General features: G+C 41.6%; 1 pseudogene; it reads left to right on the top strand.

Annotated features, from left to right (window-relative positions):
• Window positions 1–19,766: 19,766 nt before the first annotated feature.
• Window positions 19,767–44,258, top strand: LOC123728659 (piggyBac transposable element-derived protein 4-like; annotated as a pseudogene).
• Window positions 44,259–72,089: the final 27,831 nt, after the last annotated feature.

Genomic DNA, 72,089 nt, shown 5'->3' with positions numbered 1-72,089 from the left:
TTCGAAGTACGGTAATGGAATATTTAGAATTTTTTGGTCACGAATTGCGCCATGCGCGCGACCCTGATTTACCATTTCGGATAGTTTCTGGAATGCACGAACAAAACGCCGCTATTCGGATATAACGATGGATTATTTGGGACCAAACCAACATTTGTTATTGAAGTAGAAGTCCTGGGAGTGCATTCTGACGAAGACAACAAAGGTAATAACATTTTTGTCATAGTAAATCTGATTTTGGTGAAGGCTAAACTTGCCGGGTGTCTAAATAGCTAGCCCGTGATGGCTGGGCTATGTACTTAGAATATTGCAAAATGTGCTTTCACCAAAAAGCTATTTTAAAATCGGACATATCGAGTGCATAGAGGAGTTCTGTATCTATAATTCTTAAAATAATTGTTATGCTTTTTGTGAACGTTTATCGTGAGTAATTTAGTAAATTTTTTGTAAATTCACCGGAAGTTTGAAGTAATAGGATTTTTAAAGTATTTGAAAATCGCGCCACAGGATTCAACTGGCTGTTACGTAGGTGGGACGAATTCGTCCCGCCTGCCCTAGAGAGGTTAAGGTGATGCCTTTTGGATTAAAGAATGCAGCTGCCACTTTCCAAAGACTCATGGAGATTGCATTAGGTGTGCTCAAAGGGAAGATCTGTTTCGTCTACCTGGACGATATAATGATCTACTCCCAGACCAGAGAACAACAATTTAACCTCTAGGGTCGGCGGGACGAAATCGTCCCACCTACGTAACAGCCAGTGGAATCCTGTGGCGCGTTATTCAAATACCTTAGAAATGCTATAACTTCAATTTCTCAAACATATGACTATTTTACACCATTTTAAAGACAAGACTCTCGTTAATCTAACCACACTGTCCGATTTCAAAAAGGCTTTACAACGAAAGCAAAACATTAGATTATGTCAGCAGAGTACCCAACCAGAAATAATCAGACACCGATTTTTCAAGCTAGCATATAATGTCACATAAACCCAACCACAGCTAAATGCAGCACTAACCTTTGATGATCTTCATCAGATGACAACCCTAGGACATTATGTTATACAATACATGCATGTTTTGTTCAATCAAGTTCATATTTATATCAAAAACCAGCTTTTTACATTAGCATGTGACGTTCAGAACTAGCATACCCCCCGCAAACTTCCGGTGAATTTACCAAAAAATTTACCAAATTACTCACGATAAACGTTCACAAAAAGCATAACAATTATTTTAAGAATTATAGATACAGAACTCCTCTATGCACTCGATATGTCCGATTTTAAAATAGCTTTTCGGTGAAAGCACATTTAGCAATATTCTCAGTAGATAGCCTGGCATCACAGGGCTAGCTATTTAGACACACAGCAAGTTTAGCACTCACCAAAGTCCGATTTACTATTAGAAAAGTTTGATTACCTTTGGTGTTCTTCATCAGAATGCACTCCCAGGACTTCTACTTCAATAACAAATGTTGGTTTGGTTCAAAATAATCCATAGGTATATCCAAATAGCGGCGTTTTGTTCGTGCGTTCAAGACACTATCCGAATGGTAAAGAAGGGTGACTCGTGCACGCGCCTAAGCCCATTGTCCTCTGATCGGCCACTTCCCAAAGGCGATAATGTGTTTCAGCCAGGGGCTGCCTCGATATCATTCAGCTTTTTCCCGGGTTCTGAGAGCCTATGGGAGCCGTAGGAAGTGTCACGTTACAGCAAAGATCTTCAGTCGTCAATAAACAGAGACAAGAAGCTCAAGAAATGGTCAGAGAGGGCACTTCCTGTAAGGAATCTTCTCAGGTTTTTGCCTGCCATATGAGTTCTGTTATACTCACAGAAACCATTCAAACAGTTTTAGAAACTTTAGGGTGTTTTCTATCAAAAGCCAATAATTATATGCATATTATTCTAGTTTCTGGGCAGGAGTAGTAACCAGATTAAATCGGGTACGTTTTTTATCCGGCCGTGTAAATACTGCCCCCTACCCCCAACAGGTTAAAGATATTCAAGCAGTGTTGGACAAGCTAAGGGAAGCTGGGCTGACATTGAACATGAAGAAGAGCAACTTCTGCCAAACCTCACTGAAGTTCCTTGGCCATGTTGTGTCTTTTGACGGCACTCATGTGGATCCTGAAAAGGCCAAGGCGGTACAAGATTTCCCTGTCCCAACCACACTCAAGGGCCATCAACGGTTCCTTGGGATGGCTGGATGGTACCATCGGTTTGTGTCGAACTTCTCCCAGGTGGCAGAACCCCTCAACGCATTGAAGCGAAAATGTGCGAATTTCCGATGGACGGCAGAGTGCCAGACCTTTTTTGAAACCCTGAAACGACACCTCGTCACACCTCCCATTTTGGGTCATCCCAACTTTGATTGCCCTTTTGTTGTTTACACTGATGCAAGTGATGTTGGACTTGGTGCTGTCCTAGTCCAACAGACTGGACTTGGCACTGAAGAAGTGCTAGCGTTCGCCAGTCAGACATTGAATGGAGCAGAATGGAACTACTCCACAACCAAGCAAGAGTGCCTTGCAGTTGTCTGGGCTTTGGAAAAGTGGAGGTACTACCTGGAGGGAAGACACTTCACTGTGGTTACTTACCATTCCTCTCGTGTGGGTGTTCAAGACCAACAAACCAAGCACCAGACTCATCAGATGGGCTCTACGGTTGCAAGAGTTCACCTTTGCAGTAGAATACAGGAAAGGAAAATACAACACTGTTCCAGATGCCTTATCCAGAGCTCCTGCTGGTGGTAATGGTGGCCCTCATCTAACATGTGCTACTGTCCTGTCAAGCAGTCGACTCACCCAAAACTGACTTTCCCATCTCTGATGAGGCCATTTGGAAAGCCCAACAGGATGATCCAGAAGTACAGGCTTTGTACCAGACTATCCTGGAAGATGGAGAAAAGATGGTCAATCCTACCACCAAGCTGACCATCATTCAAGACAAAGTCTACCGAGTTGTACAACTACCTCACAGAACACTATACCAAATGTAGATACCTGAAACTCTACGCCTTCAACTGCTTCAACATTTCCATGAAGACCCATTAGCTGGTCATTTGGGCAGGTTCAAAACCTACAAGCAGTTGCAAGCATTACTGTACTGGCCACATTTGAGCATGGATGTGAAGTCACACATCCGAAACTGTCAGGTTTGTCAAATGTACAAACCAGAAGGTAGAAAGCCTGCTGGCAAGTTGCAGCAAACTGTGGTTACCCGACCTTGGGAAATGTTAGGAGTGGATTTGATGGGTCCATTTCCTAGAAGCTCCAATCAGAATGTGTACATGCTTGTTTTTGTTGATTACTATTCCAAGTGGGTGGAGCTCTTTGCCCTGCGTCAGGCCACAGCAAGGACTCTCTCTAACATCCTTACGAAAGAGATCCTGACTTGCTGGGGAGTGCCGGATTACATCCTGTCTGATCGAGGTTCCCAATTCGTCTCTGATCTCTTTGAGGAGACCTGCCAAAGATGGAACCTGAGACAGAAGTTGACCACTGCCTATCACCCACAGACCAACCTCACTGAGAGAGTTAATCGAACCTTGAAGACAATGGTTGCTTCCTATGTAGTGACCCAGCACAAACACTGGGACAAGCACCTTCACAAGTTTCGATTTGCCCTGAATTCTGCTGTGCAAGAGTCCACTGGAGTCACACCTGCAGAGCTGAACCTGAGTCGTCCGCTCCGAGGACCCTTGGAGATGGTGCTACAGCCCCAGCACGTTACTCCAGACGCTGCTTGCTATGACCAGGTAGTCCATCTCCACGACTTGAGAGCTCTTGTCTCAAAGAACATGATCCAGGCTCGACTCAAGCAGAAGATAAATTATGATAAGAAGAGACGAGACATGCAGTTCCAGCTTTGTGATCGGGTGTGGCTTCGCTCTCATCCTTATTCAAAAGCTGAACTATTCTTCTCGGCCAAGCTCGCTTCTAAATGGCAAGGACCATATAGGATTGTGGAGCAGAGAGGCCCTTTGAACTACCGAGTGGTGAAAGAGGACAGAGGGGAAGATATGCGCGTTGTCCATGTCTCACACCTTAAGGCCCGTTACCTCTCGGCTGAGGAATTGGAAGAGATTGAGCGCTGCAAGGTCCTGGAGATCTTTGAAGAGGAAAGTGAGGAGACTTTTCTCGGATTCCCAGACCCAGAAGTCTCACGCCTTAAGGCCGGTGACCCCTCGGCTCGGCTGAGGAGCGTGAGCTCCAAAAAGTAATTAATATTTTTGTAGAGGAAAGTGATGAGGAGACCTTTCTCGGTTTTCCCGACCAAGATAGGCCTTCCAGGGCAATGGTCGGCTTTTTCCAGGGGAGGAGGTGTGGGACGGCCCTGAATTTTTATGAACCGTCTCAGTGCTTCTCCGTCTAATAGGGCGCTTTCCCTTTAATTCTCAATTAAATAGTGCTTCTCCTTCCAATAGGGTGCTTCCCCTTTAATTCCCAATTAACCTCTTACATCTAGACGTTCCGCTAGCGGGAACACCTGCTCCAATATCCAATGATAGGCGTGGCGCGAATTACAAATTCCTCAAAAATACAAAAACTTCAATTTTTCAAACATATGACTATTTCACAGCATTTTAAAGACAAGACTCTCCTTTATCTAACCACACTGTCCGATTTCAAAAAGGCTTTACAGCGAAAGCAAAACATTAGATTATGTCAGCAGAGTACCCAGCCAGAAATAATCAGACACCCATTTTTCAAGCTAGCATATAATGTCACAAAAACCCAGAAGACAGCTAAATGCAGCACTAACCCTTGATGATCTTCAGATGACACACCTAGGACATTATGTTATACAATACATGCATGTTTTGTTCAATCAAGTTCATATTTATATAAAAAAACAGCTTTTTACATTAGCATGTGACGTTCAGAACTAGCATACCCCCCGCAAACTTCCGGGGAATTTACTAACAATTTACTAAATTACTCACGATAAACGTTCACAAAAAGCATAACAATTATTTTAAGAATTATAGATACAGAACTCCTCTATGCACTCGATATGTCCGATTTTAAAATAGCTTTTTGGTGAAAGCACATTTTGCAATATTCGAAGTACATAGCCCAGCCATCACGGACTAGCTATTTAGACACCCGGCAAGTTTAGCCTTCACCAAAATCAGATTTACTATTACAAAAATGTTATTACCTTTGTTGTCTTCGTCAGAATGCACTCCCAGGACTGCTACTTCAATAACAAATGTTGGTTTGGTCCCAAATAATCCATCGTTATAACCAAATAGCAGCGTTTTGTTCGTGCGTTCCAGACACTATCCGAAATAGTAAATCAGGGTCACGAGCATGGCGCAATTCGTGACAAAAAAAATTCTAAATATTCCATTACCGTAGTTCGAAGCATGTCAACCGCTGTTTAAAACCCATTTTTATGCCATTTTTCTCGTAAAAAAGCGATAATATTCCAACCAGGAATCTGCGTTTAGGTAAACAGACGAAAGAAAACAAAGCATTCTGTCGACGCGGGCACGCGCCTGAGTCTCACAGTACTGTAACCAGCCACTACCCAAACGCGCTACTTTTTTTCAGCCAGAGCCTGCAAAGCCACGATTCAGCTTTTTGCCGCCTTCTGAGAGCCCATGTGAGCCGTAGGAAGTGTCACGTAACAGCAGAGATCCTTTGTAATGGATAGAGATAATCAAGAAGGGGAAGAAATTGTCAGACAGGCCACTTCCTGCATGGAATCTTCTCAGGTTTTGGCCTGCCATATGAGTTCTGTTATACTCACAGACACCATTCAAACAGTTTTAGAAACTTTAGGGTGTTTTCTATCCAAAGCCAATAATTATATGCATATTCTAGTTACTGGGCAGGAGTAGTAACCAGATTAAATCGGGTACGTTTTTTATCCAGCCGTGTCAATACTGCCCCGTATACCACAACAGGTTAAGTGTTGCTATCCACTTTCTGGAGGACTGAGTTTTGAAATCAGTGGAATTCGAGTATGATAACTCCCAGATTACATCTTCAAACTAAGGGCAACCATGGCATCCGACAGGAGACGCGGCCAACCATGAATTATGTGAGATAGTCTGGCTAGCTACATTATCAGATATTACATGTTTCTAATTTTGACAGAAATAGCCATTTGCTTAGCTAGGTATAGCCTAATGTTAGCTAGATGCAGATTCATGCAGGATAATAACATCATGAGTTGTGATTATGGTTCATTGTCTTAACAATTCATGTGCATTCGTAGATTCAGTCTCGTCATCTACTCTGATTTCAGAGGACTCTTATCGCAGCGTGCCAGAGAGTGCAGAATAACTGAATTTACGAATGCTCAACACCCGTTGAATTTGGCCGGTGTCAGTAAACTCATCGGCCAGAGCGTCCGCATTGCGCTCTGAATTTACTAACGGACAATCTGACAGCACAGTTGCAGTCACCAACGCTCTGGATAACATAACAGCCTAACCAGCTCTGCTAGGGCGAGTAATGTTCAGTGAGCTGTTCTCTCTCACTTAGATGTCTGGAAGCAGCTAGCAAGTTAGCTTGAGTGCTTGATTGCTGTTATTACATTCAGATCAACCCTTAAAGAGATGGATGGGGCTAAAGCTTAAGAGGGTGTGAACGATGTTGATTGAGAGTAGAGAAAGGGGCCTCTCCAATTGTAATACCGAAACATTCAAGGGCCACTTTCTCAAAAGTGAGTTTGCAAATTTATAAACTTTCAAAGAAAAATTACTTTCTGTCACATCCTGACCAGTAAAAGGGGTTATTTGTTATTGTAGTATGGTCAGGACATGGCAGGGGTGTGTTTGTTTAGTGTGTTTGTTCTATGTTTTCTATTTCTATGTGGGTTTTCTAGTTTGTCTATTTCTATGCTAGTTTTGGGAATGACCTCCAATTACAAGCAGCTGGTTATCGTTGCTTCTAATTGGAGGCCATATTTAAGTGAGTTTTATTTTCTCTTGTGTTTGTTCCATGTATAGTCTTAGTACCTTACAGGACTGTTTTTCGTCATTCTTTTGTTCAGTGTTCATTTCTTTAATAAATCAAGAAGATGATTCACATCCCTGCTGCAGTTTGGTCCGATCATTACGACGCTTATGACAGAACCACCCACCATAAGACGACCAAGCAGCGGAGGAAGGAGCAGCAGGAGGAGTATAAGGAGTCACGGACCTGGGAGGAGATACTAGCTGGAGAAGGACCATGGAGGAAGGCTGGAGAGGACCGGGAACGTTATGCGGGAACACGGCTGGCAAGGAAGCCTGAGAGGCAGCCCCCCAAAACATTTGGGGGGGGGGGCACACGGGAAGATTGGCTAGGTCAGGCAATAGAATGGTGCGCTCACCAGGTCTATGCGGAAGTGTGCAAGGTCTCGCCCATCCGCACGCATAGTCCGGTGCGAGCGATACCAGCCCCCCGCAGGTGCCATGCTAGAGTGTGCATCCAGCCAGGGAGAAGTATGCCTGCACAATACATCTGGCCACCAATGCGTCTCCTGGGCCCAGGCTACCCTGCGCCTGCTCTACGCACGGCAGCCATCTTGCCTCAGCACAGCCCAGTTCGCCCCGTGCCAGCACTCCGCCTGTGCCGGGCTACAGTAACAATCCAGCCAGGATGGGTTGTGCAGGCTGTGCGCTCCACACCTGCAGTGCATAGTCAAGGCCCAGTGTATCCAGTTCCTGCTCCTCGCACTAGCCCTGTGGTGCGCGTCCCTAGTCTGGCGCCTCCAAAGCCAGCCCCACGCACCAGGCCTTTAGTGCGCCTGCCCAGTCCAGTACATCCTGTTCCTGCTCCTCGCACTAGCCCTGTGGTGCGTGTCACTAGTCTGGCGCCTCCAAAGCAAGTCCCACGCATCAGGCCTTCAGTGCGCAGTGCCCCGTCCAGAGCTTCCGGCGACAGTGCCCCGTCCAGAGCTTCCGGTGACGTCCCACAGTCCGGCGCAGCCAGAGTCGCCCGCCAGTCCGGCGCAGCCAGAGTCGCCCACCAGTCCGGCGCAGCCAGAGTCGCCCACCAGTCCGGCGCAGCCAGAGTCGCTCCTCAGCCCAGAGCCTTCAGCGGTGGGCTACAGCCCTGAGCCTTCAGCAGGGGTGGACAGGTTAGAGTGGGGATTAAGCCTGGAGCCAGAGCCACCTCCATGCGGGGAGGTTTGGGAAGGGGGGGGTGTAGCACAGGAACCGTCGGTGAAGGTGGCCACCCTCCCTTCCCTCCCTTTATTTTGGGGTTATTGTTTTGTTAGTTTTTGTTTCAGGTGCATCCGGGATCTGCACCTTTGGGGGGGTACTGTCACGTCCTGACCAGTAAAAGGGGTTATTTGTTATTGTAGTTTGGTCAGGATGTGGCAGGGGTGTTTTCTTTAGTGTTTTGGGTTTATGTTCCGTTTTCTATGTGGGTTTTCTAGTTTGTCTATTTCTATGTTAGTTTTGGGAACGAACTCCAATTAGAAGCAGCTGGTTATCGTTGCTTCTAATTGGAGGCCATATTTAAGTGGGTTTATTTTCTCTTGTGTTTGTGGGTGGTTGTTCCATGTATAATCTTAGTACCTTACAGGACTGTTTTTCATGTTCTTTTGAATAAATCAAGAAGATGATTCACATCCCTGCTGCAGTTTGGTCCGATCATTACGACGCTTAGGACACTTTCCCATTGTTCCTCAACTGTATTGTATGATATACCATTTTGTAGCTCCGAGTCTCTACTTCATCCATTGTAAAAAATACAATTTCAAATGTTGCTACATATGACCAATTTGAGCCTGTCGGTCACATATTTAGTCAATCTGAAATAATAATTTCGAATTATTATACTGCTTGAATAAAACAGGTAAATTAAATCTGCAATAAAAACATGTTATAAAAATGACCTGTTTCCTTTAGGTGTAACTACCTTTAAGATTTGAATTAAATTTAACCAAATATAACATTGAGTTGATTAACCATGTGTGGAATGTCATTTAACTTATAACCGATAAGCACGACACAATAATTCACATTTCTCATGCTTGCTGTTTAATCTATGGACACGCTCTTGAAATTATCACAATCTCTTGCAACCAATGGGCGTAATACTTGGGATGTAGTTATCCTGTTATGGCTAGGGGGCAGTATTTTCACGGCTGGATAAAAAACGTACCCGATTTAATCTGGTTACCACTCCTACCCAGTAACTAGAATATGCATATACTTACTACATATGGATAGAAAACACCCTAAAGTTTCTAAAACTGTTTGAATGGTGTCTGTGAGTATAACAGAACTCATTTGGCAGGCAAAAACCTGACAAGGTTTCAGGCAGGAAGTGGCCTGTCTGACAAGGTGTCGTTCTTCTTGTCTCTGTTTATTGAAGAGTGAGGATCTTAGCTGTCCCGTGACACTTCCTACGGCTGCCATAGGGTCTCAGAAGGCGGTAAAAAGCTGAATCGTGGCTTTGCAGGCTCTGGCTGGAAAAAAAGTAGCGCGTTTGGGTAGTGGCTGGTTACAGTACTGTGAGACTCAGGCTCGTGCCCGCGTCGACCGAAAGCTTTCTTTACTTTCCTCTGTTTAGCTAAAAGGAGATTCCCGGTCGGAATATTATCGCTTTTTTACGAGAAAAATGGCATAAAAATTGATTTTAAACAGCGGTTGACATGCTTCGAAGTACGGTAATGGAATATTTCGATTTTTTTTGTCACGAATTGCGCCATGCGCACGACCCTGATTTACCATTTCAGATAGTGTCTGGGACGCACGAACAAAACGCCGCTATTCGGATATAACGATGGATTATTTTGGACCAAACCAACATTTGTTATTGAAGTAGCAGTCCTGGGAGTGCATTCTGACGAAGACAACAAAAGGTAATCAAACTTTTATAATAGTAAACCTGATATTGGTGAGTGCTAAACTTGCCGGGTGTCTAAATAGCTAGCCCGTGATGCCTGGGCTATGTACTTAGAATATTGCAAAATGTGCTTTCACCAAAAAGCTATTTTAAAATCGGACATATCGAGTGCATAGAGGAGTTCTGTATCTATAATTCTTAAAATAATTGTTATGCTTTTTGTGAACGTTTATCGTGAGTAATTTAGTAAATTCACCGGAGGTTTGCGGGGGGTATGCTAGTTCTGAACGTCACATGCTAATGTAAAAAGCTGGTTTTTGATATAAATATGAACTTGATTGAACAAAACATGCATGTATTGTATAACATAATGTCCTAGGGTTGTCATCTGATGAAGATCATCAAAGGTTAGTGCTGCATTTAGCTTTCTTCTGGGTTTTTGTGACATTATATGCTAGCTTGAAAAATGGGTGTCTGATTATTTCTGGCTGGGTACTCTGCTGACATAATCTAATGTTTTGCTTTCGTTGTAAAGCCTTTTTGAAATCGGACAGTGTGGTTAGATAAAGGAGAGTCTTGTCTTTAAAATGGTGTAAAATAGTCATGTTTGAGAAATTGAAAGTAAAAAATTAAAGAGCAGCAGTAAAATAACAGTTGCGGGGCTATATACAATAGAGTCAATGTGCGGGGCCACAGGTTAGTCAAGGTAATTGAGGTAACATGTAGGTAGAGTTAAAGTGGCTATGCATAAACGATAACCAGAGAGTAGTAGCAGCGTAAAGGGGGAGGGACACACACACACACACACACAATGCAAATAGTCTGGGTAGCCATTTCATTAGCTGTTCAGGAGTCTTATGGTAGAATCTGTTAAGAAGCCTTTTGGACCGAGACGTGGCACTCCAGTACCGATTGCAGAGCGGTAGCAGAGAGAACAGTCTGACTAGGGTGGCTGGTGGCTTTGACAATTTTTAGGGCCTTCCTTTGACACCACCTGGTATAGAGGTCCTGGATAGCAGGAAGCTTGGCCTCAGTGATGTACTGGGCCATACGCACTACCCTCTGTAGTGCCTTCCGGTCGGAGGCCGAGTAGCTGCCATACCAGGCAGTGATGCAACCAGTCAGGATGCTCTCGATGGTACAGCTATAGAACCTTTTGAGGATCTGAGGACCCATGCCAAATCTTTTCAGTCTCCTGAGGGGGAATAGGCTTTGTCGTGCCCTCTTCACGACTGTCTTGGTGTGTTTGGAACATGATAGTTTGTTGGTAATGTGGACACCAAGGAACTTGAAGCTCTGAACCGTCTCCACTACAGCCCCGTCAATGAGAATGGGGCGTGCTCGCTCCTCCTTTTCCTGTAGTCCACAATCAACTCCTTTGTCTTGATCACGTTGAGGGAGAGGTTGTTATCCTGGCACCACACGGCCAGGTCTCTGACCTCTTCTATAGGCTGTCTCATCATTGTCTGTGATCAGGCCTGCCACTGTTATGTCATCGGCAAGCTTAATTATGGTGTTGAAGTCGTGCCTGGCCATGCAGTCATGGGTTAACAGAGAGTACAGGAGGGGACTGAGAACGCACCCCTAATGGGCCCCCGTGTTGAGGATCAGAATGGCAGATGTGTTGTTACCTACCCTACCACCTGGGGGAGGCACATCCGGAAGTCCAGGATCCAGTTGCAGAGGGAGGTGTTTATTCTCAGGGTCCTTAGCTTAGTGATGAGCTTTGAGGGCACTATGGTGTTGAATGCTGAGCTGTAGTCAATGAATAGCATGCTCAAGTAGATGTTACTTTTGTCCAGGTGTGAAAGGGCAGTGTGGAGTTCAGTAGAGTTTGCATCATCTGTGGATCTGTTGGGGCGGTATGCAAATTGGAGTGGGTCTAGTGTTTCTGGGATAATGGTGTTGATGTAGGCCGTGCCCAGCCTTTCAAAGTACTTCATGGCTACAGACGTGAGTGCTACGGGTCGGTAGACATTTAGGCAGGTTACCTTAGTGTTCTTGGGCACATTAACCTCTCTAGGGCCAGTGGGACGATTTCGTCCCACCTACGTAACAGCCATTGGAATCCCGTGGCGCGTTATTCAAATACCTTAGAAATGCTATTACTTCAATTTCTCAAACATGACTATTTTACACCATTTTAAAGACAAGACTCTCGTTAATCTAAACACACTGTCCGATTTCAAAAAGGCTTTACAACGAAAGCAAAACATTAGATTATGTCAGCAGAGTACCCAGCCAGAAATAATCAGACACCCATTTTTCAAGCTAGCATATAATGTCACAAAAACCAAAACCACAGCTAAATGCAGCACTAACCTTTGATGATCTTCATCAGATGACACGCCTAGGACATTATGTTATACAATACATGCATGTTTTGTTCAATCAAGTTCATATTTATATCAAAAACCCGCTTTTTACATTAGCATGTGACTAGCATTCCCACCGAACACTGCCGGTGAATTTACTAAATTACTCACGATAAACATTCACAAAAAGCATAACAATTATTTTAAGAATTATAGATACAGAACTCCTCTATGCACTCGCTATGTCCGATTTTAAAATAGCTTTTCGGTGAAAGCACATTTTGCAATATTCTCAGTAGATAGCCCGGCATCACAGGGCTAGCTATTTAGACACCCAGCAAGTTTAGCACTCACCAAAGTCAGATTTACTATCAGAAAAATGTTATTACCTTTGGTGTTCTTCGTCAGAATGCACTCCCAGGACTTCTACTTCAATAACCAATGTTGGTTTGGTCCCAAATAAGCCATAGTTATATCCAAATAGCGGCGTTTTGTTCGTGCGTTCAAGACACTATCCGAATGGTAAAGAAGGGTGACGAGCACGAAGCATTTCGTGACAAAGAAATTCTAAATATTCCATTACCGTACTTCGAAGCATGTCAACCGCTGTTTAAAATCAATTTTTATGCCATTTTTCTCGTAAAAAAGCGATAATATTCCGACCGGGAGTGGTGGTTTTCGTTCAAAGAGGGAAAATAAAAACATCTCGTGCACGAGCCCCAGTCTGATGGTCCTCTGACAGGCCACTATCCAAACGCGCTAATGTGTTTCAGCCAGGGGCTGCCTCGATATCATTCAGCTTTTTCCCGGGTTCAGAGAGCCTATGGGAGCCGTAGGAAGTGTCACGTTACAGCAAAGATCCTCAGTCTTCAATAAAAAGAGCCAAGATGAACAAGAACTTGTCAGACAGGCCAATTCCTGTTCAGAATCTTCAGGTTTTTGCCTGCCATATGAGTTCTGTTATACTCACAGACACCATTCAAACAGTTTTAGAAACTTTGGAGTGTTTTCTATCCAAAGCCAATAATTATATGCATATTCTAGTTACTGGGCAGGAGTAGTAACCAGATTAAATCGGGTACGTGTTTTTTATCCGGCCATGTAAATACTGCCCCCTATCCCCAACAGGTTAACACTGGAGTGATAGATGTGCAGATGATGATGTGCAAGTAGAGATACTGGGGTGCAAAAGAGCAAGATGGTAAGTAATAATATGGGGATGAGGTAGTTGGGTGTGCAATTTACAGATTGGCTGTGTACAGTGATTAGTAAGCTGCTCTGACAGCTGATGCTTAACGTTAGAGAGGGAGATAAGGCTTCAGCGATTTTTGCAATTCGTTCCAGTCATTGGCAGCAGAGAACTGGAAGGAAAGGCGGCCAAAGGAAGTGTTGGCTTTGGGGATGAGCAGTGAAATATACCTGCTGGAGCGCGTGCTACGGGTAGGTGTTGCTATGGTGACCAGTGAGCTGAGATAAGGCGTGGCTTTACCTAGCAAAGACTTATAGATGACCTGGAGCCAGTGGGTTTGGCGATGAGTAAATTGTGAGGGCCAGCCAACTTAGAGCATACAGTTCGCAGTGGTGGGTAGTATGTGGGGCTTTGGTGACAAAACAGATGGCACAGTGATAGACTACATCCAGTTTGCTGAGTAGAGTGTTAGGGGCTATTTTGTAAATGACAATCGCCGAAGTCAAGGATCGGTAGGATAATCTGTTTTATGAGGGTATGCTATAGAAGCATGAGTGAACGAGGCTTTGTTGCAAAATAGGAAGCTGATTCTAGTTTTAATTTTGTATTGGTTATGCTTAATGTGAGTCTGGAAGTAGAGTTTACAGTCTACCCAGACACCTAGGTATTTGTAGTTGTCCACATATTCTAGGTCAGAACCGTCCAGAGTAGTGATGCTAGTCAGGCGGGAGGGTGCGAGCAGCAATCGGTTGAAGAGCATGCACTCAGTTTTACTAGCTTTTAAAAGCAGTTGGAGGCCACGGAAGGAGTGGTGTATGGCGTTGAAGCTCGTTTGGAGGTTTTTTAGCACAGTGTCCAAAGAAGGGCCAGATGTACTGTATACAGAATGGTGTCGTCTGTGTAGAGGTGGATCAGAGAATCACCAGCAGCAAGAGCGACATCATTGATGTATACAGAGAAAAGAGTCGGCCCGAGAATTGAACCCTTTGGCACCCCCATAGAGACTGCCAGAGGTCCAGACAACAGGCCCTTCGATTTGACACATTGAACTCTATCTGAGAAGTAGTTGTTGAACCAGGCAAGACGTCATTTGAGAAACCAAGGCTATTGATTCAGCTGATAAGAATGCTGTGATTTACAGAGTCGAACGCCTTGGCCAGGTCGATGAAGATCGCTGCACAGTACTGTCTTTTATTGATGGCGGTTATGTTATCGTTTAGGACCTTGAGCATGGCTGAGGTGCACCCATGACCAGCTCGGAAACCAGATTGCATAGTGGAGAATTTATGGTGGGATTCAAAATGGTCGGTGATCTGTTAACTTGGCTTAGAAAGGCAGGGCAGGATGGATATAGGTCTATAACAGTTTGGGTCTAGAGTGTCTCCCCCTTTGAAGAGGGGGATGACCGCGGCAGCTTTCCAATCTTTGGGGATCTCAGACGATACGAAATAGAGTTTGAATAGGCTCGTAATAGGGGTTGCAACAATTTCAGCGGATCATTTTAGAAAGAGAGGGTCTAGATTGTCTAGCCCAGCTGATTTGTAGGGATCCAGATTTAGCAGTTCTTTCAGAACATCGGCTGTCTGGATTTGGGTGAAGGAGAAGCAGGGGGGGGCTGAGATGTTGGCCGGGGTAGGGGTAGCCAGATGGAAAGCATGGCCAGCCGTAGAAAAATGCTTATTGACATTATCGATTATCTTAGATTTATCGGTGGTGACAGTGTTTTCTATCATCAGTGCATTGGGCAGCTGGGAGGATGTGTTCTTATTCTCCATGGACTTTAGTGTCCCAAATCTTTTTGGAATTAGTGCTACAGGAAGCAAATTTCAGTTAGGAAAGCTAAGGCTAGCTTTTTAACTGACTGAGTATATTGGTTCCTGACTTCCCTGAAAAGTTTCATATCGTGGGGGCTATTCGATGCTAATGTAGAACTCCGCAGGCTGTTTTTGTGCTGGTCAAGGGCAGTCAAGTCTGGGGTGAACCAAGGGTTATATCTGTTCTTAGTTCTACATTTTTTTAATGGGGCATGCTTATTTAAGATGGTGAGGAAAGCACTTTTGAAGAGCAACCAGGTATCCTCTACTGAAGGAATGAAGTCAATATCCTTCCAGGATACCCGGGCCAGGTTGATTAGAAAGGCCGGCTCGCTGAAGTGTTTTATGGAATGTTGGACAGTGATGAGGGGTGGTCGTTTGACCACAGACCCATTATGCACAAAGGCAATGAGGCATAGGATAGTATGACAGAACTCTGCAGTAGATTGAACCTGGCAGTTCTATCTTGTCGGAAAATGTTGTTGTTAGGGATGGAAATTTCAGGATTTTTGGTGGCCTTCCTAAGCCAGGATTCAAATACGGCTAGGACATCTGGGTTGGCGGAGTGTGCTAAAGCAATGAATAAAACAAAGTTAGGGAGGAGGCTTCTAATGTTAACATGGATCCTTGCAATTCTGGCTGATCCATGTGGTTTCAGGTTGAGTAGAGAAGCGGTTGGGGACTGTTTTTAATTGGTTTAAGTAACTAAAAATGGACTTGTGATGATTTTTTGTGTGTCTTCTGCCAAGAGATAGTGGACGCTTCTCAACAAATGCCTCGGGACAAGACCTGTGACTTGATTTGCTCTCCAGAGCAGGACACCATTGAAAGGAATGATAACTGGTATGGCATTGAGTTTTAAGTATAATCAACTGAAATATAAACTTCCCGGTGTTTCTGACACAAGCTGTTTAGTGCGACGTGGGCCCGGTGGAGAGTGTGGTGAAACAGAGAAGGCACTATTTCAATGTCTCTACTGCTGAGTTTTGATGCAGTCTTTACCCAACAAAGTCACGTTAGGATGTGTCAGTTATACCACGAGAGAATTTGTCCCGAACCCATTACGGTGTTTTAGGTGCCAAGCTTATGGTCATGTTGCAACAGTGTGTAGGGGGAGATTCCTAGATGTGAGATGTGAGCAGGAGGTCAGGAAACAAAGGAATGTGTTGTTTTGGTGGAAAAAGCTGTGTTATCTGTAGGGGTGCCCATATTGTTGGAGGTTAGAAGTGTCCAGTGAGAGAAAGGCAGGTTGAAGTTGCCAGGGTCAGAGTAGTACCGAGGTGTAAAATGTTGAGGCAGTAGTACCAATGAAGAAGAATAAGTGATTACATCATGGCAAGGCACCTTGATACACAGGATGACAATATTGCCAGATCTTTGAAGAGACATTTCAAGAATAATAAACAATAACTTAGTGAAATGTGAATATTACGTTTATTTATTCAAGAAGCTATGTTAAAGGGGCAGGGCAATTAAAAAGTTAACCTGTTAGGGCTAGGGGGCAGTATTGACACGGCTGGATAAAAAACGTACCCGATTTAATCTGGTTACTACTCCTGCCCAGTAACTAGAATATGCATATAATTATTGGCTTTGGATAGAAAACACTCCAAAGTTTCTAAAACTGTTTGAATGGTGTCTGTGAGCATAACAGAACTCAAATGGCAGGTCAAAACCTGAGAGATTCCTTTACAGAAAGTGGCCTGTCTGACCATTTATTGTCTTTCTTTGACATCTCATTCAATTACAAAGGATCTCTGCGGTAACGTGACACTTCCCACGGCTCCAATAGGCTCTCAGAGCCCGGGAAAAACCTGAATGTCGTCATTCCAGCCCCAGGCTGAAACACATTATCGCCATTCTCAAGTGGCCGATCAAGGGACTGTGGGCTTAGGCGCGTGCACTGGCCGCCCCCGTCTTTGTGTTTTTTCCTCTGTTTGCCGAAAAGGAGATTCCCGGTCGGAATATTATCGCTTTTTTACGAGATAAATTGCATAAAAATTGATTTTAAACAGCGGTTGACATGCTTCGAGGTACGGTATTGGAATATTTAGAATTTTTTTCTCACGAATTGCGCCATGCGCACGACCCTGATTTACCATTTTGGATAGTGTCTGGGACGCACGAACAAAACGGCGCTATTCGGATATAACGATGGATTATTTTGGACCAAACCAACATTTGTTATTGAAGTAGCAGTCCTGGGAGTGCATTCTGACGAAGACAACAAAAGGTAATCAAACTTTTATAATAGTAAATATGATTTTGGTGAAGGCTAAACTTGCCGGGTGTCTAAATAGCTAGCCCGTGATGGCTGGGCTATGTACTTAGAATATTGCAAAATGTGCTTTCACCAAAAAGCTATTTTAAAATCGGACATATCGAGTGCATAGAGGAGTTCTGTATCTATAATTCTTAAAATAATTGTTATGCTTTTTGTGAACGTTTATCGTGAGTAATTTAGTAAATTGTTAGTAAATTCCCCGGAAGTTTGCGGGGGGTATGCTAGTTCTGAACGTCACATGCTAATGTAAAAAGCTGTTTTTTGATATAAATATGAACTTGATTGAACAAAACATGCATGTATTGTATAACATAATGTCCTAGGGTTGTCTTCTGATGAAGATCAAAGGTTAGTGCTGCATTTAGCTGTCTTCTGGGTTTTTGTGACATTATATGCTAGCTTGAAAAATGGGTGTCTGATTATTTCTGGCTGGGTACTCTGCTGACAATCTAATGTTTTGCTTTTGTTGTAAAGCTTTTTTGAAATTGGACAGTGTGCTTAGATTAACGAGAGTCTTGTCTTTAAATAGCTGTAAAATAGTCATATGTTTGAGAAATTGAAGTAATAGGATTTTTAAGGTATTTGAAAATCGCGCCACTGGATTACACTGGCTGTTACGTAGGTGGGACGATTACGTCCCGCCTAACCCATAGAGGTTAAGGACCTGGTGGAGACTCAATGTACTTTATGGCCCCTGGTGGAATTCAACTCTGGTCCTGGAGAGCCACAGCTCTACTTCTGTCTGTTGTCTCTGAGTAATTACTGTTTGCTGTAATGTGACATACATTCAGATGAAGATGAAGACTTCATGAAGTTAACCTCTTACATCTAGACGTTCCGCTAGCGGAACACTTGCTCCAATATCCAATGATAGGCGTGGCGCGAATTACAAATTCCTCAAAAATACAAAAACTTCAATTTTTCAAACATATGACTATTTCACAGCATTTTAAAGACAAGACTCTCCTTTATCTAACCGCACTGTCCGATTTCAAAAAGGCTTTACAGCGAAAGCAAAACATTAGATTATGTCAGCAGAGTACCAAGCCAGAAATAATCAGACACCCATTTTTCAAGCTAGCATATAATGTCACAAAAACCCAGAAGACAGCTAAATGCAGCACTAACCTTTGATGATCTTCATCAGATGACACACCTAGGACATTATGTTATACAATACATGCATGTTTTGTTCAATCAAGTTCATATTTATATCAAAAAACAGCTTTTTACATTAGCATGTGACGTTCAGAACTAGCATACCCCCCCGCAAACTTCCGGAGGAATTTGCTAATAATTTACTAAATTACTCACGATAAACGTTCACAAAAAGCATAACAATTATTTTAAGAATTATAGATACAGAACTCCTCTATGCACTCGATATGTCCGATTTTAAAATAGAATATTGCAAAATGTGCTTTCACCAAAAAGCTAAGTACATAGCCCAGCCATCACGGGCTAGCTATTTAGACACCCGGCAAGTTTAGCACTCACCAATATCAGATTTACTATTATAAACGTTTGATTACCTTTTGTTGTCTTCGTCAGAATGCACTCCCAGGACTGCTACTTCAATAACAAATGTTGGTTTGGTCCAAAATAATCCATCGTTATATCCGAATAGCGGCGTTTTGTTCGTGCGTCCCAGACACTATCCGAAATGGTAAATCAGGGTCGCGCGCATGGCGCAATTCGTGACAAAAAAAATTCTAAATATTCCATTACCGTACTTCGAAGCATGTCAACTGCTGTTTAAAATCAATTTTTATGCCATTTTTCTCGTAGAAAACCGATAATATTCCGACCGGGAATCTCCTTTTCGGCAAACAGAGGAAAAAAATCACAAAGACGGGGACAGCCAGGTCACGCGCCTAAGCCCACAGTCCCTTGATCGGCCACTTGAGAAAGGCGATAATGTGTTTCAGCATGGGGCTGGGATGACGACATTCTGTTTTTTCCCGGGCTCTGAGCGCCCATGGACGACGTAGGAAGTGTCACGTTAGAGCAGAGATCCTTTGTAAAAGATAGAGATGGCAAAGAAGTTCAAGAAATGGTCAGACAGGCCACTTCCTGTAAAGGAATCTCTCAGGTTTTGACCTGCCATTTGAGTTATGTTATACACAGACACCATTCAAACAGTTTTAGAAACTTTAGGGTGTTTTCTATCCATATATAATAAGTATATGCATATTGTAGTTACTGGGTAGGATTAGTAACCAGATTAAATCGGGTACGTTTTTTATCCAGCCGTGAAAATACTGCCCCCTAGCCATAAGAGGTTAAATGAGTGATGGTGTTGTGCTCTGACACTGCAGTGGGCTCTGCCTGGCTTTCTCTGCTCAGAGATGGAAGAGTCATCATGTGCAAACAGTTGATGCCAGTTGCTGCCAACCTGCCACCTGGATACTTCAGCTTCCAGGAGGGCATCATCAAGGTAAGGGTAGGAGAGGGAAGGACAGGGAAGGGATGGGAAGGGAATAGAATTTTGACTGATTCACATTTAAATGTAATCCATGTAACCCACTGCCTCTGTCCAGTATTTGGTCTCTACTCGGTCTCAATAAAGAATTAGCTCTTGTCCAGTTCTGTAGATACAGTTTTTTTCCCCAGCATTCTGGTCCAGATATGAAATGGGTGGATGGGAGGAAGGAGTTGTTCAAATTGTCAACTCACCTGGTCTCTACTGTCTACACACAGGTCTGTACTACTCATCAAGTCACCAAGGGCATGTCTGGACTTGACAGTTAATGCAGTTTTTGTATTCTGATCAATGAGTTCTTATCAAGGAATTTCGAACACATCATGCGTATTCACCTACATTTAAATGTGTCTAACATGTCAACATTGTGTCTGGATTCCTTCTTCCCACGCTATGTTCAAATGCCAGCAACTATTCTGCAAATGGTGGCATAGGCAACATATTATAATAATACAACAAATATATTTTCAAGAGGTTGTTGGCTAGGAGTAATACTGGCTGTCCCTCCTGTTCCTCTGTTTACAGTGATGGTTCATATTGTAGCTCAGTGTCACGAGGAGGGACTGGAACAACACCTCATGTCCTATGTGAAGGTACAGTACAATCCTTACAATAAACTAACACTACAGCTTTAGACATACAGTACCTGTCAAAAGCTTGGACTCACCTACTCATTCCAGGTTTTTTTTTAAATTTTTACTATTTTCTACATTGTAGAATAGTGAAGACATCAAAATGATGAAATAACACATATGGAATCATGTAGTAACCAAAAAAGTGTTAAACAAATCAAATTATATTTATTTTAACCACTACTAAAGGACACCACGAAGAAGAAGAGACTTGCTTGGGCCAAGAAACACGAGCAATGGACATTAGACCAGTGGAAATCTGTACTTTTGTCTGATGAGTTCAAACTTGAGATTTTTGGTTCCAACCGCCATGTGTTTGTGAGACGCAGAGTAGGTGAATGCATGAGCTCAGCATGTGTGTTTCCCACCGTAAAGAACGAAGGAGGAGAAGGTGTGATGGTGTGGGGGTTCTTTGCTGGTGACATTGTCTGTGATTTATATAGAATTCAAGGCATACTTAACCAGCATGGCTCCCAAAGCATTCTGCATCCCATCTGGTTTGTGCTTAGTGGGACTATCATTTGTTTTTCAACAGGACGATGACCCAAAACACACTTCCAGGCTGTGTAAGGGTGATTTAACCTCACTAGGGTAGGGGGCACTATTTTCACCTCCGGATGAAAAGCGTGCCCAAAGCGTGCCCTGCCTATTACTCAGGCCCAGAAGCTTGGACATGCATATAATTGGTAGATTCGGATAGAAAACACTCTAAAGTTTCCAAAACTGTTAACATATTGTCTGTGAGTATAACAGAACTGATATGGCAGGCGAAAACCTGAGAAAAAACCATCCAGGAAGTGCGATTTGTTTGTTTGTAGTTTTATATTGAATGCCTATATAGTATCCCATGACTTAGGATTCAAATTGCACTTCCTATGACTTCCACTAGATGTCAACAGTCTTTAAATTGTTTCAGGCTTGTATTCTGAAAAATGAGGGAGTAAGAACACTCTGAGTAAGTGGATAGTGGAAAGTCCCCAGACCTGTTTACTGCACACAACCGAGAGCACGCCTTTCTTGTTTTTATTTTATATTGACGAAGCTATTGTCGGGTTGAAATATTATTATGACTAAAAACAACATGAGGATTGATTATAAACATTGTTTTTCATTTTTCTACGAACTTTATGATACTATTTGGATTTTTCGCCTGCCTGTTGTGACTGCCTTTGAGCCAGTGGATTAACCTCTCTAGGCTAGGCGGGACGAATTCGTCCCACCTACGTAACAGCCACTGCTATCCTGTGGCGCGATTTTCAAAACCTTAAAAATCCTATTACTTCAATTTCTCAAACATATGACTATTTTACAGCCATTTAAAGACAAGACTCTCGTTAATCTAACCACACTGTCCCATTTCAAAAAGGCTTTACAACGAAAGCAAAACATTAGATTATGTCAGCAGAGTACCAAGCCAGAAATAATCAGACACCCATTTTTCAAGCCAGCATATAATGTCACCAAAACCCAGAAGACAGCTAAATGCAGCACTCACCTTTGATGATCTTCATCAGATGACAACCCTAGGACATTATGTTATACAATACATGCATGTTTTGTTCAATCAAGTTCATATTTATATCAAAAACCAGCTTTTTACATTAGCATGTGACGTTCAGAACTAGCATACCCCCGCAAACTTCCGGGGAATTCGCTAACATTTTACTAAATTACTCACGATAAACGTTCACAAAAAGCATAACAATTATTTTAAGAATTATAGATACAGACCTCCTCTATGCACTCGATATGTCCGATTTTAAAATAGCTTTTGGTGAAAGCACATTTTGCAATATTCTAAGTACATAGCCCAGGCATCACGGGCTCGCTATTTAGACACCCGGCAAGTTTAGCACTCACCATAATCATATTTACTATTATAAAAGTTTGATTACCTTTTGTTGTCTTCGTCAGAATACACACCCAGGACTGCTACTTCAATAACAAATGTTGGTTTGGTCCAAAATAATCCATCGTTATATCCGAATAGCGGCGTTTTGTTCGTGCGTTCCAGACACTATCCGAAATAGTAAAGAAGTGTCGCGCGCATGGCGCAATTCGTGACAATAAAATTCTAAGTATTCCATTACCGTACTTCGAAGCATGTCAACCGCTGTTTAAAATCAATTTTTACGACATTTTTCTCGTAGAAAAGCGATAATATTCCGACAGGGAATCTCCTTTTCGGCAAACAGAGGAAAAAATCCCAAAGGCGGGGGCGGTCGGGGTCACGCGCATAAGCCAGTGTCCCTTGATCGGCCACTTGAGAAAGGCGATAATGTGTTTCAGCCTGGGGCTGGAATGACGACATTCTGTTTTTTCCCGGGCTCTGAGCGCCTATGGACGACGTGGGAAGTGTCACGTTAGAGCAGAGATCCTTAGTAAATGATAGAGATGGAAAACAAGTTCAAGAAATGGTCAGACAGGCCACTTCCTGTAAAGGAATCTCTCAGGTTTTGACCTGCCATTTGAGTTCTGTTATACTCACAGACACCATTCAAACAGTTTTAGAAAATTTAGGGTGTTTTCTATCCATATGTAATAAGTATATGCATATTCTAGTTACTGGGTAGGAGTGGTAACCAGATTAAATCGGGTATGTTTTTTATCCAGCCGTGTCAATACTGCCCCCTATCCTAAACAGGTTAATGAAAAAAAGATTTTTGGATATAAAGAGGGACTTTATCGAACAAAATGAACATTTATTGTGAAACTGAGAGTCTTGTGAGTGCAACCATATGAAGAGCATCAAAGGCAAGTGAATACTTTTATCGCTATTTCTGACTTCTGTAACTCCAATACTTGGCTGGTAACTGTTTGTAATGTTTTGTGTGCTGGGCGCTGTCCTCAGACAATCGCATGGTATGCTTTTGCCATAAAGCCTTTTTGAAATCTGACACGGTGGTTGGATTAACAAGAAGTTAATCTTTAAGCCGATGAATAACACTTGTATGTTTTATGAATTTTTATTATGAGTATTTCTGGTTTTGAATTTGGCGCTCTGCAATTTCACCAGATGTTGGCCAGGTGGGAAGGTAGCGTCCCACATACCCATAAGAAGAACCTCTTGCAGTTCTCCGTCCTGTATGCGGGATCAACATCCAGCGTAAAATAATTTCGCCATATTCATAACCGAACAATAGAAACATTTCATTTTTTTTTCTCTTTCAAATATAGGACTATTTTATATTGTTTTATAGATACCTCTCCTGAATCGAACCACGTTGTCCGATTTCAAAAAGGCTTTACAGCAAAAGCAAAACATTAGATAATGTTAGAGGAGTATATCGTCAAAGTATTCATAGCCATTTTCCGACCAACCACATGCATCACAAATAACGAAAAAACAGCTAAATGCAGCACTAACCTTTGACAATCTTCATCAGATGACACACCTAGGACATTATGTTACACAATACATGCATTCTTTTGTTCGATAAAGTTCATATTTATATATAAAAACAGCATTTTACGTCGGTGCGTAACGTTGACTAACTATTTTCCCTCAAATGTATCCGGTGAAACAGCGCTACAATTTACTAAATTATTATTCGAAAACATTTTTAAAATGTAATATGTAATATTAAAATGTAATATTGTCATTCTAAGAATTCTAGTTTAACAACTCGTGAAAGCACCCGCAATGCCAGATTTAAAAATAACTTTACTGGGATACTCAGAAAAATAGGCTACCGTTACAGGTCAGCGCCATCTTGGAACAATCACATATCAAATCTACTCTTGTATACTATTGTAAATAATCCCTTACCTTTGATTATCTTCATCAGAAGGCACTTCCAGGAATCCCAGGTCCACAACAAATGTATTTTCATTCGAAAAAGTTAATCATTTATGTCCCAATAGCTTCTTGTTGTTAGCGCGTTCTGAAGGCTGCTCCAAATGTACCGTCGTCCACGGGACTTCTCTGTCACCAAAATGCAAAAAAAATAAATATTTAAGTTCGTTCAAACATGTCAAACGTTGTATAACATAAATCTTTAGGGCCTTTTTCAACCAGAGCTCCAATAATATTCAAGGGGGACGGTTGCATTGTCTTTCAAAACGTTTCGAAAGGGGAGGGTAGCCAGGGGCGCCTGCATCATAATGGCAATGGCCCTCCCCATGTGACCAAGACCAACAGCCTCTCATTCAGTCACTTTTCACAGTAAAAGACTCAAACCACTTTGTAAAGACTGGGGACATCTAGTGGAAGCCATAGGATGTGCTCAATGAACCATAGCTCACGGTGTGATTTATAGGCAAAGTGATGAAGTTGAGTCCGCAATTCAGAATTCCACATCCTGTTACGATCTGTCTCGGGGTTTTGACTGCCATATGAGTTCTGTTATACACAGACACCATTCAAACAGTTTTAGAAACTTTAGGGTGTTTTCTATCCACAACTATTAATTATATGCATATCCTAGCTTCTGAGTTTGAGTAGGAGGCCGTTTAAAATGGGCACAAATTTTTTTCAAAAATCGCTGTAGCGCCCCCTATCCTAGGTGACTGTCAAGAGAGAGTGATGGAGGGCTGCATCAGATGACCTGGCCTCCACAATCACCTGATCTCAACCCAACTGAGATGGTTTGGGATGAGATGGAAAAGCAGCCAACAAGTTCTCAGCATATGTGGGAACTCATTCAAGAATGTTGGAAAATCATTCCTCATGAAGCTGGTTGAGAGAAGGCCAAGAGTGTGCAAAGCTGTCGTCAAGGCCAAGGGTGGCTACTTTGAAGTATCTAAAATATATTTTGATTTGTTTAACACTTTTTTGGTTATGATTCCATATGTGTGATTTCATAATTTTTGATGTATTCAATATTATTTTACAATGTAGAAAATAGTAAAAATAAAGAATGAGTACATGTGTCCAAACTTTTGACTGGTACTATATACTAGAGCTGGGTGATCCTTTAACTTCTTTGGGATCGGTGTCCCTTCCACGGGATGATTGAGCTAAGGTAGGCTAATGCAATTAGCATGAGGTTGCAAGTAACAAGAACATTTTCCAGGACATAGACATATGATATTGTCAGAAAGATGAAATTATTGTTAATCTAACTGCACTGCCCAATTTTGGGTTGCTATTACAGTGAAAGAATACCATGCTATTGTTTGAGGAGAGTGCTCAATTTTGAAAATGAAGTTATTAATAATCAAATTAGGCACATTTGGGCAGTTATGATACAATATTTGGAAAAGAAATACAATGGTTAATTGGATCAGTCTAAAACTTTGCACATAGACTGAAGCCATCTAGTGGCCAACATCTACATTGCACCTGGGCTGAAATAAATTATGGCCTACAAAAAAAGAAGTTGTTTTTTTCTTTGTATTATTTTTTACCAGATCTATTGTGTTATATTCTACTACATTTCTTTCACATATGGATAGAAAACACCCTACATTTTCTAAAACTGTTTGAATGGTGTCTGTGAGTATAACAGAACTCAAATGGCAGGTCAAAACCTGAGAGATTCCTTTACAGGAAGTGGCCTGTCTGACCATTTCTTGAACTTCTTTTCCATCTCTATCATTTACTAAGGATCTCTGCTCTAACGTGACACTTCCCACGTCGTCCATAGGCGCTCAGAGCCCGGGAAAAAACAGAATGTTGTCATTCCAGCCCCAGGCTGAAACACATTATCGCCTTTCTCAAGTGGCCGATCAAGGGACACTGGGCTTAGGCGCGTGACCCGACCGCCCCCGCCTTTGGGATTTTTTCCTCTGTTTGCCGAAAAGGAGATTCCCTGTCGGAATATTATCGCTTTTCTACGAGAAAAATGTCGTAAAAATTGATTTTAAACAGCGGTTGACATGCTTCGAAGTACGGTAATGGAATATTTAGAATTTTATTGTCACGAATTGCGCCATGCGCGCGACACTTCTTTACTATTTCGGATAGTGTCTGGAACGCACGAACAAAACGCCGCTATTCGGATATAACGATGGATTATTTTGGACCAAACCAACATTTGTTATTGATGTAGCAGTCCTGGGTGTGTATTCTGACGAAGACAACAAAAGGTAATCAAACTTTTATAATTGTAAATATGATTATGGTGAGTGCTAAACTTGCCGGGTGTCTAAATAGCGAGCCCGTGATGCCTGGGCTATGTACTTAGAATATTGCAAAATGTGCTTTCACCAAAAAGCTATTTTAAAATCGGACATATCGAGTGCATAGAGGAGGTCTGTATCTATAATTCTTAAAATAATTGTTATGCTTTTTGTGAACGTTTATCGTGAGTAATTTAGTAAAATGTTAGCGAATTCCCCGGAAGTTTGTGGGGTGTATGCTAGTTCTGAACGTCACATGCTAATGTAAAAAGCTGGTTTTTGATATAAATATGAACTTGATTGAACAAAACATGCATGTATTGTATAACATAATGTCCTAGGGTTGTCATCTGATGAAGATCATCAAAGGTGAGTGCTGCATTTAGCTGTCTTCTGGGTTTTGGTGACATTATATGCTGGCGTCCCACGCAAGCGTCCCACCTAGCCCATAGAGGTTAAAGGAGAAGTTCTTTTTACAACCAAATCACTATTTTTGATGTAACCGGCATGTTATAGAAGGCTCCAGACACCTTTTTGTGTTTTTGCAAACTTACCCTAAACAGCAAATCACTTCCTTGTCCTTGGTGTGTAGTATCAGGGCCCCCCCCCCCCAAAAAAATTAAAGCTTTCAAAAATACCATAATACGTCCTTTTAGAAACAGCAAAGCTCTAAGTATAGTGATGCAGGTCTCTTACCTAGTTGTTGCTGTCTTATTTTATTGTTGTTTACTTGTACATTCTGAACTTTACCCTCTTGCTTCAACACTGTAAACTGAAGTGCTGCCAGGATAAGTCAAAAGATTCAAAAATGAAATCTGGCTAATGCAGAAAAATGGTGTGCGGAAAAAAAGATTAAAATGGATGTTTGTTCTTTAACTTTTTACACTCATATGAATTGGCCTTTATGGATAGGGCTAATTTGAAATATTTCATACAGAAGAAATATGAAATGCATATTCATAAGCATGGTAGCAATTGAAAGTGAACAGTGGAGATTATGGGGAAATTATTAGTCCAAAGTTGAAGACCGAGTTCACCTGACACAAGACTGAATCCAAATCATACAGTTGATTTTATTTGCATTTTACTGTACTTTTCACCATATTAGTAAATAAAGAAATGAAAATATTCTGAATATGTTCAGTAATATGATAAGAAAATTCCCAGAAAATGTGGGGTAGGCGCAACATAAGACACAAATGACAAGGGTTTGACTGAGAGGTCTAACCGGTGTCTCCATCTGGCCACACACGTCTACGAAGTCTGCACAGTTCAAGTCATTTCAATGCACTTTTATGACTCAAAGAAGTCTTCAACTATAAGATGCTTTTTTTAGCTCTCCTAGCTGTGCCATTGAGGAACTTGAGCAAGCACACTTTGCAGTCGTTTTGTTTGGATCACAACCCTGCATCCCCGTCATCAAACAATTGCTGATGTTGTTTATGCAATCCAAAAAGGGCCCATTTTAAATTGTAATCTGGGTCAAGTGGGTATCATTTGTAAGCTTGTTCTATTGCCAACATGACTAGCTAAGTTTTAAAATGCAAACTTACAGTGTTAGGCTTTCACAAGGCAATTCAGAGAAACACAACTTAATTTCGGTGCGCGTAGAAAGGATTCATGAGTGAATTCAGATGTGTGTTCTATGGCAAATTTTCTTCACGATAGACAAACAGGTTAATTCTGTTCAGAACAACTCAGGGTATGACATCTTGTAATTGTACGTCAAACATAGTGATCATAAATGTCAACACTGTGCATGACATGAGTTTTATGATATGGAAATGTGAAGTGCACGGGTGTATGGCTTGCTTTTTTGACATCAGAGGTATATATTATAATCCTCAATGTCTCATCTTTAAAAATATATTGATTACTATTCATTTACAGCATTTCCTTCACCCAGACAACAAACATTTAGCAAAAGATGCTCAATTTGCGGGAGGGATGGGGGCTACTTCTTGTCTCGTGTGGTGCTCAAGTTCAGAATAGCTGTCAGTCAAATTCCATACAGCATTGTGAAGCGCAGAGCCTGAGCTCTGATGATAAAGTAAGAACATTTATGCACTCACTACTGTAAGTTGCTTTTAAGAGTGTCTGCCTAATGTCTAAAATGTCAATGTAAAATATGATGTAATTTATAGCATGTTACTGTACAGCCACTGTGTTCCAGGTTCCTTGGTTTCCACATCACCAACAAACTACCATGGTCCAAGCACACCAAGACAGTCGTGAAGAGGGCACGACAAAACCTATTCCCCCTCAGAAAACTGAAAACATTTGGCATGGGTCCTCAGATCCTCAAAAGGTTCTACAGCTGCACCATCGATGAGAGCATCCTGATGGGTTTCATCACTGCCTGGTATGGCAACTGCTCGGCCTCCGACCGCAAGGTACTACGGAGGGTAGTGCGAACGGCCCGGTACATCACTGGGGCCAAGCTTCCTGCCATCCAGGACCTCTATGCCAGGCTGTGTCAGAGCAAGGCCATAAAATTTGTCAAAGACACCAGCCACCCTAGTCAAAGACTGTTCTCTCTGCTTCTGCACGGCAAGCGGTACCGGAGCGCCAAGTCTAGGTCCAAGAGGCTTCTAAACAGCTTCTACCCCCAAGCCATAAGACTCCTGAACACGTAATCAAATGTCTACCCAGACTATTTGCATTGCCCCCCTCCCCCATTTAAACCGATGCTACTCTGTTGTTATCATCTATGCATAGTCACTTTAATAACTCTACCTACATGTACATATTACCTCAACTAACCGGTGCCCCCACACATTGACTCTGTGCCAGTACCCCTTGTATATAGACCCGCTATTGTTATTTTACTGCTGCTCTTTAATTAATTGTTACTTTTATTTCTTATTCCAATCTTTTTTTTTTAACTGCATTGTTGGTTAGGGGCTCGTAAGTAAGCATTTCACTGTAAGGTCTACACCTGTATTCAGCACATGTGACTAGTATGATTCTGCCATTTTCAACCAGTATACGAGTACATTTGGTTCTCTCCAGATAAATAATGTTCAGCCGCTTTTTTTAAGTACAATTCTAAACCACAGTTCTTTAGGCATTCTGTCCATTCTTCATTTACAACGACAAACATCATGCTTGACGCAGTCACTTCAATCAAGTTTTTTTGCAGTGAATCCTCCTTAAAATGCAGGTCTCATCCAAAAACTGCAATAAGTTATGTCCCCCTGAGTTTCTGCTTAACAGCCCAAAACACAATTCAAATCTAAAATTCTGCAAAATTCAATGATACTAAATTACAACCAGTAATACCAAAAAACATCTACCTAGTCCTCGAATATTTTTATTTTGCATATTTTTCTAAATCTTTCTTTTTTTGCACAGATTTTTGGAATGGCCCCCTCATTGCATCTGCTTTTACCTCACTGCTTAAGGATTATTCAGGACTACTGAGAATAATTAACCTGTTGGGGCTCGGGGGCAGTATTGAGACATTTTGAAAAAAATATGTGCCCATTTTTTACTGCCTCCTACACCAACTCAGAAGCTAGGATATGCATATTATTAACACATTCGGATAGAAAACTCTGAATTTTCTAAAACAGTTTGAATGGTGTCTGTAAGTATAACAAAACTCATATTGCAGGCAAAAACCTGTGAAAAATAGATCCAAAAAAATGTGAATTTTGTGACTGTACTATTTAGTGTCATTGTTTTATAGATACCATAGTGAGAAAGGATTCATTTCGCAACACCTACGGCTTCCACTAGATGTCAACGATCTTTATAAAGTTGTTTGAAGCGTCTATGATAAACAGAGAGCAAATTAGAATCCAAGGAAGTTGACATGTCATCACTTCATTTTTTTGCGCCTGCGCATAAATCTGAGAAACGTGAGTTTTGTCTTCATTGTTTATCTCGACATAGGATAGGTTATGTGAAAATATTACTGATGTTTAACGTTAAAAATGGACCAAAAGATTAATGCTAAACAACATTTGACATGTTTGAACGAACATAAATAGATTATTTACTAGGTTTTTTTAGCTTTTCGGCGTGATTTTACAGTCCCCCACCACGTTTTGTGGGAGCATAATGAACGCTAAGTACTTGGTGTTATTTGGACATAAATTATGAACTTTGTCAAAAGAAACCACATTTGTTCCGGACCTGTGATGCCTTCCGGACCTGGGATGCCAGGCTTCTGATGGAGATAATCAAAGGTAAGGGGATATTTACAATGTTATTATCGATTTTAGATGATGCTAACTGTATAGCATAGCCTGTTGTTCTTAGCATAGCACCCCGTTTATTGCAAAATGTGATTTCCCAGTAAAGTTATTTTGAGATCTGGCCATTCGGTAGCAATTACGAGATGATAATATATTATTCTTTGAATGACAATATTATAATTTACCAATGTTTTCGAATAGTAATTTTGTTATGTTCACCGGAAGCATTTCAGAGAAGAAAAAATCTGAATTTCACGCTACTGTAAAATGCTGTTTTTGGATATAAATATGAACTTGATGGAACAAAAAATGCATGTATTGTATAACATAATGTCCTAGGAGTGTCATCTGATGGAGATTGACAAAAGTTAGTGCATAATTCAAGCTGGTTTCTGCTTTTGGTGACGCCTGACCTTGAATTGAAAATGGATGTTTGTACTTTTGTGGCTATGTACTGTCCTAACATAATCTAACTTTATGCTTTTGCCGTAAAGCCTCTTTGAAAATCGAACAATGTGGTTAGATTAAGGAGATGTTTATCATTTAAATTGTGTAAAATAGTTGATTGTTTGAGAAATTGAAATGATTAGATTTTTGATGTTTTGAATTTCCAGCCTTGTTAGCAATCCCGGCTCGGGGTTCATTGCTAACCTGTAGCCCCAACAGGTTTTAACAGCCGAGAAACCCACTCTGACTTCACCCCATCTGCCTAAATAGATAGGTACATAAATCCATGACCTACATTTCATTAATAACCCACCATCTCAATGAGGAAACTGTAAACACTTTCCCTTCTTTTTATTTAAAATATGTTTTTCTCTCCTCTGCCACAGAGTTTGCTGCTTTCTTGTCTTGTATCGTCTCGGCGTCCATACACTGAGTGTGTAGGTGGAAACTTCAATGGGTGCAGTGAGTACGCGTGTTATTTCCCCTCCTCAAAATGTGGGCCGAGATCTGAGATGAAACGCTAATTTGCCAAGCAACTAAGAAACTGCTTCTTCTTTTCCCCTTCTCCATCGATCAGCGTCGTATGGTGCCACACGAAAATTCAACCGCAGCATCGCAAATTATTCGATACAGCCTGCCAAAGATGGTGGATCCAGTGGAGTCAGAGAGAAGGGGATGAACCACAAAGGATTCTAATAATCCTCAGTAGTTTAAGTTTATTTTCAAACTTCATGTCCCCACTTCCCAAACAGTTTTAACAGTTTAAGCTGTTTTATACGAGGTGGGGGATTGGGTATTGCAAATATGCTAGGCTCTCTGTAGGTCACAGGTGGCCAGTGGCACCTTAATTGGGGAGGACAGGCTCATAGTAATGGCTGGATCGTTATCAATGGAATTATATAGAACACATCAAACACATTTCCATGCATTTGATACCATTCTATTTACTCTATTCGAGACATTATGAGCCACCCCCCCAGCAGCCTCCTGTGCTGTAGGTATTTGTGGATGTCTGGATGTCTTCTGTAACACGTATTGTATACCTACCAGTAGCCTAGACCTGCAGCAAAATTAAAAATATAGTCAGCCTTGGCTGTGTTTGTTGAACACTCATGATGTGCATTGCACTGTATTCGGGAATATTGTACTTCGTATGGAGGTCACTTCTATGAACAATGTCGTTCAAGGCCAAGTCAGATAAATAGTGAAGACCTCTCTCTTACATGCGTGTCTATGACAACCACTGAGGGCTGTTGACCTTGGGCAAAGCTGGAAACAGCTTCACTGAAGAAGAAGATTGCTATCAGTTGCGAACAATGTTCCCTTGTAAGCTGCACATGTGCGCGGGTGTGCAGTAGCCCGAGACTGCCTCGCAGCTCCATTGGGACTGCTGCACAGAACACAGAAGAACTATCAGCCTACAGAGAGAAGCATGAGATTGAACTTCACTGAAATTTATAGAGTTTTCCCTGTTAGTTAACAGATAGAATCAACTCAATATTAGCCACTTTCAATGCAATATACCGAAACAAAACAAACTCGGCAAGAGATTGTTGTAGCCAGAATGCATGGAGGAGGATTCTAAAGCATAAGACTCAGCCCATACCTGTACTCTTGCGGCATAACCAATCAGACCTGCAGTTGGCCGATATGCAAATAGACCATTGCCAAATATGGATCTGTGCCATTTACTTTGAACTGGACTGTGTTTACAGCTGTGGTGATGAGATCAAAGCAAGAGCTGCATGTAGCCACATGTGCACATTTTGTTCATATAATTTCCAGTTAGTTATTAGCCCAGTTATAGAAAATTTGTGGTCAGCAATAGGGGAGGGCTTCCTACAAGAGCACAAAACATGCAGATTTCTAGACATCTTTGAAAAGCAAGTCATGTAAAGAGCTTTTTTTTCTCGTAAAGTATTGTATTTTAAGACAGGCTTGAATTAGCTAAGTAGCCAATAGGCAGAGGGTAGCATAATTTGTCTGATTCTCTGTAATGTTATGTGAATGTCACATCCTGACCAGTATAAGGGGTTATTGGTTATTGTAGTTTGGTCAGGACGTGGCAGGGGGTATTTGTTTTATATGGTTCGGGGTGTGTGTGTGTACTTAGAGGGGTGTTGTATTTATGTGTTCATGTTCTTGTTTTGTATTCTAGGTTGTCTATGTTGTGTATTTCTTTGTTTGCCTGGTGTGGCTCTCAATCAGGAACAGCTGTACATCGTTGTTTCTGATTGAGAGTCATACTTAAGGAGCTTGTTTTTCACCTGTCCCTTTGTGGGTAGTTGTCTTTGCACTGCTGTTAGTTTAGCCTGCAATACTGTCGTTTATTGTTTTTTGTGTTCACTTATAAATAATGATGAGCACGCAACCCGCTGTGCCTTGGTCTAAACCCTACGACACCTATGACAGTGAATAATAATGCATTTTATTTTGTAATGTGATTTCTTGCATCACACAACACAAAAAAAAAAACATTTTCAGTCACCTCCTTGTCTGAATGACAAGTGGATAAACAGGTTATAGTCAAGCCCTGTATGTTTTTTTCTCACAGAAAGTCTCATGGAATGTAGGCCTATATTGAACACCAGACATTGGCTGGTACTGTTGGCTGAATGACAGAACAGCTATTTCCAAGTTAGAGTGTTATAGGATGCATTTTCTCCATTGTTTATGGTAGCCCACCCTGGTAGGCCTACATTATGATCATATAGCCACAGTAGCCTACTTGGCCACTGTAAAAACAAACTTAAAGCGGGTACATCCTCAGTGTTCATGGAAAACGTGTGCTGGAAGGTGCACAGAATTGTTTTCGCAGCGCTCAGCAGACCTGAAATTTTCTCAGTGCCAATAGCCTCGAACTGCAATCACCCATTTCTTAATCATTCATTCAGTAATTAATTGTTCAATTGATTTCAAGATCACATGCTACACAATAAAAATCTCATCAAGAGGAAGTTGTTTATATTTTGCACATTCATTAGTATTCAACATAAACAACGAACGTTCCATTAGTTAACAAAGCACAGGTTTTTCCTTCCATAATCTGATTTAAAGAGAAAACAACCCATCAATAATAAAATACTGCACAGGGCCTGGGGGAAAGCACAGCCCCAGCTACTGCATTAGGGGGCAATGGAGTCGACTTATGACTTCCTCTCTCATAATGCCCTGTTTTCAAATGACATAATAATACTCATGGATCATTTGACTTCCTTTTGGATGAAAAGCCTCCCTCTAATGTGAAGTTAAAGGCGTATGCCGCTAACAGCGTGTAGTAGAACACTGTCTGACTCTAATGTGACAGCTGGCAAGCCCCATGAAATATCCGAGTGGGGATTGGGGGAAGGAGGGGCAGGGGAAAGGATGGGTAGGGTGAATTAAATGTCAAGGGGGGTAATTCAAAACCTATACTTTATCACTCAGGATGTAATTTTTCAGTGCTACTATTATTGCCATGAAATGTTGTTATTAAAACAAAATTAGACAATCCCATAGTAGACAAGTTTACGTATTTACAGTTGAAGTCGGAAGTTTACATACACTTAGGTTGGAGTGTTTTTCAACAACTCCATACATTTCTTGTTAACAAACTATAGTTTTGGGAAGTTGGTTAGGACATCTACTTTGTGCATGACACAAGTAATTTTTCTAACAATTGTTAAGACAGATTATTTCACTGTATCACAATTCCAGTGGGTAAGAAGTTTACATACACTAAGATGACTGTGCCTTTAAACAGCTTGGAAACTTCCAGAATGTCATGGCTTTAGAAACTTCTGATAGGCTAATTGACATCATTTGAGTCAATTGGAGGTGTACCTGTGGATGTATTTCAAGGCCTACCTTCAAACCCACTGCCTCTTTGCTTGACATCATGGGAAAATCAAAAGAGATCAGCCAAGACCTCAGAAAAAAAAAATTGTAGACCTCCACAAGTCTGGTTCATCCTTGGGAGCAATTTCCAAATGCCTGAAGGTGCCACGTTCATCTGTACAAAAAAGTAGTACGCAAGTATTAACACCATGGGACCTCGAAGCTGTCATACCGCTCAGGAAGGAGATGCGTTCTGTCCTAGAGATGAACGTACTTTGGTGCTAAAAGTGCAAATCAATCCCAGAACAACAGCAAAGGACCTTGTGAAGATGGAGGGAACAGCTACGAAAGTATCTATATCCACAGTAAAACGAGTCCTATATCGACATAACCTGAAAGGCCGCTCAGCAAGGAAAAAGCCACCGTTTCAAAACCGCCATAAAAAGCCAGACTACTGATTGCAACTGCACATTGGGACAAAGATCGTCGTTTTGGAGAAATATCCTCTGGTTTGAGGAAACAAAAATAGAACTGTTTGGCCATAATGACCATCGTTATGTTTGGAGGAAAAAGGGGGAGGCTTGCAAGCTGAAGAACACCATCCCAACCGTGAAGCACGGGGGTGGCAGCATCATGTTGTGGGGGTGCTTTGCTGCAGGAGGCACTGGTGCACTTCACAAAATAGATGACATCACGAGGAAGGAAAATGATGTGGATATATTGAAGCAACATCTCAAGACATCAGTCAGGAAGTTAAAGCTTGGTTAAGTCGCAAATGGGTCTTCCAAATGGACAATGACCCCAAGCATACTTCCAAAGTTGTGGCAAAATGGCTTAAGGACAACAAAGTCAAGGTATTGGAGTGGCCATCACAAAGCCCATCACAATCCCATAGGAAAAATTGTGGGCAGAAATGAAAAGTGTGTGCTAGCAAGGAGGCCTACAAACCTGACTCAGTTACACCAGCTCTGTCAGGAGGAATGGGCCAAAATTCACCTAACTTTTTGTAGGAAGCTTGTGGAAGGCTACCCGAAATGTTTGACCCAAGTTAAACAATTTAAAGGCAATGCTACCAAATGCTAATTGTGTGCATGTAAACTTCTGACCCACTGGGAATGTGATGAAAGAAATACAAGCTGTAATGAATCCTTCTCTCTACTATTATTCTGACATTTCACATTCTTAAAATAAAGTGGTGATCCTAACTGACCTAAGACAGGGAATCCTTACTCGGATTAAATGTCAGTAATTGTGAAAAACTGAGTTTAAATGTAGTTGGCTAAGGTGTATGTAAACTTCCGTCTTCAACTGTACCTAGAAGGCTTGTTGTTGTGTTTTATATGCAAGAGAAATATTAATCTGAAGGCACATTCAAGTTGCGAGAGCCATACCCGCTGGGCACAGACGTCAATTCAAGTCTATTCCACATTTCTTTAACGTCATTTAATTGACATTACGTTGAAACAATGTTGATTCAACCAGTGTGTGTGCAGTGGGTAGGGAGGGAAACATGTATTCTTAATGCAATCGCAGGAAAACACTTTTGAAAGCAGTTTTGACCTTTGTTAAGAAGGAGGGTATCCCAGTTTTCCATTGATACCACGCTTATTTCTCTACTCATACAATTGCAGTTACAACTGGAGTTTCAAGCATGGTTTAGGTGCAGCTGCACAACAGAGCTCTTAAATGGGCAATGGTGTCTTAAAATGGTAATGACATACTTTGTAATTGAACCCCCAAAATTGTACCTTTTCTAGTGAATGATCATTGATAACTATTTCTAATAAAATAATAATTATTAATAATAATAACAACACATCAAGATATTGTGTCCAATGGGGTGAATGCAGATGGACAAACCCCATGCTTCAGCCTATGTATTGTGGCAAACCTCTTCGAAGCTAGGAGCGTTTGTCACAAATTAAGTGGGAAACTGTCACCAAAGTCAGCCCAGAATTAAAGTTATTTCGAACATGACAGTACCTGTATGTTTGTTTCTCTGTCCTGGTCCACCCAGACCGCAGGTAAGGTCAAGGATAGCAGGGTTCGGTACACAAATCTGGTTCTCGGTAGGTCCAGGTCTAAACGCCAACAGGTAAGTCCAAAACAATCCAGCTGGTACACGGTAAATCCAGCCAATGTAGATTGTCTCTTTCTCTATGGTTCATAGATCCTTCTCTCTCTCTCTCTCTCTCTCTCTCTCTCTCTCTCTCTCTCTCTCTCTCTCTCTCTCTCTCTCTCTCTCTCTCTCTCTCTCTCTCTCTCTCTCTCTCTCTCTCTCTCTCTCTCTCTCTCTCTCTCTCTCTCTCTCTCTCTCTCTCTCTCTCTCTCTCTCTCTCTCTCTCTCTCTCTCTCTCTCTCTCTCTCTCTCTCTCTCTCTCTCTCTGGTTTTTCTTGACCCTTTATCTGTGGGTCGGCTCCACCTTCTGAGGGTTCCCCTTGCTTCTGGGAATTGTAGTTTTGGCCATTTTGTGATCTGTAGTTCTGATTGGGGTGGCCATTTTAGTGATCGGGCAGAGCCCGTTTATTAGTTCTGCCCTCACATATCTGCCATTTATCACTCGACCCCCTTCTTTGCCACAGTATTTATAGCCACTATGCTGCATCAGTTTGGCTACAGGCGATAATGTTTATTGATTTGATTTGAAAAAAAAAAATACAAATAAAATTTGATTTGATAATGACAATCTGATAATACAGACCATGCATAGGCTGTATGCGTGGTCCAATATGTTAAAGTAACTGCCAAGTGTTTCCAGATTTCTAGGAAATATGACCTATAATTACTTACATGAGTGATACTTGATAAAAAAAAAAACTACATACATTATGTTAAAAAGCAGAGAGAAAATTCACAAATTGTACAGCACAACGGCAGAGTCATGTCTTAAGTGTACATCTAATAATAACTCAGTAATCCATGCTTTCTGGGAACGCTATAAAGTCTGGAAGTTGTGGGCGGAGCTAGAAAGTTGTCTGTCAGAAGTATTACAATGTAAACATACTTTTAATCCATCTGTCTGCATATTTGAAGAAATAGCATACCGTGGTTCCTCCTTTAAAAGTTGTGGGCTTACGCCGCAGGATTTATAGGTAATTTGTGGCTCAGTACGGTACCCTGCGTCACCAATTCATTGCTCCAGATCAGGGCAAGGGGGAGTTAGAGCACTGATTATACTTTTGGGTCCTACTGTGTCTAACTGACAATGAATGGGCGACATAAACCTAAATAGAAACTGATAATTGTGCACGACTTCAGTATTACGGAATAAAACTGTTGTTACACTAAGGTTTTTATTATGTTAGGAATATTTCTCTTACTGTAGTATTGTTTGCCACTCCCGACCAGTCACATTGTACAGTGCCTGAGTGGCACAACTGTCTAAGACACTGCATAGCAGTGCAAGCCATGTTCAATACCTGTGACGGCCTCGACTGGGAGACCCATGAGATGACTGTAGTTTTTTTTTTTCTCCCTCTAAAAACAGAAATAAATAATTCTAAATAACAAACTGGCTTTATTTACAAATTAGAAACAATGTCTCACCCCATGTTCAAGAATTGTAACGGCCGTCGTATGAGGTGGACCAAGGCGCAGCGGGTTGAGTGCTCATTTGAAACTTTTTTTTTTAACTTATTGAACACTAAATAAACAAAACAAGAAAACGAACGAACAGTAATGCAGGCTACACACAGCAGTGCAAAAACAACTTCCCACCAATTCCGTGACAAAACACCCCTCTTAAATAAGACCTTCAATTAGAAGCAATGAAGAGCAGCTGCTTCCAATTGAAGGTCAACCCCATCAACTAAACATAGAAATAGAAAGACTAGACTAGAACATAGAAATATACTAACAGAACATTAACCAAAACCCCGGAACACTCTAAACAAACACCCCTCTACATAAACACATATCCCAACAAACCCTGAACCACATAAAACAAACACCCCCTGCCACGTCCTGACCAAACTACAATAACAAATAACCCCTTTACTGGTCAGAACGTGACAAGACTGGCCTTTTTCTCGCTCATTTTACATCATTTGAAAACAAAATAATCTCCAAAATATTTAAGGGGCATTGCACTAATAATGGCGCTGACTAGGGAAACGTTCCCGCTGTTCTACATTTACATTTACATTTAAGTCATTTAGCAGACGCTCTTATCGAGAGCGACTTACAAATTGGTGCATTCACCTTATAATATCCAGTGGAACAACCACTTTACAATAGTGCATCTAAATCTTTTAACCTGTTAGGGCTAGGGGGCAGCATTGACACGGCTGGATAAAAAACATACCCGATTTAATCTGGTTACCACTCCTACCCAGTAACTAGAATATGCATATACTTATTACATATGGATAGAAAACACCCTAAATTTTCTAAACTGTTTGAATGGTGTCTGTGAGTATAACAGAACTCAAATGGCAGGTCAAAACCTGAGAGATTCCTTTACAGGAAGTGGCCTGTCTGACCATTTGTTGAACTTCTTTTCCATCTCTATCATTTACTAAGGATCTCTGCTCTAACGTGACACTTCCCACGTCGTCCATAGGCGCTCAGAGCCCGGGAAAAAACAGAATGTCGTCATTCCAGCCCCAGGCTGAAACACATTATCGCCTTTCTCAAGTGGCCGATCAAGAGACACTGGCTTATGCGCGTGACCCCGACCGCCCCCGCCTTTGGGATTTTTTCCTCTGTTTGCCAAAAAGGAGATTCCCTGTCGGAATATTATCGCTTTTCTACGAGAAAAATGTCGTAAAAATTGATTTTAAACAGCGGTTGACATGCTTCGAAAGTACGGTAATGGAATACTTAGAATTTTATTGTCACGAATTGCGCCATGCGCGTGACACTTCTTTACTATTTCGGATAGTGTCTGGAACGCATCGAACAAAACGCCGCTATTCGGATATAACGATGGATTATTTTGGACCAAACCAACATTTGTTATTGAAGTAGCAGTCCTGGGTGTGTATTCTGACGAAGACAACAAAAGGTAATGAAACTTTTATAATCGTAAATATGATTATGGTGAGTGCTAAACTTGCCGGGTGTCTAAATAGCGAGCCCGTGATGCCTGGGCTATGTACTTAGAATATTGCAAAATGTGCTTTCACCAAAAAGCTATTTTAAAATCAGACATATCGAGTGCATAGAGGAGGTCTGTATCTATAATTCTTAAAATAATTGTTATGCTTTTTGTGAACGTTTATCGTGAGTAATTTAGTAAAATGTTAGCGAATTCCCCGGAAGTTTGCGGGAGGTATACTAGTTCTGAATGTAAAAAGCTGGTTTTTGATATAAATATGAACTTGATTGAACAAAACATGCATGTATTGTATAACATAATGTCCTAGGGTTGTCATCTGATGAAGATCATCAAAGGTGAGTGCTGCATTTAGCTGTCTTCTGGGTTTTGGTGACATTATATGCTGGCTTGAAAAATGGGTGTCTGATTATTTCTGGCTTGGTACTCTGCTGACATAATCTAATGTTTTGCTTTCGTTGTAAAGCCTTTTTGTAATCGGACAGTGTGGTTAGATTAACGAGAGTCTTGTCTTTAAATGGCTGTAAAATAGTCATATGTTTGAGAAATTGAAGTAATAGGATTTTTAAGGTTTTGAAAATCGCGCCACAGGATAGCAGTGGCTGTTACGTAGGTGGGACGAATTCGTCCCGCCTAGCCTAGAGAGGCTAAGGGGGGGTTAGAAGGATTACTTTATCCTATCCCAGGTATTCCTTAAAGAGGTGGGGTTTCAGGTGTCTCCGGAAGGTGGTGATTGACTCCGCTGTCCTGGCGTCGTGAGGGAGCTTGTTCCACCATTGGGGTGCCAGAGCAGCGAACAGTTTTGACTGGGCTGAGCGGGAACTGTGCTTCCTCAGAGGTAGGGAGGCGAGCAGGTCAGAGGTGGATGAACGCAGTGCCCTTGTTTGGGTGTAGGGCCTGATCAGAGCCTGAAGGTACAGAGGTGCCGTTCCCCTCACAGCTCCATAGACAAGCACCATGGTCTTGTAGCGGATGCGAGCTTCGACTGGAAGCCAGTGGAGAGAGCGGAGGAGTGGGGTGACGTGAGAGAACTTGGGAAGGTTGAACACCAGACGGGCTGCGGCGTTCTGGATGAGTTGTAGGGGTTTAATGGCACAAGCAGGGAGCCCAGCCAACAACGAGTTGCAGTAATCCAGACGGGAGATGACAAGTGCCTGGATTAGGACCTGCGCCGCTTCCTGTGTGAGGCAGGGTCGTACTCTGCGAATGTTGTAGAGCATGAACCTACAGGATCGGGTCACCGCCTTGATGTTAGTGGAGAACGACAGGGTGTTGTCCAGGGTCACGCCGAGGCTCTTAGCACTCTGGGAGGAGGACACAAGGGAGTTGTCAACCGTGATGGCGAGATCATGGAACGGGCAGTCCTTCCCCGGGAGGAAGAGCAGCTCCGTCTTGCCGAGGTTCAGCTTGAGGTGGTGATCCGTCATCCACACTGATATGTCTGCCAGACATGCAGAGATGCGATTCGCCACCTGGTTGTCAGAAGGGGGGAAAGGAGAAGATTAATTGTGTGTCATCTGCATAGCAATGATATGAGAGACCATGTGAGGATATGACAGAGCCAAGTGACTTGGTGTATAGCGAGAATAGGAGTGGGCCTAGAACAGAGCCCTGGGGGACACCAGTGGTGAGAGCACGTGGTGCGGAGACAGATTCTCGCCACGCCACCTGGTAGGAGCGACCTGTCAGGTAGGACGCAATCCAAGCGTGGGCCGCGCCGGAGATGCCCAGGTCGGAGAGGGTGGAGAGGAGGATCTGATGGTTCACAGTATCAAAGGCAGCAGATAGGTCTAGGAGGATGAGAGCAGAGGAGAGAGAGTTAGCTTTAGCAGTGCGGAGAGCCTCCGTGACACAGAGAAGAGCAGTCTCAGTTGAATGCCCAGTCTTGAAACCTGACTGATTAGGATCAAGAAGGTCATTCTGAGAGAGATAGCAAGAGAGCTGGCCAAGGACGGCACGTTCAAACTAAAACAATGTATTTTTCGATATACTGTAGGTCTACCGTAGGCAACATGAGTCTCACTAGTGTTGAGTAATATGCTGTTAATAGTGGTGTAGGTCTTATTTATTTAACCATGGTGTTGTCTTACGGTTCAAAAATGACCCGCTACTATGTTTAACAGCAGAGAAAACCCCCTAAATGATATTTTTTCAACTTGAAATTTGATAACTTTTCCTAGAGTGACCCCAACATTATAAAAAGTGAAATATCGCTTTTGTTCATATTTACATGAAAGCTGTACACCACCAGGGTACAAAAAATGTTTTAGGGTCATTTTTGACCCGGCAGTTACAAAATCATTTAAAGAACACAAAAACCAAAGACACACACGCACACACACAATGATAAATTGAGATGTGTGCTACTGATTGAACTCAGACAAATCTAACACTTTATTGTGTATGTGCAGCATCTCCGCTCCACGACCCCACACATAACTCAAGTTCACAGACAAAATAAACAACATTTGAGAAAAACTGTACATTTATTGAAAGCATTGTTTACTAATGGGGAATGCAGTCAGAGGCTATACAGGTGCTGCAGATGACAGTCCCCCAGTTCTCTCTTTGCTGAAGCCATGAGTGCACATTTCAGTGCCCAACAGGTCATAGATCTGATTTCAGATGTCCAGGAGGAACAAGAGAACAAGGATTTACAAGAGAATGAGGTACCTGAAGAAGAAGACGGGGAAGAATACAACCCAGAGCACGATGCATCATCTTCAGATGATGAAGAAATCCCCCAAGCTGAAAGAGAGACATTTTTGTCAAAGAACAGCAAAATAACATGGTCCTTGTCCCCATATGACAACCAGGGCAGGATGGCAGCACAAAATGTCATAAGGATGACCCCAGGGCCCAGAAGACATGCACTTGCAGATGCCCAGGACATCGCCTCAACATTCTACATGTTCATCACACCAGCCATCGAAAAAAGCATCCTGGTGATGACAAATTTGTAGGGTTTCCGGAAATATGGAGACAACTCGAAAAGGATGGATGAGATTAACCTGCATGCCTACATAGGGCTGCTAATCTTAGCGGGTGAGTATAAGTCCCGAGGTGAGGCTACATGTAGTCTATGGGATGCAGACTGCCACTGAAAGTCTTTCACACTTTCTGAAGAATACTACGATTTGATAACCGTGAGTCAAGACCTGCAAAAAGTGAGAGAGACAAACTGGCGGCCATAAGAGAGCTCTGGAAGAAGTGGGTGGAGCGTCTGCCATACCTCTACAACCCTGGCACTGAAGTAACAGTGGATGAGCAACTGGTTCCAATCAGAGGTACATTTTCATTTTCATATCTGTAATGTTAGTGATTTTCACTATTAATTGTATTGCTGTAATATCATTAATTTGTGTGATTGTTTTTTGTGACACTGATACTAATTACTGATAGTAATCTCTTTTGTCAAAAGGTCGCTGTCCTTTCCGGCAGTATAAGCCCAGCAAGCCAGCAAAGTTTGGCATCCAGATATGGGTGGCTTGTGACGCACAATCCAGCTATGCTTGGAAGATGGAAGTCTACACAGGGAAGCCGACCAGTGGAGGCCCAGAGAAGAACCAGGGCATGCGGGTTGTGCTTGATGTGACAGATGGACTGAGGGGGCACAATGTCTCGTGTGACAATTTCTTCACCTCTTATGAACTCAGCCAGCAGCTCAAGAAGAGGAAGATCACCCTGGTTGGCAAACTTAGAAAGAACAAGCCTGAGCTCCCCCCTGCACTCCTTGCAACAAGGGGGAAAGAGGCCTTCTCATCAAAGTTTGCGTTTACCCCCATCACCACTCTATTTTTTTACCTCCCAAAGAAGAACAAGAATGTGGTCCTCCTGAGCACACTGCACAAAATGGCTGAGATCAATGATCATGAGGACAGGAAGCCAGCCATCATCCTGGACTACATCCACAACAAAGGAGGCATTGACAACCTGGACAAGGTGATTGGTACTTACAGCTGCAGGAGGATGACTGCCCGCTGGCCCCTGGTCATCTTCCATAACATCATTGATGTGTCGTCATACAATGACTTCATGATATGGAACAAGATCAAACCTACCTGGATGCCTGATAAGCGGAACAAGAGGAGGGTGTTCCTGGAGCAGCTGGGAAAGGCACTTATAACCCTACACATTCTATGAAGGGAGCGCCTCCCCCACACAGAAGCCTGTGCAGTGCTTGTGGAAGCTGTTCAGGGGGATGAAACTTGTCCTGATCCACCTGAGGCTGCAGCTCGGGCAGGAAAGATGAGGAGATGCCAATTCTGCCCCCCAAAGAAGGACTGTAAAACAAATACTATGTGCTGCACATGTGAGAAATAAATCTGCAAAGTCCATGCACACACACTTGCATACTGTCTTACATGTGCTAATTAGAGTTGAATGATTTATGTTCTTCAAGTTTTTGTTTTTGTATCTATCTAATTTACTCTTGTTTATTGTTGTTGTTTATACACCTTGTGGGTGGGGCAATGGTTAAAAAAATGGGAGAAGACTAGTATTTTGTATTTGAATTCCTCAATGTAAAGTATATAAAATATATCACTATGTTGTCAAGAAAGTTCAGACTGTTATTGTTTCCCTTCAATAAAATGCATTCAAAATTACTTACTGCACATTTCTGCTACTTTCTTATGTTATACAAGTGCTATCTCTTAATAAAACAAAATATTTTTACACCTATGCAGAACCTTTAGCTATAACAATAATAATAATAAACCTCTACTTTAGTTAAGAAAACAATTATGACAGGTGTGTTGTAATAAAAATGAGTGATGTCCACTGATTAAATGCAGTCTTCCTGCATTGTGCAGTAGGAAAACCAAGATATTCACAAAGTTTGTGATGAATGACAGGTTGTTTCTTCATGTAAATTAGATTTGGGGTTCAAAATTAATTTAAGCTGCTTTATTTTAGGGGTTTAGTGAAGGCGGTTCATTTTTGACCATTAGGACAAGGGCAGTCTACAGAATGTTATGACTACACAAGGGTTAAAGAGCATATTCAAGTTAGAAGCAATAGCCTACAACTATTTTAGCAGCATTTCGTGCTGATCTGAGAGAAGCATGGGGACTGGTCTTGATAAATCAATGAGATCTTTTATTTTCACTGAATCTCCGTTTTGGTATTGGTTAGACTAGAATGAGAAATGTAGGGTGTAGAAATGTTATTCTCGTAGTGTAACCTTTATTTAATTAGTTAAGTCAGGCAAGAACAAATTCTTATTTAGAATGAAGGCCTACCCCGGCCAAAATCGGATGATGCTGAGCCAATTGTGCGCCGCCCTATGGCACTCCCAATCACGGTCTGATGTGATACAGCCTGAATTAGAACCAGGGACTATAGTAAAGCCTCTTGCACCGAGATGCAATGCCTTAAACCACTGCGCCACTTGGGAGCCATGACCAATATATATATATATATATATATTTAATATTTTTCAGAACATTAACCGTATGTAGGTAGATGTGGAAATATAGTTACAAATTATTTGTTGTAGGTTGGGGGTTTCACACCTAGCTCGGCTATAAGACAACTCTTTAGTAAAGGTTGAATAGTCTATTGTTCAGCTAATAGCCCATCCTGCTGCGCTTGTGAAAAACTAATAATAATACTTTTCCCCTTTCCACATGTTATAGGCTCCAATTGATAAAGTGTTTTTAGCCACAATTGGCCCCAACCCCAATTAATACATTTGGGCACAGTCAATAGCGTGCTGGACTTCGGGCTAGAATGTTGAGGGTTATGAACCTGCTCCCTGCTTGTTTCATTACATTATTATGCAGGTCTCAGAGCAAATAGCCTGGACTGTTACTCGCATCTCGTTCCTCACTCTCTTCCAAGCATCATTCAGCACACTTTTGGGCGTGCTGGCAGGATGTATTGTTTTTATTCTGTATATATGAATTACAAATCAGTCTTTACTTAAATCATGTTTCTAGTCTATTGCGTAGTTACAATGTGTGATTATTGATGTCCCAGGAGCAGGAGTGGTAAACACTGTTGAAGTGCATAATTGTAATACATACGTGCAGACCCAGCATCATTCACATAATGGAGTTTGATACACCTGGTATTGGATATGACAGAAAGAAACTTGCTAAATGGCGATTTTCGTAAATTAGCTTTATGACATTTAAATATACACAATTGTTTGTCTCTACATTAACGAACACATTCTTCTTAATTGTACATGTTTTGCTTGACTCGTTATGGCCTTATAACTACTTACATTTGCTCCCCTGTAATGTTTTGTCAGCCATCTGTGCTGAAGAAAGTCACCAGGGAGGGGTGGCTCGGGTCAAATTCGTCGTGGGAACCAAATCAGACAATGTGGTTCGATTCAGGAGAGGTGTATCTATAAAATAGTGTAAAATAGTCATATGTTTGAGAAATTGAAGTTATAGCATTTGAGGTATTTGTATTTCACGCGACGCGATTCCACTGGCTGTTGACTAGGGTGCGTCCCAGGTTCCCAGACAGGTTAAAGCAAAAAAATTGGATGGATTAAACTTCAGTCAATCCCAGATCGATTGTCTGGGGCCAGGTTAACCTTCCCTTTCATGTAAGAAAGTCATGGCCAACCTGCTTTTAGGGAAAGAGGATCATTTACTACATTGTGAGGTTAACCAATTTTTATGTAGACGTACTGAGAAGCTCAATTCTGGTGACTTTTTAAAAGGTCATTCTATTCCAAAATGAATGAAAAGAAAATTACGCTGGCACCATCTAAAATATAATTTACACTTCCAGAAATGAGCCCAATAACATTGGTAAAATTATGTTTAAACCCTGAATGCAGACAAAGAGGCAACAAATTTATAAAGGAAAGCTTCAGTCAGCCATTCCTCACTCATTAGGGTGAGACAGTTGCAAGCTAGAAAGACAGAGACATTTTTTCACATGGACTGTTCACATGCAAATGGGATGGTGAGTGATCGTTGCTCACAGATGACTGGGGCAGCCCAGTTGAGCGATTGCATGGTAACTACTGTTCGTAAATTCTTTGTAACACACTGTAAGGTAGATTTAGTATTTTTTCTCCAATTTATGCTTTGGATACATATGCGAAAAGGATGAGTTAACAAAGAGATTTTTACTGTGCAGTTACTTTAAAATAATAAAATAATAATTTTGACCAATATGTTATTGCGCTCATTTCTGGAGGTGGAAGTTATATTTTAGACGGTGTCAGCATCATTTATTTTTTATTCATTTTGGAGTGGAATGTCCATTTAATTAAAAAGTCAACAGAACTGAGCTTCTCTTTACTTCTACATAAAAATGAAGGGTACTGGAATTGGTCAGACTCGCAGTTTAGTACATGTACAAAATTATCCCCTTTCCCTAAAAGCATGATGGTCATGACTTTCATATTTGAAAGGGGAGGTTAACTTGGCCATCGACAATCAATCTGACATTGACTTAAATTTCAGTCATGTTTTTTGTTGTTGTTGCTTTAACCCCGAATGCAGCCAAAGAGGCAAAAGTTGTATAACGGAGAGCTTCATTCAGCCATTCCTCACTCTTTAGGGTGTGACAGTCGCTAGTGCTTACTGGATCCCTTCCAAGCAAGAAAGACAGAGACATTTTTCACATGGACTGTTCACATGCAAATGGATGGTGAGTGATCGTTGCTCACAGAAACCTGGGGCAGCCCAGTTGAGCAATTGCATGGTAACTACTGTTCGTAAATGCTTTGTAACAGACCGTAAAGTGGATTATGCTGATGCTGATGATACAGGTGAATATTGGATTTTAATGCGACATGACCCAATAAAAAAATATATTCTATATATGTAACCATATGATTAGACAAGGCTAGGGTTACTTTCAGAGACTTTGTGAACTGTTCAGCACTCTTTGAGACATTGCTGACAGCACCCTTTTCAGCAAAAGCACCACAAGTGACACCATTTTGAGATGAGAGAAGGGGAGTGAGAGACGGAGAGCGGGAAAAAAGGAAAGGGAATAATGTTTCAGGAAACTTTTTTTTGTTTCATCTTGAAAAAATGCTGAGATCAGCATGGATTAGGATGTGTGATGGTTCTTTATTCTTTTGTTTTTCCACTCTGAGGATAAGAGAAGAGGAGCATGGCATATTATGATATTCTGTCATGGTCTTGGTATAATGATATTCCCTTGTAATTTTACCTGTGTGTTAAAGCCTGCAGTCAGCAGGAATAGAAGAGGGCACAAAGAACAGAAAGTGAAACAAGGGGTGTGCGTGTGTGTGGCTGCTGTCTTCCTAGGTGTGTGTGTGTGTGTTTCTGTCTCCCTGCCTGTGGGTGTGTGCACGTCTGTTTTTCAGTCTATCTGTCTGTGTGTTTGCCTATGTCCAGTATCAGTTTAAGAAAGTACAGGCCTTCTCATCTCCATCCCTCAACTGAAACTTTCCTCCCCTCAAACAAGAGGCCGCTAAACTTCCTTGAAAATCTCCCCTGTCAATGTGAAAATAAAGTGAGACTAAGGAGCTCCAAGCAAACAGAAATCCCTTTTGAGTGAAAGATACCGACAGTTGTATCATACCTGTAATAACTCTCACCGGGTTCACTGTGTTCCTGGCTGCAGGAGCTGCTTGTCTCTGTAATGAATCTCTGGAGGATTGGCTGGAGACTTTTTTTAAGCTGACTGAGCTGTGTGTGGTAGCCCTTTCCCATAGTGTCTGGCAACCTAGTTCTAATGATGCTAGTGTGCATCAAAGTGGGCCAATAGACAAACACACACACACACTGCTGTGTGTGCATATGAGGAGTGTGTGTGTGTGTTTAACCTCTGGACGTGCTCGTCCCGTATGCGGGATCAACATCCAGCGAAAAATCCTATCGCCATATTCTTAACAAAATGTTATATTTGTTTTTCAAATATAGGACTATTTTATATTGTTTTATAGATACACCTCTCCTGAATCGAACCACGTTGTCCAATTTCAAAAAGGCTTTACAACAAAACATTAGATTATGTTAGAGGAGTATATCGTAAAAGTAGCCACATAGCCATTTTCCGACCAACCACATGCATCACAAATAACCAAAAAACAGCTAAATGCAGCACTAACCTTTGACAATCTTCATCAGATGACACTCCTAGGACATCATGTTACACAATACATGCATTATTTTGTTTGTAAAGTTCATATTTATATATAAAAACAACATTTTACATCGGCGCGTAATGTTGACTAACTATTTTCCCTCAAATGCATCCGGTGAAACAGCGCTACAATTTACTAAATTACTATTCGAATTTTTTTTTTAAATGTACTATTGTCATTCTAAGATTTATAGATTAACATCTCTTGAAAGCACCTGCAATGCCAGATTTAAAAATAACTTTACTGGGTAATCACACTTTGCGATAAAAGGGGATGCGATACTCAGAAAAATAGGCTACCGTTACAGGTCAGCGCCATCTTGGAACAATCGCATATCAAATCTTGTCTTGTATACTATTGTCAATAATCCCTTACCTTTGATTATCTTCATCAGAAGGCACTTCCAGGAATCCCAGGTCCACAACAAATGTATTTTAGTTCGAAAAAGTTAATCCTTTATGTCCCAATTGCTTTTTGTTGTTAGCGTGTTCTGAAGGCTGCACCAAAATTACCGTCGTCCGCGGGACTCCTCTCTTACCAAAATGGAGAAAAAAATATATTTAAGTTCGTTCAAACATGTCAAACGTTGTATAACATAAATCTTTATGGCCTTTTTCAACCAGAGCTCCAATAATATTCAAGGGGGACGGTTGCATTGTCTTTCTAAACGTTTCGAAAGGGGAGGGTAGCCAGGGGCGCCGGCGTCATAATGATGATTGCCCTCCCCATGTGACCACTTTCCACAGACTCTCATTCTGTCATTTTTCACAGTAGAAGGCTCAAACCACTTCGTAAAGACTGGGGACATCTATTGGAAGCAATAGGAAGTGCTCAATGAACCATAGCTCACGGTGTGATTTATAGGCAAAGTGATGAAGTTGAGTCCGCAATTCAGAATTCCACATCCTGTTATGATCTGTCTCGGGGTTTTGACTGCCATATGAGTTCTGTTATACTCACAGACACCATTCAAACAGTTTTAGAAACTTTAGGGTGTTTTCTATCCACAAGTATTAATTATATGCCTATCCTAGCTTCTGAGTTTGAGTAGGAGGCCGTTTAAAATGGGCACAATTTTTTTCAAAAATCGCTGTAGCGACCCCTATCCTAGGCGACCGTGAAGAGGTTAAGTGTGTTTGGAATATGCATATGCCAGAGAAAGAGACAGAAAGAGCGATAGGGAAAGAGCTGACAATTACCTATCTAGATACTAAACTCAGCAATAAAAGAAACGTCCCTTTTTCAGGACCCTGTCTTTCTAAGATAGTTCGTAAAAATCCAAAAAACTTCACAGATCTTCATTGTAAAGGGTTTAAACACTGTTTCCCATGCTTGTTCAATGAACCATAATCAATTAACCTCTATGGGCTAGGTGGGACGCTAGCGTCCCACCCGTGGTGCACTCCATCAACAGCAGGTGCATTTCAAGAGCGGCAAATTTGAATCCAAATAAATGTCAAAATTCAAATTTTTCAAACATACAACTATTTTACACCCTTTGAAAGATAAACATCTCCTTAATCTAACCACGTTTTACGATTTCAAAAAGGTTTTACGGCGAAAGCATAAATTTAGAGTATGTTAGGACAGTACATTTACAAGAGTTGTGTGTAATGTTTTGTCAATTCAAAGACAGGGTCACCAAAACCATAAAACCAGCTAAAATGATGCACTAACCTTTTACAATCTCCATCAGATGACACTCCTAGGACATTATGTTAGACAATGCATGCATTTTTAGTTCTATCAAGTTCATATTTATATCCAAAAACAGCGTTTTACTATGGCATTGATGTTGAGGAAATCGTTTCCCTCCAATAACCGGCAGTCAAGTCAACACCACAAATTAAATAATTAAAATTAGAAAACATTGGTAAAATATTATATTGTCATTTAAAGAATTATAGATTTACATCTCTTGAACGCAATCAACTTGCCAGATTTAAAAATAACCTTACTGGGAAATCACACTTTGCAATAATCTGAGCACTGCGCCCAGAAAAATACGCGTTGCGATACAGACTAGACGTCATGTTGGGGAGATCTAAAATCGAAAATACTATGTAAATAATCCATTACCTTTGATTCTCTTCATCAGATGTCACTTCCAGGTATCACAGGTCCATAACGAATGTAGTTTTGTTCAAAAAAGCTCATCATTTATGTCCAAAAATCTCCGTCTTGTTAGCACATGATCTAAGCCAGCCGGACTTCTCGTCATGAACGAGGGGAAAAAATATATTTACGTTCGTTCAAACATGTCAAACGTTGTATAGCATAAATCATTAGGGCCTTTTTTAACCAGAACATGAATAATATTCAAGGTGGACGAATGCATACTCTTTTATAACGTATTGGAACGAGGGTACCCAACATGAACTCGCGCGCCAGGTGTCTAATGGGCCATTATCGTTCCATGGCTCTTGTTCGGTCAGATCTCCCTCCAGAAGACTCAAAACACTTTGTAAAGGCTGGTGACATCTAGTGGAAGCAATAGGAAGTGCCAAAATATTCCTCAGCCCCTGTGTTTTTCAATGGGATAGGTTTAAAGGTAATACAACACATCAGGTATCCACTTCCTGTCAGAAAATGTCTCAGGGTTTTGCCTGCCAAATGAGTTCTGTTATACTCACAGACACCATTCAAACAGTTTTAGAAACTTTAGAGTGTTTTCTATCCATATATAATAAGTATATGCATATTCTAGTTACTGGGTAGGATTAGTAACCAGATTAAATCGGGTACATTTTTTTTATCCAGCCGTGCAAATACTGCCCCCTAGCCCTAACAGGTTAATAAACATGCACCTGTGGAACGGTCATTTAGACACTAACAGTTTACAGAGAGTAGGCAATTAAGGTCACAGTTATGAAAACTTAGGACACTAAAGAGGCCTTTCTACTGACTCTGAAAAGCACCAAAAGAAAAATGCCCAGGGTCCCTGCTCATCTTCGTGAATGTGCCTTAGGCATGCTGCAAGGAGGCATGAGGGCTGCAGATGTGGCCAGGGCAATAAATTGCAATGTCCGTACTGTGAGACACCAAAGACAGTGCTACAGGGAGACAGGATGGACAGCTGATCATCCTCGCAGTGGCAGACCACGTGTAACAACACCTGCACAGGATCGGTACATCCGAAAATCACACCTGCCGGACAGGTACAGGATGGCAAAAACAACTGCCCGAGTTACACCAGGAACGCATAATCCCTTCATCAGTGCTCAGACTGTCCGCAATAGGCTGAGAGAGGCTGGACTGAGGGCTTGTAGGCCTGTTGTAAGGCAGGTCCTCACAAGACATCACCGGCAACAACGTCGCCTATGGGCACAAACCCACTGTCGGTGGACCAGACAGGACTGTCAAAAAGTGTTCTTCACTGACGCGTCGCGGTTTTGTCTCACCAGGGGTGATGGTCGGATTTGCGTTTATCGTTGAAGCAATGAGCATTACACCGAGGCCTGTACTCTGGAGCAGCAATCGATTTGGAGGTGGAGGGTCCGTCATGGTCTGGGGCGGTGTGTCACAACATCATCGGACTGAGCTTGTTGTCATTGCAGGCAATCTCAATGCTGTGCATTACAGGGAAGACATCCTCCTCCCTCATGTGGTACCCTTCCTGCAGGCTCATCATGACATGACCCTCCAGCATGACAATGCCACCAGCCATACTGCTCGTAACTGTATGTAATATCCTGCAAGACAGGAATGTCAGTGTTCTGCCATGGCCAGCGAAGAGCCCGGATCTCAATCCCATTGACCACGTCTGGGACCTGTTGGATCGGAGGGTGAGTGCTAGGGCCATTCCCCACAGAATTGTCTGGGAACTTGCAGGTGCCTTGGTGGAAGAGTGGGGTAACATCTCAAAGCAAGAACTGGCAAATCTAATGCAGTCCATGAGAAGGAGATGCACTGCAGTACTGCAGCTGGTGGCCACACCAGATACTGACTGTTACTTTTGATTTTGACCCCCCCCCCCCCTTTGTTCAGGGACACATTATTGCATTTCTGTTAGACATGTCTGTGGAACTTGTTCAGTTTATGTCTCAGTTGTTGAATCTTGGTATGTTCATACAAATACTTACACGTTAAGTTTGCTGAAAATAAACGCAGTTGACAGTGAGAGAACGATTCTCTTTTTGCTGAGTTTATATTTATTTACATGCTTGTGTAAGCAAGATGGCAAATACAGCCTAAATATAGTACCGCACTCTATAATAGATAAAACCATACAGGTAGCTTGATACAGGTTTCTGGTAGTGCAACAATATTGCTCGGTGAATAAGTTGCTTTATCAGTATTTCTACTAAGTGTACTCTTAGGTCTTCTGCTGACGCACATTTTGGTTAAAGGTTTCTGCACCGCCTGAATGAAGCCTGCATCTTCTGCTTTCCTTAATGTCAACTCACTTTTGTGCATTCAGCAGCAGACTGTTCATCGGTGGAAAAGGTTAAGATGTTGTGGTGAGTGGGCTGGACAGGATGCCTTGTTCCTCCATACTTCCTACATGCAAGGCCCAAGGGACGGGCCCCCAGCCTGAAACTAGCTGACAAGGCCACTTTGTCAGAAGGTCATTGTAAATGTGAACCAATTAATTTGATATTTAAGCACATACTACGCTACACATGGATGTGACTACTTGTCTTCTCCTTCGGTCTGCAGTGGGCTAGTGTAATGACTTTGTTTATCTTTGTGTATTTAACTTGTCGGTTTTAAATGTTGGGTAGCTTTTAGCCTCATGTCAGTTTATTCCTCTGATGTAGCTCATTCAGTCTAACAATGTAGGCATCTGGTGAAGCTTAGCCAGTGTTCTTGGTACCTTTGGTACCCTGTGCACTGCAGTGCTTAAATTTAATCACACTGCTTACAGGTGGTAAATGTGCATTGGGATGTACTGTAATGTATTAATTATTGCAAATAAATAGGCTCCAATATGGCCTAATGTGTCTTTTGTAGCTCAATTATGCTGCTAGGTACTTAACATTACGAGGTTATGGAGCAACTGATTTATTTGTACTGTAATGTATTGATATGGAATCATTTTACTTGGAGAATCTTGATTATAAATTCTAGAGGAAGTTTTACAATGTGTCTCTCATGAGTCAACTCCCAGTGGGAAAGATGAAATAATAGCCCTGTCTGTCTTTTCCTTTCATTTCTGCACATCTCGGGCAAAATCATAAAGACAAAGCATAAATGCTAAACACAAAAGAGAGCAGGATTTTCGAATATGGAAGTGCAAGAAGAGATTTACATAAGAGGGGAAGCACAATGGCCCTGTGTGGAACAAACAAACAAATATATAACAGCAAATGTGTGCAAATTTACCAAAGGGAAAGAGATATGAAGAATTTAAATTCCCTTCAATTAGATTTTAACAGCAGACAATCCCCCCAGTTCCTCACATCTCTCGGCCTAGACGCACTTTGCAGCTCAAAGTAGAGTCTCAACATTAACACTTCCATCAGAGTTACAACCTTTAAAAGGAACAGTGGAAGTAGAAATCTCCCAGAATCACAAATGATTCAATTCAAACACGTGTAGGGCTGAAATAACTATAAAATATTCAAAGGTTTTAGTACATACATATAATCTACTTATAGCTATTCTAAGACCAGGTTATCTATGGGTTATGAGAACAATATCAGACAATAGGAGACAATCGCAATATATATATATATATATATACACGCTCAAAAAAATAAAGGGAACACTTAACCTGTTAGGGCGAGGGGGCAGTATTGACACGGCCGGATAAAAAACGTACCCGATTTAATCTGGTTACTACTCCTGCCCAGAAACTAGAATATGCATATAATTATTGGCTTTGGATAGAAAACACCCTAAAGTTTCTAAAACTGTTTGAATGGTGTCTGTGAGTAAAACAGAACTCATATGGCAGGCAAAAACCTGAGAAGATTCCAAACAGGAAGCGCCCTCTCTGACAAGTTGTTGTTCATCTTGGCTCTTTTTATTGAAGACTGAGGATCTTTGCCGTAACGTGACATTTCCTACGGCTCCCATAGGCTCTCAGAACCTGGGAAAAAGCTGAATGATATCGAGGCAGCCTCTGGCTGAAACACATTATCGCGTTTGGATAGTGGCTGGTCAGAGTACTCTGAGACTCACGCTCGTGCACGAGGGCACGAGATGTATTTATGTTCTCTCTCTTTGTACATATACAGGCTTTCCCGGTCGGAATAGTATCGCTTTTTTACGAGAAAAATGGCATAAAAATTGATTTTAAACAGCGGTTGACATGCTTCGAAGTACGGTAATGAAATATTTAGAATTTTTTTGTCACGAATTGCGCCATGCGCACGACCCTTCTTTACCATTTCGGATAGTGTCTGGAACGCACGAACAAAACGCTGCTATTCAGATATAACGATGGATTATTTTGGACCAAACCAACATTTGTTATTGAAGTAGCAGTCCTGGGAGTGCATTCTGACGAAGACAACAAAAGGTAATCAAACTTTTATAATAGTAAATATGATTATGGTGAGTGCTAAACTTGCCGGGTGTCTAAATAGCTAGCCCGTGATGCCTGGGCTATGTACTTAGAATATTGCAAAATGTGCTTTCACCAAAAAGCTATTTTAAAATCGGACATATCGAGTGCATAGAGGAGGTCTGTATCTATAATTCTTAAAATAATTGTTATGCTTTTTGTGAACGTTTATCGTGAGTAATTTAGTAAATTGTTAGTAAATTCCCCGGAAGTATGCTAGTTCTGAATGTCACATGCTAATGTAAAAGCTGTTTTTGATATAAATATGAACTTGATTGAACAAAACATGCATGTATTGTATAACATAATGTCCTAGGGTTGTCATCTGATGAAGATCATCAAAGGTTAGTGCTGCATTTAGCTGTCTTCTGGGTTTTTGTGACATTATATGCTAGCTTGAAAAATGGGTGTCTGATTATTTCTGGCTTGGTACTCTGCTGACATAATCTAATGTTTTGCTTTCGTTGTAAAGCCTTTTTGAAATCAGACAGTGTGGTTAGATTAACAAGAGTCTTATTATATGCATATTCTAGTTACTGGGCAGGAGTTGTAACCAGATTAAATTGGGTACGTTTTTTATCCAGCCGTGTCAATACTGCCCCCTAGCCCTAACAGGTTAATTGACATAATTTGAGTCAATTGGATGTTAACCTGTGGATGTATTTCAAGGCCTACCTTCAAAATCAGTGCCTATTTGCGTGACAACATGGGACAGTCAAAAGAAATCAGCCAAGAACTCAGAAAAAAAATTCTAGACCTCCAACAGGCTGGTTCATCCTTGGGAGCAATTTCCAAACGCCTGAAGGTACCATGTTCATCTGTACAAACAACAGTACGCAAGTATAAACACCATGGGACCATGCAGCCGTCATACTGCGCAGGAAGGAGATGTGTTCTGTCTCCTAGAGATGAACGTACTTTGGTGCGAAAAGTGCAAATCAATCCCAGAACAACAGCAGAGAACCTTGTGAATATGCTGGAGGATCAGGTACAAAAGTATCTATATCCACAGTAAAACGAGTCTTATATCGACATAACCTGAAAGGCCGCTCAGCAAGGAAGAAGCCACTGCTCCAAAACCGCCATAAAAAAGCCAGACTACCGTTTGCAACTGCACATGGCGACAAAGATCGTACTTTTTGAGAAATGTCCTCTGGTCTGATGAAAGAAAAATAGAACAGTTTGGCCCTAAAAACCATCATTATGTTTGGAGGAAAAAGGGGGAGGCTTGCAAGCCGAAGTACACCAACCCAACCGTCAAGCACGGGCGTTGCAGCATCATGTTGTGGGGGTGCTTTAATGCAGGATGGACTGGTGCACTTCACAAAATAGATGGCATCATGAGGCAGGACATTTATGTGGATTTAGCAAGCAACATATCAAGACAACAGTCAGGAAGTTAAAGCTTGGTCGCAAATGGGTCTTCCAAATGGACAATGACCACAAGCATACTTCCAAAGTTGTGGCAAAATTGCTTAAGGACAACAAAGTCAAGGTATTGGAGTGGCCATCACAAAGCCCTGACCTCAAACCTACAGAAAATTTGTGGGCAGAACTGAAAAAGCGTGTGTAAGCAAGGAGGCCTACAAACCTGACTCAGTTACACCAGCTCTGTCAGGAGGAATGGGCCAAAAAATCACCCACCTTATTCTGGGAAGCTTGTGGAAGGCTCCCCGAAATGTAAAACAATATAAAAGCAATGCTACCAAATACTAATTGAGTGTATGTAAACTTCTGACCCACTGGGAATATGATGAAAGAAATAAAAGCTGAGATAAATCATTCTCTCTACTATTATTCTGACATTTCACATTCTTCAAATGAAGTGGTGATCCTAACTGACCTAAGACAGGGAATTTGTACGTGAATTAAAAGTCAGGAATTGTGAAAAACTGAGTTTAAATGTATTTGGCTAAGGTGTATGTCAACTTCCTTCTTCAACTGTATTTGTACGTATGTATGTATATATATACACTGCTCAAAAAAATAAAGGGAACTCTTAAACAACACAATGTAACTCCAAGTCAATCACACTTCTGTGAAATCACACTGTCCACTTAGGAAGCAACACTGATTGACAATAAATTTCACATGCTGTTGTGCAAATGTAATAGACAACAGGTGGAAATTATAGGCATTTAGCAAGACACCCCCAATAAAGGAGTGGTTCTGCAGGTGGTGACCACAGACCACTTCTCAGTTCCTATGCTTCCTGGCTGATGTTTTGGTCGCTTTTGAATGCTGGCGGTGCGTTCACTCTAGTGGTAGCATGAGACGGAGTCTACAACCCACACAAGTGGCTCAGGTAGTGCAGCTCATCCAGGATGGCACATCAATGCGAGCTGTGGCAAGAAGGTTTGTTGTGTCTGTCAACGTAGTGTCCAGAGCATGGAGGCGCGTACATCAGGAGACGTGGAGGAGGCCGTAGGAGGGCAACAACCCAGCAGCAGGACCGCTACCTACACCTTTGTGCAAGGAGGAGCAGGAGGAGCACTGCCAGAGCCCTGCAAAATGACCTCCAGCAGGCCACAAACGGTCAGAAACTCCATGAGGGTGGCATGAGGGCCCGACGTCCACAGATGGGGGTTGTGCTTACAGCCCAACACCGTGCAGAAAGTTTGGCATTTGCCAGAGAACACCAAGATTGGCAAATTCGCCACTGGCGCCCTGTGCTCTTCACAGATGAAAGCAGGTTCACACTGAGCACATGTGACAGACGTGACAGAGTCTGGAGATGCCGTGGAGAACGTTGTGCTGCCTGCAACATCCTCCAGCATGACCGGTTTGGCAGTGGGTCAGTCATGGTGTGGGGTGGCATTTCTTTGGGGGGCCGCACAGCCCTCCATGTGCTCGCCAGAGGTAGCCTGACTGAAATTAGGTACCGAGATGAGATCCTCAGACCCCTTGTGAGACCATATGCTGGTGCGGTTGGCCCTGGGTTCCTCCTGATGCAAGACAATGCTAGACCTCATGTGGCTGGAGTGTGTCAGCAGTTCCTGCAAGAGGAAGGCATTGATGCTATGGACTGGCCCGCCCGTTCCCCAGACCTGAATCCAATTGAGCACATCTGGGACATCATGTCTCGCTCCATCCACCAATGCCACATTGCACCACAGACTGTCCAGGAGTTGGCGGATGCTTTAGTCCAGGTCTGGGAGGAGATCCCTCAGGAGACCATCCGCCACCTCATCAGGAGCATGCCCAGGCATTGTAGGGAGGTCATTCAGGCACGTGGAGGCCACACACACTACTGAGCCTCATTTTGACTTGTTTTAAGGTCATTACATCAAAGTTGGATCAGCCTGTAGTGTGGTTTTCCACTTTAATTTTGAGTGTGACTCTAAATCCAGACCTCCATGGGTTGATAAATTGGATTTCCATTGATTATTTTTGTGTGATTTTGTTGTCAGCTCATTCAACTATGTAAAGAAAAAAGTATTTAATAAGATTATTTCATTCATTCAGATCTAGGATGTGTTATTTTAGTGTTCCCTTTATTTTTTGAGCAGTGTATATACAGTGCATTCGGAAAGTTTTCAGACCCCTTGACTCACATTTTGTTAAATTACAGCCATATTATAAAATTGATTTAATAATTGTTTTTCTCCTCAAACTACACAGAATTCAACATTATGAAAATGGAAAAACAGGTTTTTAGATATTTTTGCACATTTATTACAAATAAAAAACTTAAATATCACATTTACATAAGTATTCAGACCCTTTACTCAGCACTTTTTTGAAGCACCTTTGGCAAGGATTACATGATGCTTCTTGGGTATGACACTACAAGCTTGGCACACATATATTTGGGGACTTTCTCCCATTCTTCTCTGCAGACTCTCTCAACCTCTATCAGGTTGGATGGGGATGCGTTGCTGGCACAGCTATACTCAAGTTTCTCCGGAGATGTTAGATTGGGTTCAAGTGTGGGCACTGTCTGGGCCACTCAAGGACATTCAGAGACTTGTCCCAAAGCCACTCCTAGCTTATCTTGGCTTTGTGCTTAGGGTTGTTGTATTGTTGGAATGTTAACCATTGCCACAGTGTGAGGTCCTGAGTGCTCTGGAGCAGGTTCTCATCAAGGTTCTCTCCTTACTTTGCTACGGTCATCTTTCCCTCAATTTTGGCCAGTCTCCCAGTCCCTGCAGCTGAAAAACATCCTCACAGCATGATGCTGCCACCACCATGCTTAACTGTAGGGATAGTGGCAGGTTTCCTCCAGATGTGACACGTGGCATTCAGGCCAAAGACTTCAATCTTGGTTTAATCAGACCAGAGAATCTTGTTTCTCATGTTTCTCTTGGTCCTTTAGGTGTCTTTTGGCAAATTCCAAGAGGGCTGTCATATGCCTTTTTCTGAGGAGTGGCTTCCGTCTGGCCACTACCATATAGGCCTCATTGGTGGAGTGCTGCAGAGATGGTTGTACTTCTGGAAGGTTCTCCCATCTCCACAGAGGAACTCTGGAGCTCTGTCAGAGTGACCATTGGGATCTTGGTCACCTCCCTGACCAAGGACCTTCTACCCCGATGGCTCAGTTTGGCCGGGTGACCAGCTCTAGGAAGAGTCTTGGTGGTTCCAAACTTCTTCCATTTAAGAATGATGGAGGCCACTGTGTTCTTGGGGACCTTCAATGGTGTAGACATGTTTTGGTACCCTTCCCCAGGTCTGTGCCTAGACACAATCCTGTCTCGGAGCTCTACGGGAAATGTATTTGACCTCATGTCTTGGTTTTTGCTCTGACATGCACTGTAAACTGTGGGACCTTATATAGACAGGTGTTTGCCTTTCCAAATAATGTTCAATCAATTGAATTTACCACAGATGGACTCCAATCGAGTTGTAGAAACATATCTCAAGAATGATCAATGGAAACAAGATGCACTCAATGTTTGACTCTCATAGCAAAGGGTCTAAATACTTACAGTATATAAGTACTAACAATATATCACGACTCAGGATAAGACCCGGATGCAGACAGTTCGAATAACAGACATTTATTATAAAACAGGGGGCAGTTAAATGACAGGTCAAGGGCAGGCAGAGGTCGGTAGTCCAGTGCAGAGTCCGTGAGGTACAGAATGGCAGGCAGGCTCAGGATCAGGGCAGGCATAATTATCAAAAACCAGGATATCTAGAAAACAGCGGCTCAAGAAAACAGGAGTACTAAAAAACACGCTGGTAGGCTTGACGAGACAAGACAAACTGGCAACAGACAAACAGAGAACACAGGTATAAATGCACAAGGTATAATGGGGAAGATGGGCGACACCTGGAGGGGGGTGGAGACAAGCACAAAGACAGGTTAAACAGATCAGGGTGTGACACAATATAACAGTAAGATCTTTAGATCAGTGGTTTTGAAATGGTGTGCTGCGGTGTTGGAAGTCATTACCAGTAAATAAATTAGTAGGGACATTTTAGGTGTGCAGCACAATTTTGTGACCCATGAAGGTGTGCCACAGTTAACCTCTATGGGCTAGGTGGGACGCTAGCGTGCCACCCGTGGTGCACTCCATCAACAGCAGGTGCATTTCAAGAGCGGCAAATTTGAATCCAAATAAATGTCAAAATTCAAATTTTTCAAAAATACAACTATTTTACACCATTTGAAAGATAAACATCTCCTTAATCTAACCACGTTTTACGATTTCAAAAAGGTTTTACGGCGAAAGCATAAATTTAGAGTATGTTAGGACAGTACATTTACAAGAATTTTGTGTAATGTTTTGTCAAGTCAAAGACAGGGTCACCAAAACCATAAAACCAGCTAAAATGATGCACTAACCTTTTACAATCTCCATCAGATGACACTCCTAGGACATTATGTTAGACAATGCATGCATTTTTAGTTCTATCAAGATCATATTTATATCCAAAAACAGCGTTTTACTATGGCATTGATGTTGAGGAAATCGTTTCCCTCCAATAACCGGCAGTCAAGTCAGCGTCACAAATTAAATAATTAAAATTAGAAAACATTGGTAAAATATTATATTGTCATTTAAAGAATTATAGATTTACATCTCTTGAACGCAATCAACTTGCCAGATTTAAAAATAACCTTACTGGGAAATCACACTTTGCAATAATCTGAGCACTGCGCCCAGAAAAATACGCGTTGCGATACAGACTAGACGTCATGTTGGGGAGATCTAAAATCGAAAATACTATGTAAATAATCCATTACCTTTGATTCTCTTCATCAGATGTCACTTCCAGGTATCACAGGTCCATAACGAATGTAGTTTTGTTCAAAAAAGCTCATCATTTATGTCCAAAAATCTCCGTCTTGTTAGCACATGATCTAAGCCAGCCGGACTTCTCGTCATGAACGAGGGGAAAAAATATATTTCCGTTCGTTCAAACATGTCAAACGTTGTATAGCATAAATCATTAGGGCCTTTTTTAACCAGAACATGAATAATATTCAAGGTGGACGAATGCATACTCTTTTATAACGTATTGGAACGAGGGTACCCAACATGAACTCGCGCGCCAGGTGTCTAATGGGACATCATCGTTCCATGGCTCTTGTTCGGTCAGATCTCCCTCCAGAAGACTCAAAACACTTTGTAAAGGCTGGTGACATCTAGTGGAAGCAATAGGAAGTGCCAAAATATTCCTCAGCCCCTGTGTTTTTCAATGGGATAGGTTTAAAGTCAATACAACACATCAGGTATCCACTTCCTGTCAGAAAATGTCTCAGGGTTTTGCCTGCCAAATGAGTTCTGTTATACTCACAGACACCATTCAAACAGTTTTAGAAACTTTAGAGTGTTTTCTATCCATATATAATAAGTATATGCATATTCTAGTTACTGGGTAGGATTAGTAACCAGATTAAATCGGGTACATTTTTTTTATCCAGACGTGCAAATGCTGCCCCCTAGCCCTAACAGGTTAAAAAAAATGTTGTGAACCACTTTTCTAGATGCTTGAAATAGCTGTTCATAACATAACTCCAATGACCTTATATATTCTATTGACATGATCCTATCTGCTAGAAAACCTTGGTTATAGTCAAGGAGATGCCAAAGGGTCCTCCTCATTGCATTTATGAGAGGGATATTTGCACAGCAACACCATGAATTACATTGAATCTCTTCTTTAACAAGATTGGCTCATCCGCTGTGCCGTGCAAACCTATATTCGCCAGTCGTTTAATAGCCCTAGGAATGCTCAGAACCCCAGACACCTGGGAAAGGAGGATAAAAAGATGTGGCTGCCGGGGGTATAGCAGGATGGTCGGTGAGAAAAATCTGTGCATATGTCTCTTTTGTCTTCTGGTCCCTGAGTGCAATTTTCTGGCTGTATGGGCTGAAGCATTACGTCTGGTGGTAGAGATCAGAAAATCCGCAAAAGAGACCCCCTGGAATAAGGGATGCGAGAAGTCTAAGGACGAAGCGCCTCACAGCAGGACAACCTGCTTTAGATCCATGGATTCATTCAACCGCAAAGTTAAAACCACACCAGGGGGATCTGGTTTCTTAAGGTAAGCAAGCTCCAGAAAGCAAAGATGTGGGTGGCGGACTTATTTATGTTGTTTTTCCTTGTTGTCTTTATAATTGATTGCGAATTATCTGAGTCAATTGCAATGTAACAGACACCGTTGGGCTGTGGCCTCTGTTTATTATTACTGATTGGTATGCTAGCCTTATGACATGCTAGCTCTAGATCGGTCTCTATTACAGGCCCAGCATGGAAGGGGACGGCATACTGTGAGAACAAAGTCAGGAAATCAAATACCTAACAGACAGGCCTAGAGCTGTGGAGTTACATTACTGTAGAGACAACTCAACTGAGTGTTGTCAAATAAACACAATGCAATTTCACTTGAGTTCCAGTGTAAAATGTGTTTTAAAAGAACATTTGTAACCCAGCTAGCACATTGGTTCCTTGGAAGTTGTTGGGACATATATTTTTGGTTTCAGATTGGTTGTGGTAATGAAGCTATATGTTTCCTGATTGGTAAAGGGAAGATTTTTTTTAAACGTTCTAAGAACAGAAGTGAACATTTTGTCTGATCTGGTAATGTTTAATTTTAGGTTGCAGGGAGGTTCCTTGAAAGTTTTCGTGGGAGGTTTTATTCATGCTCTGAGAATGGAAATAGGTTATTTTGAGGTTTTCGAATAACTTTAAAACTTTCACTGAATGTTCCATTAAAACTTTTATAACAATGCTGGTTTCAACTTGTCAATTTCAAATTATTTTCTAACAAGTTTTTTATTTTATAAGAACAGTTTGAACTGAGGTGTGTCCCACCTCATTCACTCACATAAAAGTAGTCATTTTTACTTTTGCGGACAAATAATTTTTTTTTGACATTTCTGACCCGGACAAAATTCCCCAAGCACTTCCCAATTGTTTGTGCAGTTCGAGTCTGCAGACATCTCCCATCCTGCACACACATGTTCACATTATCTGTCTGTTGCCTGCATCGCAGTCATAGTTGTTTTCGTTACCAATAATAAGTTTGGAAATGTGTGCGTTTCTATCAAAATAAGTACCTTATTACATTACAATAGTTTCTGCATGTCGTGTTATGTTGTTTCTACTGTAGTATAATATTTTGGTGTATATTCCTTATAACCACGGACACGCGAGGTAACATTACTAATTTCATAACCTTCATGGTGTTATACTCAATGCTTAGGTAGCTAGCTACATTCTTATTTTAGCTCTGGAAAATAATGCTAATTGCCACAGAAAAGTATTAGCATGTGTTGTATTTTGAAGTTACCCTGTCCTTACGACTCCCAAGTGGCGCAGGTGTCTAAGGCACAGCTTCTCGGCACTATAGGTGTCACTACAGACACCCAGGTTCAAATCCAGACTGCGTTTCTATCGAAGAAAGTGCCTTATTATGTTATATTAGTTTCTGTATGTCGTGTTATACCGTTTCTACTGCAGCTCACTGTATGTATGGAGCATAATATATTTGTGTATATTCCTTGTAACCGTGAACACGCGGGGTAACGTATTTTGAAGCTTTGAAGCTACACTGGCCTTACGACTACCAACTGGCGCAGCAGTCTAAGGCACAGCATCTCAGTGCTAGAGGTGTCACTACAGACAACCTGGTTCAAATCCAAGCTGTGTTTCTATCAAAGTAATTGCCTTATTACGTTAATAGTTTCTCTATGTCCGATTACAAAAAATACCTTCAATAATCTGTTAGTTGGAGGTGAACTATGTGTCGATCAGATGGAAAAATATGTTCTTATACAACTTGGTCATTTTCTGAGTGCATTCCACAAAGCTGTTTATTATGTCCGCCTTATCCATTGCCCCTATTGAGGTTATAGTCAAGCACGCAGTCTGGTTTGATTTTTCTCTCTCCCGTCAGGTGGTCCACCTTCAATATGGCCTACATGGTTGCTGTATGGACAGTAGAGAGGACATGGATGTCTCGTTTGTCATGCCACTTTACTGCCAGCTGTTGACCGTTCTCCTTGAACTCCGCCTCCCCTCTCTGCATCTTCCTGCATCCGAATGCTGGCATCCCCTTCCTGTTTGACCTGACTGTGCCACAGGCCCCTGTGCTGTTGGAGAGCAGATGCTGGAAGAGTGTGGGACTGCTGTAACAATTGTCCACATTCAAAGTGTGTCCCTTGCTGAGATGAGGAGCCAGCATGGTCATCAGCCAGCATGGTCATCACCCGGACACCCCAAGACCCTCATACCCATCAGTGCATAGGTCCTTGTATGGCACAAAGACTCAACCAAATACTATTGTCAGGCTGGTAAGAACATTTCTTGTTTTGTATAACGGGTCATTTAGGATGGCAGCAGCATTGTTGACGAAAGCAGTCATCGCAGCCAAACTAGGAACCGGTCTTGGGAAAGAGGGTGGCAAAGAAGGGAGTTGCAAACATAGGATCTGTGCTCCAGTATTATCTCAGGGAGTTCTTCTTTACTATCCCCATGAGAAGGACTGTCACCAGGAAGGTATACATTTCACTTATTGTGGTTGTCCCCCCCCATTCCTGGCTCTCTCTTCTCCTGTAGCTCCAAGGCATAGAGATTGGTCTCTACTATGTCTCCCACCAGCTCCTCTGTCAGAAACAACTTGAAGCACTCAGCCTCAGATGGAAATGGCAAGGGGCATTGCAATCTAGACTGGGACTCATCAAAGCAAAGAGCAGGGCCAGGAGGGGTGAAATGGCTGGCAGCCTTCCAGCTACCACAGAAATCCTGTACTTCATCCACTGTCGGTCTGCCTCCATCATCACCAGCATCTTCAAAGGGAACTGGGACTTTGTCAGTGGACAAGGAGTCCTCAGATTCACGGTTCTCAATGGCTGGGGGGCAGCTCCTCACTGTCAGAATCTGATTCCTGATTTTCATACTCAAGACTCCTTGTCAGAATTGTAAAAAATATCCAGAATTTCCGCATTTGTGAGTTGCTCCTTTTGAAAGACATTCCTAATGCTACAGCTTAGCTGACTAGCTACATACATGAACAACACTGAATGGCTCAGAGTGGGAGTGAGAGGTTATGTGATTGACTGCAGGCACGCGCCATTTGTATCAATAAATCACTATCAGAAAATGTTATGTGTGGTAATTATTGATATATTTACTGTTTTATTCATATGTTTTCAAGTAACGGTGATAAATCATGCATTCCGATTCTTGCATAGATTGTAATGGGCACATATTATGTGTGTAAAATACTTTTTTGAAGGTTGTACTGATTATGATGAGCTAAGCTAATTTCAGCTATGTTTTTGAGCCATGTTTGTTGACATACAAAGCATCCTGGGTTTCACGTAATCATCTGTCAGATCAAAGATGCTATATCAAAATGAGGTGAATAATGGTTCACACATTTTTTGAGAACTTCAGGAAGTGAATGTTGGGATGTGAACAATGGTAGATGATACACCCCTTCAACATGCATACTATAAACAGACCAAACTCATCTTGTCTTCTCTTATTATCTTTGGTTTCTTTGAGGAAAAAAAGTATGGTCTCGCGCTGAAACTAATCATCGTCTGGTGTCTTTCGATTTCTAGAAGTGTTTACCTCAATTATTTTGATCAATGGTGAGCTCACCCATGATGTGATTAGTTATAGATAGCAATTGCTGTTAGCTAGTTCATATCGTAGTTCATGTCAGCCAAGAGTTATAAAAATATGACCGCTTGTGTTGCGTCAATCTTTCCTCAGTTAGCGCTAGGACAAATGTAGCCTACATTTTTCTGGTTTGGATGATTGTGTTATGCTATAGATACTTCTGTGAATATCTGAACATTGCGTCCAAAAATAAACTGCTGACATTCTGGACATAACTTTGTAAGGACTGTGTTTGTGTAAATAGTTTCTGAAAAAAGTGTGGCCAACTCAAATGCTGATTGTTGCATCTTTCGAAACTGGCCATTCTAAATGAGCATTCTATTCACACGAGTGTGATCGTACGCTTCAGGGACCACTGCAGAATGATCACACCTGTGTGATGGTACGTGAAAAAGGGTTAACCTCTATGGGCTAGGCGGGACGTAATCGTCCCACCTACGTAACAGCCAGTGTAATCCAGTGGCGCGATTTTCAAATACCTTAAAAATCCTATTACTTCAATTTCTCAAACATATGACTATTTTACAGCTATTTAAAGACAAGACTCTCGTTAACTCTCAATAGGATTTAGCGTACAAATTCGTGGTGCACTCCATCAACAGCAGGTGTATATGCGACATTGAACTTCAGGAAACAATAAATCACAATTTTTTATCCAATCAAAATGCAGCCCTCACACCACTTGAATAAAACAGGTTAATCTAACCACACTGTCCGATTTCAAAAAGGCTTTACAACGAAAGCAAAACATTAGATTATGTCAGCAGAGTACCCAGCCAGAAATAATCAGACACCCATTTTTCAAGCTAGCATATAATGTCACAAAAACCCAGAAGACAGCTAAATGCAGCACTAACCTTTGATGATCTTCATCAGATGACAACCCTAGGACATTATGTTATACAATACATGCATGTTTTGTTCAATCAAGTTCATATTTATATCAAAAACAGCTTTTTACATTAGCATGTGACATTCAGAACTAGCATACTTCCGGGGAATTTACTAACAATTTACTAAATTACTCACGATAAACGTTCACAAAAAGCATAACAATTATTTTAAGAATTATAGATACAGAACTCCTCTATGCACTCGATATGTCCGATTTTAAAATAGCTTTTTGGTGAATGCACATTTTGCAATATTTTAAGTACATAGCCCAGCCATCACGGGCTAGCTATTTAGACACCCGGCAAGTTTAGCCTTCACCAAAATCAGATTTACTATTATAAAAGTTTGATTACCTTTTGTTGTCTTCGTCAGAATGCACTCCCAGGACTGCTACTTCAATAACAAATGTTGGTTTGGTCCAAAATAATCCATCGTTATATCCGAATAGCGGCGTTTTGTTCGTGCGTTCCAGACACTATCCGAAATGGTAAAGAAGGGTCGCGCGCATGGCGCAATTCGTGACAAAAAAATTGTAAATATTCCATTACCGTACTTCGAAGCATGTCAACCGCTGTTTAAAATCAATTTTTACGCCATTTTTCTCGTAGAAAAGCGATAATATTCCGACAGGGAATATCCTTTTCGGCAAACAGAGGAAAAAATCACAAAGGCGGGGGCGGTCGGGTCATGCGCATAAGCCCAGAGTCCCTTGATCGGCCACTTGAGAAAGGCGATAATGTGTTTCAGCCTGGGGCTGGGATGACGACATTCTTTTTTTTCCCGGGCTCTGAGCGCCTATGGAAGATGTAGGAAGTGTCACGTTAGAGCAGAGATCCTTAGTAAAAGATAGAGATGGAAAAGAAGTTCAAGAAATGGTCAGACAGGCCACTTCCTGTAAAGGAATCTCTCAGGTTTTGACCTGCCATTTGAGTTCTGTTATACTCACAGACACCATTCAAACAGTTTTAGAAACTTTAGGGTGTTTTATATCCATATGTAATAAGTATATGCATATTCTAGTTACTGGGTAGGAGTGGTAACCAGATTAAATCAGGTATGTTTTTTATCCAGCCGTGTCAATACTGCCCCCTAGCCCTAACAGGTTAATCTGGTTACTACTCCTGCCCAGTAACTAGAATATGCATATAATTATTGGCTTTGGATAGAAAACACCCCAAAGTTTCTAAAACTGTTTGAATGGTGTCTGTGAGTATAACAGAACTCATATGGCAGGCCAAAACCTGAGAAGATTCCATGCAGGAAGTGGCCTGTCTGACAAGATGTGTTTCATCTAGAATGTTTTTATTGAAGACTTAGGATCTTTGCTCTAACGTGACACTTCCTACGGCTCCCATAGGCTCTCAGAGCCCGGGAAAAAGCTGAACGATATCGAGGCAGGCTCTGGCTGAAACACTTTATCATGTTTGGCAAGTGGCCGCTCAGAGTACTGTGGGATTAGGCGCGTGCCCGAGTCGACCGAATGCTTTATTTTTTTTCGTCTGTTTACCTAAATGCAGATTCCCGGTCGGAATATTATCGCTTTTTTACGAGAAAAATGGCATAAAAATGTATTTTAAACAGCGGTTGACATGCTTCGAAGTACGGTAATGGAATATTTAGAAATGTTTTGTCACGAAATGCGTCGTGCTCGTCACCCTTCTTTACCATTCGGATAGTGTCTTGAACGCACGAACAAAACGCCGCTATTTGGATATAACTATGGATTATTTTGGACCAAACCAACATTTGTTATTGAAGTAGAAGTCCTGGGAGTGCATTCTGATGAAGAACACCAAAGGTATAACATTTTTCTTATAGTAAATCTGACTTTGGTGAGTGCTAAACTTGCTGGGTGTCTAAATAGCTAGCCCTGTGATGCCGGGCTATCTACTGAGAATATTGCATAATGTGCTTTCACCGAAAAGCTATTTTAACCTCTCTAGGCTAGGCGGGACGAATTCGTCCCACCTACGTAACAGCCACTGCTATCCTGTGGCGCGATTTTCAAAACCTTAAAAATCCTATTACTTCAATTTCTCAAACATATGACTATTTTACAGCCATTTAAAGACAAGACTCTCGTTAATCTAACCACACTGTCCGATTTCAAAAAGGCTTTACAACGAAAGCAAAACATTAGATTATGTCAGCAGAGTACCAAGCCAGAAATAATCAGACACCCATTTTTCAAGCCAGCATATAATGTCACCAAAACCCAGAAGACAGCTAAATGCAGCACTCACCTTTGATGATCTTCATCAGATGACAACCCTAGGACATTATGTTATACAATACATGCATGTTTTGTTCAATCAAGTTCATATTTATATCAAAAACCAGCTTTTTACATTAGCATGTGACGTTCAGAACTAGCATACCCCCCGCAAACTTCCGGGGAATTCGCTAACATTTTACTAAATTACTCACGATAAACGTTCACAAAAAGCATAACAATTATTTTAAGAATTATAGATACAGACCTCCTCTATGCACTCGATATGTCCGATTTTAAAATAGCTTTTTGGTGAAAGCACATTTTGCAATATTCTAAGTACATAGCCCAGGCATCACGGGCTCGCTATTTAGACACCCGGCAAGTTTAGCACTCACCATAATCATATTTACGATTATAAATGTTTCATTACCTTTTGTTGTCTTCGTCAGAATACACACTCAGGACTGCTACTTCAATAACAAATGTTGGTTTGGTCCAAAATAATCCATCGTTTATCCGAATAGCGGCGTTTTGTTCGTGCGTTCCAGACACTATCCGAAATAGTAAAGAAGTGTCACGCGCATGGCGCAATTCGTGACAATAAAATTCTAAGTATTCCATTACCGTACTTCGAAGCATGTCAACCGCTGTTTAAAATCAATTTTTACGACATTTTTCTCATAGAAAAGCGATAATATTCCGACAGGGAATCTCCTTTTCGGCAAACAGAGGAAAAAATCCCAAAGGCGGGGGCGGTCGGGGTCACGCGCATAAGCCAGTGTCTCTTGATGGGCCACTTGAGAAAGGCGATAATGTGTTTCAGCCTGGGGCTGGAATGACGACATTCTGTTTTTTCCCGGGCTCTGAGAGCCTATGGAAGACGTGGGAAGTGTCACGTTAGAGCAGAGATCCTTAGTAAATGATAGAGATGGAAAAGAAGTTCAACAAATGGTCAGACAGGCCACTTCCTGTAAAGGAATCTCTCAGGTTTTGACCTGCCATTTGAGTTCTGTTATACTCACAGACACCATTCAAACAGTTTTAGAAAATGTAGGGTGTTTTCTATCCATATGTAATAAGTATATGCATATTCTAGTTACTGGGTAGGAGTGGTAACCAGATTAAATCGGGTATGTTTTTTATCCAGCCGTGTCAATGCTGCCCCCTAGCCCTAACAGGTTAAAAACGGACATAGCGAGTGCATAGAGGAGTTCTGTATCTATAATTCTTAAAATAATTGTTATGTTTTTTGTGAACGTTTATCGTGAGTAATTTAGCAAATTCACCGGAAGTGTTCGGTGGGAATGCTAGTCACATGCTAGTCACATGCTAATGTAAAAAGCTGGTTGGGGGTGTCATCTGATGAAGATCATCAAAGGTTAGTGCTGCATTTAGCTGTGGTTTGGGTTTATGTGACATTATATGCTAGCTTGAAAAATGGGTGTCTGATTATTTCTGGCTGGGTACTCTGCTGACATAATCTAATGTTTTGCTTTCGTTGTAAAGCCTTTTTGAAATCGGACAGTGTGGTTAGATTAACGAGAGTCTTGTCTTTAAAATGGTGTAAAATAGTCATATGTTTGAGAAATTGAAGTAATAGCATTTCTAAGGTATTTGAATATCGCGCCACGGGATTACACTGGCTGTTGAGTAGGGGAGGTTAATAATATGCATATCCTAGCTTCTGAGTTGGTGTAGGAGGCAGTTAAAAATGGGCACATATTTTTTTCAAAATTCTCAATACTGCCCCCTATCCCCAACAGGAATAAAATAATCGAAATGTGTTTTTGCTTTACATACCAAGTGTTGTCGTCAATTCCTTGTAGAGATGCCACACTGCTGCTTTTGTCACATGGGATGGCATCAGCTTTCCACCAAAGTGTTTGTGTCCTGGGTGCTGTCCTGGTAATACTATTGCATTATCCTCTGCGTAGTTGTTGATGAAGTTCACCACTCACAGCAAGTCCTCATGCTTCAGGTGTAACCTGTGCTTGCTTGGGCCAGCTCTCTTTTTGATGGGAGGCATTAGACCATTCTCGTGGTATGACTCGTGGAGGAGAGACAGGCGTGTTCTACTGATGATGAAAAAAATTCCAGATACTAACGTTACACACACTTCATACATGTAAGTTAATGTTAGCAAGCAAGCCAGCCATCTAACCTCAGCTAATGTTAGCTAGCTAACAGCAA

The sequence above is a fragment of the Salmo salar genome, chromosome ssa18 (genome assembly GCF_905237065.1).
Source record: "Salmo salar chromosome ssa18, Ssal_v3.1, whole genome shotgun sequence".
Classification (NCBI taxonomy): domain Eukaryota; kingdom Metazoa; phylum Chordata; class Actinopteri; order Salmoniformes; family Salmonidae; genus Salmo; species Salmo salar.
Note: the sequence above shows the minus strand (reverse complement) of the source record. Positions and strands in the feature narration are given on the sequence as shown.